At 36.2% G+C, this 71,432-nt stretch overlaps 8 protein-coding genes across 9 annotated transcripts; 3 read left to right on the forward strand and 5 right to left on the reverse strand.

Annotated features, from left to right (window-relative positions):
* Positions 1–6,650: 6,650 nt before the first annotated feature.
* LOC147482950 (putative small nuclear ribonucleoprotein G) lies at positions 6,651–11,050 on the reverse strand. The gene is made up of 4 exons (XM_086580360.1): positions 10,768–11,050; positions 10,625–10,647; positions 7,087–7,208; positions 6,651–6,997 (listed from the first exon to the last, which is right to left on the reverse strand). Exons 1-4 carry the CDS (start codon positions 10,800–10,802, stop codon positions 6,932–6,934), a joined length of 246 nt encoding a protein of 81 aa, XP_086436486.1. The 5' UTR covers positions 10,803–11,050; the 3' UTR covers positions 6,651–6,931.
* LOC147482951 (uncharacterized) lies at positions 8,838–9,894 on the reverse strand. The gene has a single exon (XM_086580359.1). The coding sequence runs from the start codon at positions 9,711–9,713 to the stop codon at positions 9,057–9,059; it is 657 nt and encodes a 218-aa protein (XP_086436485.1). The 5' UTR covers positions 9,714–9,894; the 3' UTR covers positions 8,838–9,056.
* A 12,794-nt stretch (positions 11,051–23,844) lies between the features above and the next one.
* On the reverse strand, positions 23,845–25,345 carry LOC147482952 (uncharacterized). Its single transcript, XM_086579461.1, has 3 exons — positions 25,253–25,345; positions 24,783–24,899; positions 23,845–24,690 (listed from the first exon to the last, which is right to left on the reverse strand). The coding sequence occupies exons 1-3, from the start codon at positions 25,343–25,345 to the stop codon at positions 23,845–23,847; spliced, it is 1,056 nt and encodes a 351-aa protein (XP_086435587.1).
* Positions 25,346–44,529: 19,184 nt separating this feature from the next.
* Positions 44,530–46,007, reverse strand: LOC147482953 (uncharacterized). Its single transcript, XM_086579463.1, has 2 exons — positions 45,824–46,007; positions 44,530–45,596 (listed from the first exon to the last, which is right to left on the reverse strand). Exons 1-2 carry the CDS (start codon positions 46,005–46,007, stop codon positions 44,530–44,532), a joined length of 1,251 nt encoding a protein of 416 aa, XP_086435589.1.
* A 3,249-nt stretch (positions 46,008–49,256) lies between these two features.
* On the forward strand, positions 49,257–50,171 carry LOC147482954 (uncharacterized). Its single transcript, XM_086575476.1, has 2 exons — positions 49,257–49,380; positions 49,683–50,171. The coding sequence occupies exons 1-2, from the start codon at positions 49,287–49,289 to the stop codon at positions 49,994–49,996; spliced, it is 408 nt and encodes a 135-aa protein (XP_086431602.1). The 5' UTR covers positions 49,257–49,286; the 3' UTR covers positions 49,997–50,171.
* Positions 50,172–51,863: 1,692 nt separating this feature from the next.
* Positions 51,864–52,857, forward strand: LOC147482955 (uncharacterized). The gene is made up of 2 exons (XM_086577805.1): positions 51,864–52,094; positions 52,371–52,857. Exons 1-2 carry the CDS (start codon positions 52,025–52,027, stop codon positions 52,706–52,708), a joined length of 408 nt encoding a protein of 135 aa, XP_086433931.1. The 5' UTR covers positions 51,864–52,024; the 3' UTR covers positions 52,709–52,857.
* A 14,439-nt stretch (positions 52,858–67,296) lies between these two features.
* Positions 67,297–69,671, reverse strand: LOC147482956 (thionin-like protein). 2 transcript variants are annotated; one of them, XM_086580773.1, is made up of 3 exons: positions 69,554–69,644; positions 68,818–68,917; positions 67,356–67,863 (listed from the first exon to the last, which is right to left on the reverse strand). In XM_086580773.1, the coding sequence occupies exon 3, from the start codon at positions 67,817–67,819 to the stop codon at positions 67,439–67,441; it is 381 nt and encodes a 126-aa protein (XP_086436899.1). In that variant the 5' UTR covers positions 67,820–67,863; positions 68,818–68,917; positions 69,554–69,644; the 3' UTR covers positions 67,356–67,438. The 2 variants fall into 2 exon arrangements, with proteins under 2 accessions (XP_086436900.1, XP_086436899.1); XM_086580774.1 differs by lacking the exon at positions 68,818–68,917 and having other exon boundaries at positions 67,297–67,863; positions 69,554–69,671.
* Positions 69,672–69,854: 183 nt separating this feature from the next.
* On the forward strand, positions 69,855–71,350 carry LOC147482957 (uncharacterized). Its single transcript, XM_086580199.1, has 3 exons — positions 69,855–70,119; positions 70,423–70,998; positions 71,186–71,350. Exons 1-2 carry the CDS (start codon positions 69,996–69,998, stop codon positions 70,857–70,859), a joined length of 561 nt encoding a protein of 186 aa, XP_086436325.1. The 5' UTR covers positions 69,855–69,995; the 3' UTR covers positions 70,860–70,998; positions 71,186–71,350.
* The last annotated feature ends 82 nt before the right edge of the window (positions 71,351–71,432 follow it).

Here is a 71,432-nt window from a genome sequence, read left to right on the forward strand (position 1 = left end):
AAAGGAATAACAAACAAAGTGTGGTTGTATTTTAGAATATGGCAACACCACCAGTTACACATGTTGTTACTGTTCCTAGTGTTGTTCCCCATTATGTTCCTCATGGGGAGAAGCCTGAAAAGTTCAATGGAACTGATTTCAACTTTTCAAGCGGTGGCAATAGAAGGTGATCTTCTATCTGACCACCTTTAACTTGGAAGGTTTCTGTGGGATAAGGCTCTTGATGTAATCCCTGATGAAACCGACAAGGAGAAGGTTTTGGCCAAGGATGCTTGGTTTCATGTTGATTTCTTGTGTAGAAATTATGTCTTTAGTGGGTTGGCTGACTCATTATACAATGTGTATAGTGTGTTCAAGACTGCTAAAGAACTTTGGGATTTGTTGGACAAGAAATACAAGAGTGAAGATGCTGACATGAATAAATTCATAGTTGGCAGATTTCTTGATTTCAAAATGACGGATAGTAAGACCGTCATAACCCAAGTCCAAGAACTTCAAGTAATCTTCCATGATGTCATTTCCGAAGGAATGACCCTAGGAAAATCCTTCAAAGTGGTCGGCTGCTATGATTGAGAAATTATCACCATTTTGGAAGGATTTTAAGAACTATCTTAAGCATAAACACAAATATATGAATTTTGAAGAACTGATTATCCGTCTAAGGATAGAGGAAGATAATTGTCTATCTGAGAAGAAGGGCAAGGATCCCATGGTGGCAAAGGCCAATGTTGTGGAAGGATCAAGTGCTAAGGGAAAGAGGAAGTGCCAAGACAAAGCTCAAGGCGAAGAGAGTAATACGCCTACTAAGTTCAAGGGCAAGTGCTACAAATTTGGGAAGGCTGGACATAAGGCAAGTGAATGTCGCAAGCCAAAGAAGTACAAGAAGCAAAATACTAAAGCAAATGTGACAATGGACACGCTTTCTGACAATGTTAATGACATGAACCTATCTGGTATGGTTTATGAATATCTCATGATTGGAAATGAAAAGGAATGGTGGGTGGATACTGGTGCTACTCGCCACATATGCTCTAACAAGTCGATGTTCACCACTTATCATGTTGTGGAAAATGAAGAACAACTCTTTATGGAAAACTCTTCTACGTCCAAGGTTGAAGGCAAAGGAAAGGTGGTGATGAGGTTGACTTCTGGGAAGGAACTAACTCTGAATGAGTTGCTCTATGTGTCTGACATTCGCAAGAACTTGGTTTATGGGTCGCTGCTGAGCAATAATGGCTTTAAGTTAGTCTTTGTTTCTAATAAGTTTGTACTAACTAAGAATGATGTATTTGTGGGTAAAGGCTATCTTCAAGATGAGCTCTTTAGGATGTCTTGTTTTACTATTGCGCCAAAGAGCGCCAATAAAGTTGAATCTTCTGTTTACTTGATTGAGTCTTCACATGTATGGCATGGTAGATTAGGACATGTTAATTATGATACTTTGTGAAGATTAATTAATTTGGACTATATACCAAAGATAAAAATAGACCCACAACATAAATGTGAAACTTGTGTAGAGTCCAAGTTGACCAGATCATCCTTTCATTCCATTGAAAGAAGTACTGAACCTCTAGAATTAATACACAGATATATGTGATCTTAAGTACGTGCAAACTAGAGGTGGTAAAACGTATTTCATTACTTTTATTGACGATAACACTAAATATAATTATGTTTACTTGTTGAGAAGTAAAGATGAGGCAATTGAAGTGTTCAAACACTATAAAAATGAAGTTGAAAATCAACTAAACAAAAAGATTAAGGCTATAAAGAGTGATAGAGGAGGTGAATATGAATCACCTTTTGAAGGTTTCTGTTCTGAACATGGAATCATTCATCAAACTACGGCTCCTTATTCACCTCAATCAAATGGTATTACGGAACGCAAAAACTGAACTCTAAAAGAGATGATGAATGTTATATTGTTAAGTTTTGGTTTACCCCAGAATTTGTGGGGGGAGCTTAATTTGCTTTCCGCCAATTACATTCTCAACAAGATTCCTAATAAGAAGACGTTTAAAACATCATACGAATTATGGAAAGATCATCAGACTTCCTATGAATTCTTAAAAGTGTGGGGGTGTTTTGTTAAAGTGGAAGTTCCTAAACTTGATAATGTGAAGATAGGACCCCAAGACTATTGATTGTGTATTCATTGGATATGCAAATAATAGTAGTGCATATCGTTTTCTGGTTCATAAATCAGAGATTCAAGATATACATGTTAATATGATTATTGAGTCAATGAATACTTCATTCTTTGACAATACAATACCGTATAACATGTGTATAGAGCCAAGTTCAACAAAGAGAACTTTAGATGCTACAACTAGTAACCATCCTACACAAAGCGAAATTGAGGAGGAACCTAGACGTAGCAAAAGGTCAAGGATGTCAACGTTTTTTGGACCTGATTTTCTAACATACTTGTTGGAAAATAATCCTCAAACGTTCAAGGAGGCAATGTCATTTCCAGAAGCTACTTATTGGAAAGAAGTAATAAATAGCGAGATTGAATTCCTAATGCAAAATCATACATGGGAATTGGTGAATTTACCACCAGGTTCCAAGACTTTGGGATATAAGTGGATATTATCAAAGAAATTTAAGACTGATGGATCAATCGACAATTATAAAGCTAAACTTGTGGTCAAAGACTTTAGACAAAAAGAAGGATTGGATTATTTTGACACTTACTCTCAAGTTACAATAATAACTTCCATAAAGATGCTAATAGCAATAACATCAATACATGGATTTGAGATACATCAAATGGATGTAAAGACGACATTTTTGAATGGTGAGTTAGATGAAGAAACATACATGGAACAACCCGAAGGGTTTATTGCTCTTAGACAAGAAAGGAAAGTTTGCAAACTTGTTAAATTCTTATATGGATTAAAGCAAACACCTAAGCAATGACATGAGAAATTCAATAATGCAATATTGTCAAACGGTTTCAAAATAAACGAGTGTGACAAGTGTGTCTATGTCAAAAGCACTCAAAAGGGATGTGTCATTGTTTGTCTCTATGTAGACAATATGTTAATTTTGGGTAGTAATATGGATGTCATAAAATCTACCAAACAAATGTTGTCTAGTAAGTTTGACATGAAAGATTTAGGTGTCGCTGATGTTATCCTAGGAATTAAGATTTATAGGACAGATGATGGACTTGTTCTATCACAATCTCATTACATTAAGACGATTCTTGAAAAGTTCAAGGAATATAACATCACACCAAAAAGGTCACCAATTGACGTAAATCTTCATTTAGCCAAAAATACTAGAGATAGCATATCTCAACTAGAGTACTCTCGTATACTTGGTAGTTTAATGTATGTCATGAATTGTACAAGGCCTGACATAACATACTCTGTGAGCAAGCTAAGTCGATATGATATACGAGTAATCCTGGTAGAGATCATTGGACTACCATACTGAGAGTTTTGGGATATTTAAAGTATACTCAGAATTTTGGTATGCACTATACAAGATATCTAGCCGTTTTCAGAAAGGTATTGCGATGTTAATTGGATATCTAATACTAAAGACTCAAAGTCCACAAGTGGATATGTCTTTACACTTCGAGGTGCAGTTGTTTCTTGGAAATCCGCAAAACAAACGTGCATAGCGAGGTCCACTATGGAATTAGAATTCATAGCATTGGAGAAGGCTGGAGAAGAAGCAGAGTGGCTTCGAAATTTCTTAGAAGATATTCCAAACTGGGTTAAACCTTTGACAGCAGTGTGTATACACTGTGACAGCTAATCTGCTATTGGTAGATCGCAGAGTATCATGTATAATGGGAAGTCTCGACACATACGTCGTAGACATAACACCGTTAGACAATTGCTCTCAAATGGAGTTATCTCAATCGACTACGTAAGGTCAAAAGATAACATTGCGGATCCGCTTACAAAAGGTTTAACAAGAGAGCAACTGGAAATATTATCAAGGGGAATGGGCTTAAATTAAAGCCTTTAAGATAATTAATCAAGAGTCCTCATAATAGAAAAACCAACCTAGTTGACTGGAGATCCCAAGATCTAGGTTCAAAGGGCCAACTGAATTATGTCTGTGACTTAGTTAGCACTGGAGAGTAATAATATACTCTAACCTATTCCTATATAAGACAATGCATATCTGCCACGAGACCCAGGATAAGTAAAGCTTTTAATGATTTACTATATCTTGGAAAGTTATGTTATCCGAGTATTACAGAATACTCTTTATAGAAATCACCTATGTGAGTGTGAAGTGAGGCTGTTTCTATGAGAATTTTAAGGCAAATGCCTCAAAAGCACTCTCTGAAACCAAGAAGTGTTCAAGACCAAAATGAACACAAACGTGAGAACCAACAGTTTTCGAGAAGGTACTGCGTAAAAATGATTGTCTAGGTTTATACAAACGACTGATAGTTCAAGGACATTAATTGAAGTCTACTAATCGTCCAATTAAATCTGATCGTCTTTCACTAAGGCAAGTTTAAGGCCTCCCAGGCTACTTGACCTGATGCATATCTTTTCATTTGTAAAAGAACATAAATCCGATGTTTATGATAGAAGAAGCCAAATTTTCATTCATGTGGGGGATTGTTAGAAAAATGGATTTGCACAAATCCATTGAGATATGAATGAGTAATTTGTCTCCCAAGTTACCCCACTTGAGATTAAATGAGTTTCTCTTGAAACAGTACGTAAAATGAGAAAAACTTTTTCGAAAGGGTGCACTGGTTCGAAACAGTGCATTATGCCGAAAAGGTGTGACCTTTCGAAATGTGCATTGGTTCGAAATAGTGCATTATGTCAAAAAGGTGTGACATTTCGAAATAGGCATTGGTTCGAAACAGTACTTTATGCTAAAATGGTGTGTCCTTTCGAAACATGTGACTTTTCAAAAAATTGCTTACTTTTTCCCAAGAGTCACTGTGTTATTTCGAAGAGGCACTACTCACCTATAAATAGTGGATGAATTTGGAGAGAAAGATATACCAGATCACATAGAGTTCTGATCTTTCTCTTCTCCCTCTGTTCTTAGTCAAATACTATGTTGTGTTCGCAGATTCTGTAGAATTGAAGTGCCAGCTTTCTATAGAAGGAAACAATTTTCCATTAACCTTCAAACACCGTGAGGGGGAAAATCTGTCTTAAGGACATAGTGTATCTACACTAAACTCAGTTAACCAAAAGTCTGAGAGACGCGTCTGAAGACAAAAGATTTGTATAGTTTGGTAATTAGTAAAGAGTAAGTACAATTAAGTTGTTTATTCCTAACATTATTGACTACCAAAAAAAATACAAAACAATTATTGATTTAATGACCAAACCAAAAGTGGGAAGAGAAATTACCAAAAAGAATCAAAATATGTAAACTCATTTAAAAAAGAAGGCCTCATAATTTTTGTTTCTTATTTTTTAAGCTATCTTATTTTTTGGTTAAGTTTTAATGGATTATTTCATTTTGAGAATATGAGATAATGGTTTCTAAAAAAATTTACCAAACAAATTTTTTTATATCCAAAATCAATTATGAAACTCACAATACATTATTTGTCATATAATAATGAATTATCATAATGGTTGCTAGAAAAACCCTAAGCCTCTCATATTCTCATTACTATATCCTTAAAAATTACACAGAAGTTGCACTGAGAACTACATGAGAAACAAACAATAATGGAACTATAATCATCAGTCATCAGCTTTCAGTGTACTGCCGAAACAGAATACAATATTCTTTCGCAACAAAACAACGAAAACAAAGACATTGAGTAAACTTGAGAAATGAGACTCCTACAAGACATTCCATTTTGTTACGGTTGATGAGCTAAGACCAGGGTATATTCAAATTCACTCTCAATCTAATGACCCCACCAGAAAGGCAGAAACACCATGGCCTTACTTAGTGGTGATGTTGAAATCTAAGAAGCAATCTTTCAACTCTAAAATACCCCCATTGCTTTGTCATCTCTAAGATAACATTATAGGGCACCCAAGTGGCCCAAGTACCAAACATTCGGTGTTCTAAATCAATACTGAAACCTGTCGTTGCATCATACATAATTACATATGTACCATTTGATGGAAAATTTGGGTTTACGTTCTATTGAGAAAGAGTTCTCATTGAGAAATTGTAAATGTTCTGGCTTCCTTTCTCATGTAATCTCGTTTGCCTAGATATGGGTTTCTTTTTTTGGGACTTAATGTTCTTATTAATTTTTCAAGGAAAAGTAGATATCTGCTTACTTTAGCTTTAAACAGTGAGAACTGAGAAGCATTCAGGCCTGCAAAAGCAACTTATAGCTGTGTCACTGTTTGAAATTCAAACCTAATGTGGCTGGCAACGGCAGTATTTTATTGTAACTAGTTGACCTTCCAGAATGTCACCTGTCATCCTTTTTCGACACTCAAATACATTCTTTTGGTTGATAACAAGCCAGATACTCAGATTGAAAGCGGATTCTGCAGCTCTGTGTAGTAACATTCTGAGAGGATATTACAATCATAAAACTCCCAGCCAAGTAGGAAATCATGGAAATCAGCAGTGACATTGCATATATTGATTTTGCAATACATTGGGGGGAGGGGAAATCAGCAGTGACATCGCATATATTGATTTCTTGATTTTGCATATATGGAAAGCTACTATGATATCAAGGAAGAATTAAATTGTCATGATAAAAAGAAATAAAATTCAGTTGCCAAGAGAAGTAATTGACCTGCATCTGACTGAGCCAATAAGGCAGCTACATTAATGGTCTTAAATCCAGGCTCGAGGGGCCACAGTATATAGTATCACAACATGCAAATATCTTACATTACAATGCAACTTCCCTCAAATCCTAGATTACAGAAAACTCATCCATGCAGTCCACAAAACAACTGCATGATCCAAAGCAACTTGCAATATGCAGAACCGTCATGAGTGCTCACTGCTGATTTCTAGCAACAGGCTCAAGGGCCTCAATCATAACCACACTATTACCCCTGATAACCTGCAGGAAAGTTCACCAACAAATTAACTAGAGAAAAATGACAGTAGGTAATCATCGTAAACTGAAGGAAATCCCAAATTTCGACTTACCACCATGCCTATGTCATTTTTATCATTTCCATTCATCTCAATGGTGTTCTCCAACACCAAATTCATAAACTGGTCGAATCCACGAAGAGTACCAACAACCAGGCGATTTGCGTCCAGCTTGACTGCAAGACATTTTACATAGTAATACAACTAAGGTTACCAGTTGCTTTGCAAACAATTTTACATAAAACCAGTAAATAAAGGATCAGGCTACTGCTAGATTTGCAAATGAAGCAAATATGAGAAACTATGCTCATTTAAAACTTGGTATTGCATGATCAACATTAGTGTGTGTAATTTTAAAGAACAACCCTTCAGTCCTTAAATTGGGCACAGGAAAGGGTAGAGTTGCTTAGAAGAAGTCACAAAAACCCTGGGTCTTTCCAAAATCTGACATTTTTTCTTCCTACTTCATCAAACCTCAGATTCTCTTGTAGACGTGCCTTTCCAAACTATCACCCTCAGGGGAGCATTGTGGGCCAACTTCTATTCCACCCTTTTCTTGTGTTCCAACAAAGTTTAGCAAAGGTTTCCTGTAAATCTCTAGATGACTTATTAAGTATATGTAGGGTTTCATTTTATCACACAATTCCAAAAACACTTTGGTACTGCAATTAATAATTCATCTATCACAGGGCCCATCCCCATTAAGAACCACAAATATTCCTATTTACCGTCGTTCCAAGTTCCAATTAAATCAATTGTCAGCTTCATCAATTAAAATACATGTACTCTACCTTATCTTTTAAACTACATATTCACCCATTCCCCGTCATATACTTTCCATGCGACATCCAAGTTCTAAGACTCCCCATTTCTTTTATTACTGAACAAGAAAACAAAATGTAAGACTTTTTTTTTTGGGTGGGGGAGGTTGGTGGGGGCCGCTACAAGAAATTATGCAACTCCATGTCTCCATCCCCAATCAACCATACACTTCAAATACATAATACAGCCACACCTTTATACTCAATATCATGCATGAGCACAACTGCACAAGTAATAGATTGGGATGTGAACTGCCATCGACAACCATTTCCATCTATCAAAAACTATTGGCATTCCTAATATATGCCTTTGTGTTCAACTACTTGGCTTCTCAGAAAGAAAAATTAACATATATGTCATTTGTATCCCCACTTTGAAACCCAAAAAAACAAAAAATAAAAATAAACAAATAAAAATGCCACTTTTTGTCTATCAGAAAGGGATCCACTCCATATCACAATTTTAGAGATATAAATGGTTGTTCTGGATCAACAAGATACCAATTTAACAGAACGGGTTCCACTAGGGTTAACAAAATAGTGAGTCGGAATCGAGTCAGACTGGAACACAGGCGAAAACTGTAAAGGATGTGGTGCCAATAAGATGCCTTTGTTGATTCCCCAAGGAAATGATGACTAAAATGCGAAGGTTTACTATGGACACGAGATTGAAATTGATTATCTTTACGAAAATGATTTTCACGGAGTTGATACCTCAATTTGGAAAAACAACGACATGTCGTCTCTAAATCAAACCATTTTTGTGAGAGGGGAAAAGAAATATGAATCTAGCCTTATCAGTTTACTTGGGAGAAACAGTTCAGAATACATAGATGGCAAGTATGAGATTACACTGATCGTGGTCTAATCAACCATACACAGAAAGAGTTCTACATAATTTAGGCACCATAAGAAAAGCTATGCAGTTAATACCGAAGAAATTCAAAATACAGTCCTCATCTTTATCATCAAAGGTCAAAAATAGAATCTTAAAAATGACAGTAGTCCTCAAAACCCTGTCTGGCAAGTTTATTTAGTTCTTACTAATAGTCTAGGTAGTGCAACAACAAAACACTGCTAACGAGCATGCCACCTAAGGAGTTGTAGTACATGCATATTTCATAGACCGAAAACTTTCTAAATAACTTGAGTTTGACACTACTGGAGAGATGGAAAGAGAGCTCTCTCATTTGGATCAGTGGTCTAACTACTGACAAGTGGATCTATAATGCTTCTCCAATTATTGTAGTCCAAAGGGGAACCAGCATCAGGTAAAAGGAATCCATTAACAAAGAAAAAAGGTGTCCCAGACACTCCTCTTGAACACCCATACTTGAATGATACCCTTGTTCTGAGATCGGTTTCCCTATCATCAAAGCTGGATTCAACCACAGACAGTGAAGAGCTCCCAACAACATCTGCCACCAACTTCACAACACTGTCAACTACAGCTTTTCTAGACATCTTATGGGTCGGTTGATTGTAAAATTTCCCCTGATGTTTGAAAAACATCTCCAACATGTTGTACGTAGCCGAGGCATTCAACTTATCAACAATATGAAGTGCACGAGAAGAAACAAAAGCATTTTCATGGTAAGGTAAAGGAAAGGGATGAACGATTAGTGAAATGCGGGAGCCATAGTGTTGGAGGATCTGTTTTAGAGGAGGCCAAGCATCTCTACTGTCTGGACAGACTGGGTCAAAGAACGCTTCAATTATGATCGAATCCTCCATCTGTCTGTGATTTTTGTTGTACACGAACCCATCGAACTTTGCAGGGATTGAGAGAGAAACAGCCATCAGTAAGAACAAAGCTAAGATTAATAGCAGAAGTTTCTGCTTCCATTGCCCACTCTCCATCTTTATGCGTTCTTCACTCCAAAAACACAAGTAAAAGGGAGCATAGCCCTGGTAAGGTTCTTTTATATCCTAAGACATTACTTTCAAGGAGTGACCCTTGACCTTTGAACCCTAAGCAAAGTCTAATGTACAAATAGCAATTATTCTGTTTCAATATGGAGATTGAAGAGAATAGGATTTAAGGGAATACAATTATGGATTGATTCTTTGGGATGTCATGTGGGCTAACATTTAGTGCACTCTGTGGGACCTCCTTTGTAGTGGACAACATGTAATAAAATCCAAGGAAATGAATGTTTCCAATTAAATGAGGTACATTAGTGGAGAGTGACTAACGAAGACAGCCTATAAATCACTACTCCCATAAACTTCACTCTCAACATTTCCATCACTAAATAAAGCAATCCAAAAACAATGACCATTTCATCGTCACTGTTTATCAATTATACAGAAGTTCTTTTCCCCAACCCCACAATAGAAAACAAGAGTAAGAAACAATATGGTAGTTCCATTATTAACAGTAAAAGAAAGTAACTGAAGCCACTGTTACCAATCCTTTCAATAAGAAACAATTAATATAGTAAAGTAAATTAAAAAGAACATGACCGATAAACCAGTAAGTGAATATTATATATACATTTTACAGTTTTAAATGGCATAAAATCAAAAAGTTTTGCGGGCAGATTATATGTGACAAAAGTGTGCTGCTTTTCTGCCCCACTACCAAAATTTATCATTTAGTCACTATAAAAAATTACATAAAATTTAATAAAATTTGGAGTAACACCTAGAAACGCCAATATTTCCACATAACAATCAATTTACTCTAAATTATTTCACTTTACTTCACAAAAACACAATTGCAGGTGTAGAAAATAATCTAAATGCAAAATGAAAAGAAGATAACTTACTTTGAAGTTGCTTATCCATATACCTGTTACAACAACAAACAAAAAAAAAAAAAAAAAAAATCAGAACTCAAAAACGAAAGGCAGAAAAAAACATGAGAGAGAGAGAGAGAGAGAGATCAATTGAGGAGGGGAGGAGTACTTACTTCTTGAGATCTGGGGGCTGACCTGATCGACTCATGGTGAAAATTTTGAGGAAGAAAAAGAGTTTTTTTTTTTTTTTGTATCCTTAAAACCCTAAACCCTAAAAATTATAGTGAATGAATTAGAAACAAGGCTGCTGCAGATTTTGTGTACTGCACCGCTGCAAGGTTTAAAGAGTTGCACCAAGCAACTCTGATTCTTTTTTGTCTTAACTGTGACTTTTAATTGGGCCTCCAAGTATGATACCTTGTTGAGCCTAAAATTAGAAATTGCACTAGAAGAACGATTTCGGATTGGGCTTTGGTCACACTTTTCAAATTAACTAACTTTTTTTTCTTGAGTGTGACTGTGTGAGTCGACATAGTTGACCTTAGTCATTCTGGTTGTTTTTATCAATATGGCCAGAATACCCCTTATCGTGTGACCAAAGGCTAATATAGCTATTAATAGATGGACTAAATCCTAAACACCCCAAACTTTTTTCTTCTAAAAAACAGACACTTGAAAACAACATTTGGAGGTGTGAGATTCATTTTCTTTCAATCAAGTATCACCACCGCTTATTACTTCAACTAGAATGAGACTAATACCAGATGAAGCTGAGCATGCAACGGTCATTGTTGAAGTACATAGGAATGTATCAATATGCTCAAAAGTATAATACATTAACTGGTGTGAAATTAAAATTAAAACGTATGTATAATATGCACTCTGTTTCTACTCTTCAATTACTATGAAACCAACATTAAAATATGTTTCTTTTTTTTATTTTACAAACAATCAGCCAATTTTTATACTTATTCAGAAAATATATGAACGTTAAGAACTAGCTAGAACCACATGTATTGAAGTGTTGAACATCAAGTACTCTCCTCAACTTGAAAATCCTTAAAAAAATTTGGTACTGTCCACCAATATGATCCTTACACGTTTTAACTTCAGCAATGCCCAAAAATTTCATGATTTGGCCATCCTTTTATTGTCTCTGGAGAACTACCTGTTTTTGTTAATCCCTTCCGAATTGTGTACTTTGAGAATTTGGTCAAGCATGACAAATGTATGATATTTTGGTTGGTGATGAGTAACACATTAGCCGATGACCAATGTAGTAGTGAGCCACTTCGACCCTCCACATTAGAGGATGGATAGATGACTGCATGAATCTGATGCCATTTCATCCCTCCAAATGTTGTTTTCAAATGTTTGTTTTTAGAAAAAAAATGTTTGGGCTATTTAGGCTTTAGTCCTATTATTAATAACGATATTAGGCTTTGGTCACACGATGAGGGGTATTCAGGTCATATTGTTAAAAACAAGCCGAATGACCAAGGCTGGTCAACTATGTTGACTCACGGTCAAGGAAGAAAGTAGGACTAAAATCTAATTAATTTGAAAAGTGTGACCAAATAAAGCCTAATATCGCTATTAATAATAGGATGAAAGCTTAAATATCCCTTTCGGATTAATATATATTGACGATTGAAGACTTGGTTAGTTGGTTATGCTAATCGTTAGTGCAAGGGAGCATGATGAATAGAGTGATATTGATTCTCTTCCTCTTTTCATACTTGTCCATGGCTTCAGGCATTTATTCTTCTTTTACCTGACTTGATTAGTGTCGAGTATATATCAGTATGTAGCGGACTATATGTCTATATTGGGTGCATTGGCTTGCTATTTGTAACGGGGAAGGACTACCTACAGACCCCGAATCTCTCAAGGCAGACCCCATCTCAAGGTGCGCAGACCCCATTTTTTCTCAAAGCATACTCCAAACTTAAAATTGTCGTTGGGCACACCCCCCTAGGCCTTGTCAACCCAAAAACAAAAAACCAACTATTTTCTCTTTTCACTGTTCACTTTCTTCGGTTGTTCTCTTTCTTCCTCCTCCTCTAAAAACAAAAAACCAAGTGTTTAAGGTAATAAGAACACCATCTCATTCTTCAAGTTTCAATTTTTTGTATATAAACGTGTTTATCCTTTAACTGTAAACTTTGGTTTTTATAATATTAGCTTAACGCTGTAAAGATACTTGCGTACATATCTATTCTTCTTCTCTGGTTAATATCATCGTTTCGACGGAAACACACAGACTAATCCTCAATTTTAGGATTTTGTTATGACCTTTGTTTGCTGAAAGACCCCGTTCTAACTTTGTGACATTTTCAAGTATCACCTGCTTGTATTGTTTAATTTATTTAAGTACAAAACTTAAACATTCTTCTTCTCTTTGTTTCAGGTAATAAGAACACCACCTCATTCTTCAAGTTTCAATTTTTTGCCCTCTTTTGTTAATCTGCAGTTTAGAACAATCACCACAAGAGTTATTTTGCCTTCTTTTGTTTGCTTCATAGATTCATTTCTGTATGACATTTTCTTAAAGAATTAGATACGGTGACAATGCAAGTAAGTGATATATTTTTTTACTGCATTTTAGCTTTGTTGATATTATAGTTACTTTCATTTGATTATAAGTCCACTGTTAACTTGTTATTTTCTTAGAAACGTTTACTTTGAAGGTTTGGATAAGATTATGAGGATGTTGGGATTGTTGTATCACTTGTCATTTAATTACAGTCTTTGATTGAGAGACTCTGAGTGCTTATAGTTAATATATATAGTTTACAAAAAAATCATCGGTTATTCATGGCACAATCAAAATTTTGCATTTTCTGTCTTGCATCATAAAGTTTGGGTTGTAATTGAAATTTGACTATTGTTAGCTATTGACGTAATATAGGGATAGTCATGCCGCCTTGGAAAAAAAAAGGGAAAGTTGGCTCTAGTCAGCCTTCAGTTAGGATGCCCCAAACGACATCTCATTGAATACAAAAAAACAAAAAAGCAATGGTTGTAGAAGACCATATTGAAGAAGACGAGAATGTTGAGTTGGAAGAAGAACATGATGAGGAGGTAGAAGTTTCTAATGGGAAGAAAATTGGCAGGAAGTAGATGAGAGCGAGAGCGATGGAGTGGGAATATATTCCGGAGGTCCTATAGATAGCAAAGTTTTGGTCGATTATAAGGACCATATTGCTCGCAAGATTTGGGATAGAAAGGTTTTTTTTTTACATCTATGCTTAATTCATTTTATAGTCGTTTTTTTTAAATAAATAAATAAAATAAAATATTGTTTAATTTTGTAGGAAAGGGGTATTCTAAAACTACACCACCATACCGTCAAACTAGAGCAATGAGACATAAGTGAAGAACCACCTCTTTTCCAAAAGAAGTTAGAAGCTATTGGGTTGTTAAACTTAGCCTTGTATTCGTGGAAGAACTTCAATGCAGTAGTGATTTCAACATTTTGTGAGAGATGGCATCAAGAAACAACTACTTTCCATCTCCCATTATATTTGGCGAGATGACCATTACTCTCGATGATGTGAGCCAAATTTTGGGGATTCCAATCAAAGGTTTTCCAATGGAGGGAATCTATTTGTTAGATAAAGGAAAAGAAGAAGAATTGTTTATACAAGGGCTTAGTTTGACAGCCGAAAATGTACCCAAAGTGAAAAAGGAGCATGTGACTCTAGAGTGGTTAAGGAAGACATTTTCTAACACACCCGAAGATGCTAGGGTGCTGTTGCGTTGGCTTATTTATATAGGGAGTTAGCAAAAGCATCTCAACGAAATGGGAGACAAGTTGCCGGGTGTATGACATTGTTGGAAGTAAGTAGTATTTTATTATTGTAGGGAGTTATCTCATTTTCAAAATTTGATTTATTCACAAAATACTTTTGTAGGCTTGGGTGTATAAACATTTTCGTTTTTTGAATTCTCCTATGATCAATATGGACTTTAAAAGAGATATGCCTCGTATGAGATGGTGGATGGTATATCCTTCACTTTCAATGGTCACAATGTCTTCTTTGATCTACCTTCGGGAGGAGATAGACTTATTATCAACTAGAGAAGTAAGGATATAAGTTTAATACTTTCTTATTATAATTTGTTAGTTTGTAAAATGATGGAAGAGAATAACAATTATGAATTTTTGTGTGTTAGGTTTATTGGGACCCTTACAAAGATGTTCGTGACATCCGACCATTAGACGAGGTTACTTTTTTTAATGGCGTATTGTGTGTGCTTGATATCGCTGAAGGCTACAATATTGGCCGAGTGCTACGTCAGGTTGGATATGTTCAAAGGATTCCTGGTAGGCCGATTCAGCCTAAATATATATGGTAGTAACAAAACAAATGTGCGATACAATGTGAATCATTACACTTTTTCCCAATTGTGGACTTCAGGGGATAATCATGTTTTGTCTAATATTGAATGTGGTGAACGTGTTGTGGATTCCTCAGATTGCGTTAATAGATACATAGATTGGTTCAACAATATTAGCCATCCTCGTATACGTAATCTGAAGCACTTTTCACAAGCTCATAGACTTCCACTTGTAAATTGGGTGAGATGTATATATATTTTTTTATTCCTACTCGTATTCGATTTCATTATGTACGAAAAATGTAATATATCTAATGTTAGTCATATTTGTGATATGCATTTAACTCTCAAATTGCTTTATAGGAACTTATTGTAGCATAAGCGACAAGGTTGTTTAAAGAATCGTTGGACACAAGAGGAACCCAAGATATGATGTTCATGGGATGTTAGCACGTGAGAAGATGATATACAACATTCTCCAATTCAAACAAATTATTCAAAAAAGTTCACAAAGTGGAGGTGGGGGTGAAAATAGTGGAGATGTTGGTGAAAATAGTGGGGGTGGTCAAGATAATGGTGGAGATGGTGGTGAAAATAGTGGAAATAACATGAACATTGACACGACAAAGTTCACAAAATGACAACTTGCAATAAGGCATAAAAGAAAGAAATGATGGTGTTAATGTTGGTGTTTTTATGCAATTGGGTTTTTTTTTTTTTTTTTTTTTTTTTTTTTCATGGAACATGTAATAGATGCTCTCATTTTGTCTCCTGTCTAAAACTTCTCAATTCCTATCGCTTGAGTGAACGAGTGGGGTGCATGAGTTTTGGGCCTATGCAGTCACATGTGTAGTTATAAAGAATGCTTGTCAGAGGAGATATGGATGGTTTATTTGCACTTGTAGAACCATCTGATGCAGACTTCTTGTTGACCATCTTCTATATTTTTGTCTTTCACAAAGGTGTAATGTTATTAGTTTTAATATAAAGGATTAGGTCCTTCTTCTAAATGATGCCATGTCTATCTCAACTCTCAACAGGGTAAGAGAGAAAATCGGCCAATAATTATAATTGACGGTTGTTACTTAAGTTGTTTCCTCTGGTGTTGCTAGTTGTGAAGGTACATGTACACATGGCTGTACTATTTGAACTTTGGACTCAGTTGGTAACAATGTCAGCTTTCAATCTCTGTTAGCAAGTGTATTTTATAGCACTTTGCTTAATTAGTGAGTGGTGTTTCCTTGCGATTTTGAATTCACAACACACTATCTCTGATTATAAAGCCAAACTTGCAATGGATTGTTACTCTGAAACTTGCAATGAAGGCCATGACTTTGCCACAATTGGATAGGGTTTAGCTTGCTTACCATGCATGTATCTGTAATATTTTGTTGGTTTAACGTTGACAAATTCTGACTTGACATTGCTACAGTGAAGGCAACTTTGGGTCAAATTTTGGTTATCTACATCTGCGCTCCCTTAAGAAAAATAAAGCTAATCACAAAATGAAGTCCAAACAATTTTGGTAAGTAAATTGCCACTCAGCCTCTGAGGTTGCCTGATAAACTGAAAAGTTAAGGATTTTTTACAGTCCAGTCCAACCAACTAAAGCAGAAAAGGCTAGCCTGGTTAGGACATCTGTTCTTTTTAAGTTAGTTAAGTTAAACCAATTTTAATACAGGACTAGCAAAATCTAATCTAAGTGTAAGACAGTCCAGTCCAACCAACTAAAGCAAAAAAGGCTAGCCTGGTTAGAACGTCGTTTCGCTTTAAGTTAGTTCATTTAAACCGATCGTAATGTAGGACTAGCAAAATCTAATCTAAGTGTAAGATAGTCCAGTCCAACCAACTAAAGCAGAAAAGGCTAGCCTGGTTCTAACGCTTTTTTCGCTTTAAGTTAGTTAAGTTAAACCAATCATAATGCAGGACTAGCAAAATCTAATCGAAGTGTAAGATAGTCTAGTCCAACCAACTAAAGCAGAAAAGGCTAGCCTGGTTGGAACGTCTTTTCGCTTTAAGTTAGTTTAGTTAAACCGATCTTAATGCAAGACAAGCAAAATCTAATCTAAGTGTAAGACAGTCCGGTCCAACCAACAGAGGCATAAATGGATAGTTTAACTGGAACATCTTTGCTTTTATAAGTTAGTTCAATTAAACTGTTCCTAATGCATGACCTACACATTTTGTCTATGTATAAGATGGTCCATTCGGACCAACAAAAGGGGGAATAAAATAGCCTAATTTGAACATCTACTATTTTTAAGTTAGTTAAATTGAACCATTCTGACCAACACATCTTTCTTCATTTGAAATTTGAAATTTTGACAAAATATTTCGGTCCAACTTATTGAAGGTCATAATGTTAGCTCTATTAGGTCGACACGGACGTCAAATATTAGCCCAGAAATATCATTTTATGTGTTCAATTTGAAAATTCAAATTCAAATTTTGGGCGGGATTTGAGATTTCACTGAAATTTAAAATCCAATTTGAAATTTGAAATTTTGGGCAAGAAATTTCAATTCAAATTTTGTGTTTTGAATTTCAAATTGGTTTTGGGTTATCTTTTTTGCAAGCAAAATGTGAATATATTATTATAAATATAAAGTTACATTATAGAGTTTCCACCATAAGGAACAAAAGAGCATCTTGCTACACTTTAGGGAAATCTAAAGTATAACTGGTGCTAGTTTTCCAATTTTGTGACAAAAGGTGGTCTTTCTTTACCACCGTAATCTGCTGGTTGGATGAAGCAACCACATTCACCGTTAACTCTTTCCTCCAAAAAACCCAGATATTGCCTGTACGAATTGAAGCGGCGTATGGTTATGAGCAAAATATGTACTATAGCCATAATTTAAAAGGACCTTTGGAGTCACTGTGGGGGCAATAATAAAAGGTTCAGCCAGTCCAATGATGTTAGGCTTATACTCCTGGATTATTTCTTCTAAGTAATTGTCCGGCAAAGTTCTTCTTAAGTCGCGAACATTCCAGAAGAGAACATTCATTTATTTTGTTTTGGAGTTTTTCTTGCCCTTGTGGATGGAGGAGAGTGTTCCTGCAACATCCATTGTGGCTTATATTTCTTCTTTGGTATCGTCTGCCATGATTCATCACCATCATTCGATATGTCCTCCTTATCAACTAAGTCTGCCTAATTTACCGCTGTCGAGATAAAATTGGTTTCATTCACTACATTGATACTATTGTCCACACTTGATGTGGAAAACGAGGAGTCTGTTCTTGTTGTCGATGCGGAATAGGAATAAAAAAAACTCTACTATTCATAGCCTGAACTCCAACAGCCTTTCATGGGTGAAGTTAGACACTATGTTGGGAGAAGGCCCATGTGCCGGTGGGAAAGCAAAAATCTCACCCACAGTAGAAGTATTCAAGACCTTTAAACCAACAACCTCTTCATTATTGGATATGAAGTTAGGCACTATGTTAGGTGTAAGTTCTTTTTGAACTAGAGAGGCCGGAATCCCCATAACTAGAGATATTAACGGTGCTGCTGCCGTAGTAACCATAGCCCCATTTTCTGCCGGTCCTGAAGTCACTCTTGCCACAAGGGACTCATCTAGAGAAGCCTCGGTCTCAGTCGATGTTGTAGCAGACACATCACATGTAGCTTGAGGGTTTAAATCTTGTTCCACTATTGAATTCACAATCATAACATCAATCTTTTCAGTCGCTACTTTTGTATGCGCATTTGGGGAAAAATTCTCAGTCGCACCCTCTGAAGAAAAATTCTCTGCAGTGAAATTCTCCACTACCTTCACAGTGATAAACTCCTGAGATTTCTCTGCAGAAAGGTGTTCCTGGTCCTCATGTTCAACAACAAATTGATCTTGATCCTCAACAGTGTGAATCTCATTCACTTCAAGCCCCTCAAACTGATTTTGTGTCTGCACTTCCTTGGGCTTTTCAGTGTTTTTCGCCCTCCATATGGACTCCCCTGCTTACTAGACTCCCCTGTGTTCTTTTACCTTCCATGTCTTCTGAGTCTTTTTTCTCCCATTGGTTCTAATGGGGGAGTGGCATCCACTACAACCTCCTTATCCTTGTTTCCCTTGTCTTTGTTATGCTGCATATCACTTATAAGCCTCCTACATTATGTTACCAAATGTCCCATAATTTTGCAATGTGTGCACATTTTTAGAAGTTTGCCCACCTCCACTATTTGCCAGAAATTGGTATTCTTCGTCCCGACATAAATTTGATCCGGGATCAGTATAAAGAGGTCCACGTCAACCAAAATGTTGGCAAAGTATCCATACTCTCTATTGAGGGTTTTCTCATCGATTTGCATAGGGTACCCCACTCTCCGAGCAATGGACATCAGTGCCTTCGGATCCCAATATTCCTGGCTGAGGCCAGGCAGTCTAATCCAAACCAAGCCATGAGATTGCCTTTGGCTGTCGGGATTGAAGTTTGTAGTCCATTGGCTAATTCTCATAGGCATTTTATCAAAGTCCCATGATCAGTTCGCCCAGACTCTGTTTAGATCATCTGCATTCGAAAATCGGAGAAAAAGGAAACCTTTTCCAATGGGAGTGATAAGCCATTCTCCTATTGGTTTCCAGAGTTGTAAAGCAATTGCTCTGACTCTATCCAGCGAAACTTTTTGCAAATCTATTCTTCCCACCAAACAGTGTTTGCAAAACAGCAAACCCTTTTCGTAAGCTTTCTCTGGGATAGTGATTGCTGGGTATTCTCCCATTTTTTCGGGGATTGGGAGTTCCTGGAGTTCCACCGGTTGCCGAAGTTGATGTTTTGCGGCATCCGCGTATGAAACTCTTAGAGTTCCTGATTGAGCTTCTTCAGCGTCATTCTCGTTGGGGGTTGAAAGGTTATGTTGTGGCTGTATCTCGCTCAAAGTTTGTTTGGGCTTCTCGAACTCATAAAGGTCCATGATTGATTTTTTTATTAGAACACACACTGTGTATCAGTGTGGGATTTTACCTGAAAAGTGATGGAGCCTGGGAATAGAGAGAGTGGAGAAGCAATGCCGAATTATCCAAGCTTTTAGAACTCACACTGTTATTAGTGGAGGATTTTACCCAAAAGCAGTGGAGGAACACCAACTTGCTAGAACTCGCACTGCTAATCAGTGGAGGAATTTACCCGAAAAGGAAGGTAGTATGGAGATTGAGAGGATAAGTTAATTTATTTGGCAAAACTTGCTTTTAACTAAAAGCGGCAAAATGGGGAGTACTGTATCATTCAGATAGCTTATGTTATCTCACACCCAGTCACCCCACTTATGGTCCCCATGATCAACTTGTCTGGTTTTGTGTTATCACTAACTCCAATTTCAATTCAATTCATGTTTTCATATTGTATTGAACATGAAATGAAGAATACAAACCAAATTACCAAAATATTGTTTTCAAAATTTTATTAAAATTTTAAATTCAAATTCAAAATTTAAATTTTGGGCGGGAAGTTTCAATTTAAATTTCATATTCAAGACTTCATATTTAAAAAAAAAAAAAAAAAAAAAACAATTGGCCAAAAAAATTTGAATCAAAGTTTTCCTTCACTATATGCTCTGAACCCAAAACCCAAAACCCAAAACCCAAAACCCAAAACCCAAAACCCAAAACCCAAAACTGAGTTGTGTATTTAAATTCCAAAAATAATTTTGTGAGCCAAAATTCAATAATAAATTTTGAATTAAAGAAAAAAAATTGTTGTTCAAATTCAATTTCATTCACATCTTTGTAAAGTACAAAACCTTACCCATAAACCTTAAACCATTAACTCATATGTACACCTATAGTGTAGTGGGAAAAACCATAAAATATGTAACATTTAGATGTACGTACAAACAATGGTTAGTAATGTTTTTTTAATTATTGTCTTAAAATCAAGATTTTGTCAGCCACTGTGAACCAAATTTTAATGAATTACTAAAAATTGACCAATTTTGACCAACTAAACAGTTTATAAACCCTAAACCCTAAACTGAGTCGTGTATTTAAATTCCAAAAATAATTTTGTGAGCCAAAATTCAATAATAAATTTTGAATTAAAGAAAAAAATATGTTGTTCAAATTCAATTTCATTCACATCTCTGTAAAGTACAAAACCTTACTCATAAACCTTAAACCCTGAACTCATATGTACACCTATAGTGTAGTGGGGAAGACCATAAAATAAATATATAACAATTAAGTGTACAAACAATTAATGGTTAGTAATGTTTTTTTAATTATTGTCTTAAAATCAAGATTTTGTCAGCCACTGTGAACCAAATTTTAGCGAATTACTAAACTTGACCAATTTTGACCAACTAAACAGTTCATATCAGCTATCCAAAACGAGATAGGTTAGTCTTCAAACAATCTCCTCTTTTTATAAGACGGTCTAGTCTAACCATCAAATGTAGACAGAGTTAGCCTAAGCTTAATGTCTTTTTTGTTTAGGTTGGTTCTAATAAATCGTTATTAATGCAGGACCAACACAATCTCCTCTATTTATAAGACGGTCCAGTCTATCCATCCAATGCAGACAGAGTTAGTCTAATCTGAACGTCTTTTCTTTTAAAGTTGGTTCTAATAAACCGTTCTTAATACCGGACCAACACAATATCCTCTCTTTATAAGACGGTCCAGTCCAACCATCCAATGTAGACAGTAGACTTAGCCTAATCTGAACATCTTTTTTTTTAGGTTAGTTTTGATCGAAATTAAAACTCTAACTAATTTGAAAATTTGGCAAAATGTTCCAAACCAATACAAGTAAACAATGAAAGTCGAAACATCAATTTAAACATGTAAAATGTTTGGTTCCAAAATATATAAGAAACTCAATTCCATCCTATCAACGTCTTTACAAAAATTCTTCCGATCCTCACAAAAAATGTTTCTTCATGTATCCTCTGTAAAAGTATAAAGTATTTCAAACATCTATTTGCCCAACTACATTAATCGACAAAAATTGGATCTCCTTTGAAAGCTTCTGCTTGAGCAATCCCCTAAACATTCAACCCTTGGAATGCCTCCAAACGGGTTTTCACTAGAATCTCCTAGCCTTTTGCTATTTCTAGACTATTCCTACTCCAAAACAACATTATTTTTGGAATTGGGCAACCATCTTCCAAATCTAGTTTAATGTAATGGTTACTATTAACATAACCGATCCCAAGCACATTAACATTGTTTAGATCCACTAGGGATCTCATAGGGAGAAAGGTATAACAATATGATGTAGAGATTATACAAGCACAACGTCAAATCTCGACGCAAACAAATGCCTAATAATAGGCATATCCATCCATTTGTTTCTCTTGGCACGAGTTCTCTTCTTTTTCCTTATCCTTTTATTTAATCCATCAACAACTTCCTGGGAAAATATCCTCACATAATATTCCTTATTTGATATTAACTCACTTAATAACTCTTGTCTCATCCAAAACCAGTCGGTTTGTTTTCTTCCCAAAGTCAAGCAGAGGGCCCTGAAACCATAATTTCCATCGCTAATGGGGTCTTCAAAACCAACAATAAACTGTAGCAATTCACGCAGAAAACACATTTTATATCTAGATTGAGCAATGGAGCAATTGGCATCAAAACTCAGTTTATTCTTCCCCTTTGAAACATATGGTTTGGCCTTGGGCTTCGTTACAGATTGTGGAGTCACAATTGAGTGGAGCATCTGGAGGATGTTCAATTTAAATATTGGAGCAACCAACATCAACATTTTGTTTCTTCCTCTTTGAAACATATGGTTTGGCCTTGGGCTTTGTTACAGATTGTGGAGTCATGGGTGGAGCATTTGAGGATGTTCAGTTTCATTAATGGATGGAGCAACCAACATCAACATTTGGTTTCTTCCTCTTTGGAACAAATGGTTTGGCCTTGGGCTTCGTTATGGATTGTGGAGTCACAGGTGGAGCATCCGGAGGGTACTCAAACCATGACGGATCTCAGGTAGTTGACCACTCTTCTTTTGTTGGCCTCTTCTTTGTACTGCCCTTAGGGCGGCCCTTTGGTGTAGCATCCTCCTTTGGCGGCTCCAATGATGAACTTTTAGGCGTTACAAGTTCCATGAGCATCTTTATCATAGATCTCTGCTGGTCTTCAGAAGTCAATTTTAGTCGTTGAATAAATAATAAATCCATAGTTGGTTTGTAATAAACACCAATAGGATCACTATCTCTCGGTTCAATAGATAACTTTTTCCAAAATTCATCAATTTCAGAAAGAGGTATTCTGCACCATTTTTGTTTGTGTAGCACTAACTCATGCACACACGACAAACCGTGTGAAGTACGCAAAGTGTGGTCGCAAACACTATCATCTACCCCAATGACATCTATACGTCCCATTTCTTCCAAAATCAAATCTAAAGCTCTATTTGAAATAAATCGTCTGAGCTCACTAAAAAACTCGTCATTGTGCTTGTGTTGAAATCTAGTTAAACTCCTTTCAAAAGAGGCTCTAATTTCGCTCATCCCAATATTGATAACTAGATGGATCAATTTCCACATTCCAAGAAAATCATGTTTGCATGTCCCCTTCAAGCTCAACTTCAGTTGAGCATGCAATCTTTCCACCCTATTCGTCGTAGTGTTTCCATAGTGCTTTTGTTAGTCTACCCAGTAAGCAACAAATGCTTCTTTGTAAGGCAACCATGTTCTACGCAAATATTGGATGAGCACAGGATAGTCTTTAAAAGCTAACTCTATATAAGCAAAAACTTTCTCAAAAAACCCTCCTGTGTCTTTGACTTTACCACATTAGTCCACATGGTACAAAATTTATTTATGTTTTGCTCGTCACTGAGAATATTTTTTCCCATTTTTAAGACACATTGGGAAATGTGCCATCGACACAAGTGCTTATTTGCATTTGGAAAGACGACATCGGCTGCATTCTTCAAAGCTAGCTCCCTATCAGTCACTGCACAATCAACACTGGAACTTCAGGCATGAGTATCTCTCGAAACCTTTCCAATGCCCAAGTGTAGTCATACTTTTTTTCCTTTTCTATCAACACATAGCATGCAATGAAAGTCATATTGGTCGATGTCACTCCTGCAATCTCTAACAACTTGAAATGATACTTGTTTGTCCTATACGTATAATCCATGAGAAAATTTTGGTTAAAAGTCTTAGCCATTTGGATCGAACCCGGATAGGTCCAAAACAATTCACAAACCTCATTGCTACCTTCTCGGCGTTTACTGTGCTCCACATATCCATTTTCCCTTAACAATCTATTCAACTCTTTCAACTGTGTTCTATTTTCCATTTCATCAAGTCTAATTTTGTGTCTTCCGTTATACATTTGTCTCATGGAGGACGAGTTTAATATATCTCTTGCTTTGACAACATTCATGACCACTTTTGGTTTAACTCCAACTTTACTCATCTCAGATACAAAAATCATTTCCATCTTATTAAACCTTCCCTTATAAGAGTGACCCTCCATAGTTTTTGCCAACCCATGATTATGTCTACCACAATCAACTCTTAGTGTCCATCTATCTAAACTACCACATTCAAAACACACTTTTAAATTAAAAGGACAATTCATCTTTTTTGTTCCAGTCTTTCTCATTGCCTTCTCATTTTCTTCTACCTTTTTATGAGATCGAAATTCACCACCACACTCACATATCAAAATAAGTCTAGGAGCTTTCCCACCAATTACATTTTGAGATTTCCCAGTGACGATAATGGCTCCCACTTCATTTCCTTTATGTTGTGTCCAATCAATCAAATCTTGATGACTATCAAATACCTATAAATCAATTTAAGTATTAATTAATCCATGGGTAAGAAGATATTAAATCAAAGAAGTAAGTTTCAAAACGTATATTCATCCATACATACCATGTTGGTGTTAAAATGTTCGGTTTGATCTATGTAGTGCCCCTCCGAAGATGCATTTGAATTTTTTGAAGTCCAAAGTGGATCAATTGGTACCTCATTGTGACTGTATAGAGGATCCTATAATATTTACAATGAATTATGATGTTAGCTAAAAATTTGTCACAAGAAAAATGTCTATCAAAGTAACTAAGCGACGACCAAATTAGACTGTCTAATGCTTCATAAGTCGCTCCAGTTGGGGCACTAGAGTCTTAGAAAGTTAGTTGGCCTGGGATGTCTCGAACGTAAGGCTATTCCCATTTCCCAACACTCACTATTAAAATCAACCATAAACGGAAGATGTCGTTCTCATAGATTGAGTTTGCATAAATACATACTTTGTAATCACATTTTGTACAAGTCGTCCTCATAATGATCTCATAATAATTGATATTGGAATCATTATGAACAGTAGTTGTTTATGGAGTTACCTCGTCTTGGTCACCGTCTTGGTCACTTGATTGAAATTTCTCTTCATTAAATAGTTCATTTTCCACATTAAAAGCATCATATGCCCATTCCATTTCACTCAATGTCATCAAAAAAAAAAAAAAAAAAAAAAAAAAAAAAGGTTTTAGGGTTGTAAGTAGAAATAGAACAAAAAAATTTGAATATGTGTAGAGAAAGAAGAGATGTGTGAGTTAAGTTTCTTTGGATTGGAAAATGAGAGAAGTGAGAAAAAAAAATGTGGGTTTAAAGAAGGTTTCTTGAGAGTAAAAAGACAAAAGTTGAAATTTGTGTGTTTTCATTTTTAAGTGGGTATGCCCTAAGAGATTATTTGGGGACGTATTATTTTTTTTTTAAAATGGAGTCTGCCTTGAGAGATATGGTGTATGTATATAGCAACCCCCTTTGTAACGGCTTTGATGCCTCAGTGCGTTTAGTGGAACAGGCAGTGACTTGTACGTAAATGAGAGTAAATATTATTAGCGTATATATATGTCAAGCCAATTTTGGAAGGTGAATCATGATGGCTTCAAGTCTTAAACCCCATATAGCGCCAACGTTGCAACCAATGGACATGCTTAAGTTTGTAGTCCGCAACTCCTAAATATGCTCCGCTAGTAAATATTTACTCTATAGTAATTGATATAATAATTTAAACGACGTACACTAATATTGTGCCTAACAAATTAAAACAATGTTTAGTGGGTGTGTGTGGAAGGAAGGAAGACAAGGGGTGGGTCTTGCTATTAAAGAATATTTTGATGATATTTATACTTCTGATAATCCTGCTAGTAATGATAGTATTTTTAATTTGTTTTCCCCTTGCATAACTGATCGTGAAAATGAGATCCTCACAGCATGTCCCTCTGAGGAAGACATCTGGCATGTGGTTAGAAAGATGGGGGCCATGAAAGCCCCTGGACCAGATGGTTTCCAAGGAACTTTCTACCAGAATTGCTGGGATGTGATTGGCCCTGCTATTATAGACTGTGTTAAAGATTTCTTTGTAAAAGGTTGCATGAACCCTAGTTTTAATGAAACCTTCTTTGCTTTAATCCCTAAAGTTTCTAATCCTGATCATATGTCTAAGTTTAGACCTATAAGTCTATGCAACTTCTGCTATAAGATTATTGTTAAGATCCTAGCTAATAGGCTTAAGGCTTATATAAACAAGATAGTCTCTCCTTTTCAAGGAGCTTTCATAAAGGGTAGGAGCATAGGTGATAATATTGGGCTAGCTAGTGAGATCTTTTCACACAATATGAAGAATATGAAAACAAAATATGGCTTTGTTACTTTAAAGATGGATATGGCAAAAGCCTACGATAGGGTAGAGTGGTCCTTTATTGACAATATCTTCAATAAGTTGGGTTTTAGTGCTAAGTGGAGACACCTCATCTCCCAATGCATTTCCACTGTTTCTTATAGAGTGTTGTTGAATGGATCTCCTCTAAAGAGTTTCAACCCTGACAGAGGGCTTAGACAGGGAGATCCTCTCTCCCCTTACTTGTTTATCATTGTCTCTGAAGCTCTCTCTAGAATGATTGCAAAGGCTGAAAATAATGGGGAGATTCATGGCATCAAAATCAGAAGGAATGCACCTCCTATCACACATCTCCTCTATGCAGATGACCTTATCTTGTTCACTAAAGCTAGTTTGGCTGAGAGTGGCAAGGTTAAGCACATCCTGGAAGAGTATTGTGCTGCCTTTGGGCAGAGGATAAACTATGATAAATCTAGCATTCATTGTAGCAAAAATGTGCATAGAATGCTAAGAAAGATTCTTAAGAGATTATGGAGGATGAGAATTTTTTATAAGAGAGACAAGTACTTGGGAGTACCTATTGTCATATCTCATAATAAAAAAGAAGACTTTGACTACCTTATAGACAAAGTCCATGGAAAAATAAAAGGCTGGAAAGCAAAAGTTTTGAGCCAAGCTGGGAGGAATACTCTTATACAAGCAGTAGCTCAAGCTACCCCCCTCTACGCTATGGCAGCTTACAAGGTACCTAAATCCACTTGCAATAAGTTGGATAAAGCCTACAGACAATTTTGGTGGCATGGTACAACTGGCAGCAAAAGTCTCCACACCATTGGGTGGGATGACATATGTAAACCAAAAGCCTTGGGAGTCTTAGGCTTGAGAAAATCTGGGGACATGAACAAGGCTATGCTTGTTAGGCTAGCTTGGAAAGCTATAAAGGACACCACATCTATCTGGGCTAAGACCTTTATAGCTGTGTATCAAAATCATTGGTTTGATAGCAAAGAGGAACCTCCTCCATGGGCTTCCTGTTTCTGGAAAGGGGTGCATAGAACTGCATGAGGCTTTCTTCCAGGGTTTATATGGAGTATTGGAAAAGGAGACAAGGTGAAAGTCATGAAACAACCTTGGCTCCTCCAAAACAATGCCCCTATAACACTGGAAGAGATGCTGCCTAACAGACCTAAACTGGAGGAACTAAGGGTAAAAGACCTTATGTTAAGGGATGGTTCTAGCTGGGACTATCAGAAGGTGGAGTCTCTATTTCCACCTGAGATAGTGACTATGATCAAACAAGTGGTGATTAGACCTAACAGCAAGGCTACTGATGATATCAGATGGGTGCACACCCATAATGGACTGTTAACAGTCAAATCTGCCTATAAGTTTGTCAATAGAGCCAATTGGAAAGGAGGTACATCCTCTTTCAATGCCAAGAGTATCAAAACTCTGTGGGGATTGCAGCTGCCAGCTAACACACAGATGTTCCTTTGGAAGCTGTATATGCATATACTTCCCACAGGAGATGTGATGGAAAGCAGAAATATTCAGGGGGACCATACTTGCCCTTTATGCTGGTCGGCCCCTGAAGAACCCATCTACCTTTTTTTCCAATGTGAATGGACAAAAGTGGTTTGGTTTGCCTCAGAGTTGGGGGCTCGAGTTGAAGAGCATGCTGGGAACACAATAAGAGACTGACTGGATGTCTTCCTAGGGTGGACACACACAGCTGACCCAGGCCTTGCAGAAAAAGGGTTGCTAGTAGCTCATATCTTACATGATATTTAGGGGGTAAGAAATAAGGTTAAGTTTGAGGGAAAATTGCCCAACAGAGAAAGCCTACTGAGAAGGGCCTATGCTCAGTGGAACAGGACCCTTGAAGTGTATAGAGAACCTCAGGGAATAGTTATTTCAAACTCTTACCTTCCAAAGAATTGGGTTGATGAAAAAAACAATTCTATTTTCCCTATTGTGGAAGAAAATACTGTATTAATCCGGTTTGATGCGGCTTTTTGTAGGGAAACAAGGGCGGCAGCAGCAAGAACTTTGGCTTGGGATGGAGAAGACACTTTGGTTAGAGCAGCTACAAGACAATTTGAAGCTGGGAGCGCAGAAGAGGCAGAGATGGTAGCACTTGAAGTGGCTGTTAAACTGGCTAGGACCACTGGAAGTACATCAGTTATGTTTGAGGGAGACTGCCGTCAAGTGATTTTGGCCGCATTTAACTTGAACGCGAGCGGCCAGTTGATAAAAACGGAAATTAGATTCTATTAGATGTAATATTCAGGAGTTATGTCAGACTTTCACCTTTTGTAGGTTTAGCTGGATAAGTAGGCAAGTTAATGGTGAAGCTCATGTTTTGGCCAAATGGGCTTCTGGTAGTCAGGAGCTGAACTCCCTTCCCGTGTTTTTGGTGGTCAGTAGTACTGTTCCTCTTATGCTTTGATATATATATAAGACATGTTTTCAACGAAAAAATAATAATAATAATTAAAACAATGTTTCTATGTGCATGTACAACTGATCAAAGACCATAATGAACCGTCCCTTGGTCAGTTGGTCGCATCTATGAAACGAGGTGCAGTTGCCAGCTATATATCCTTCTAGTAGTACTGTTGGCTAGCATTACTATTACCATCACCATCATCATCCTCATAAATTATAATCACCAAGAGACATTATCTGTACCATTTATGGCTACAATTGCAACTATATTGGTGTTTTCTTCATTAGTTTAGCTTAGGTTTCATTGTCCTTGCATGATTTTGAAAGAAGGAGCTAGCTTCTTTACTTGAGCTTATTTAGATTCAGAATAGAGAGTAAATGTTTGCTTTATTGTAATACTAATATATATAGTAGTTTCTATTTTGCTGAAGGAAAGAAGATAGCTAGCATGCCTCAACCTATATATACCTTCCTTTACATATGCAACCTTAGCTAGCACAAGTATGCAAACCGTGCTATGCATCAAGGTTTTTTTTTCTTGAAGTCTTGAAATCCGTCATTCAAGATCGATAATTAGCATGGTTTTTTTGGATTCTAATTGTAATTACATAGGGGAGGCACATCTAATTTAATATAATGGATAATTATGTTATTTAAGTTACATTAGAGAGTTTTTTTTCTAAATTATTAATAAAAGAAGATTTGTTTTAAATTCAGAGAGAAAATTGGAGAATAATTATATAATTTAAGTTACATTAGGGGGGTTCTTCTAAATTATTAATAGGGGGGTGTTTATAAATTGAGCAAATAGGGAGATGTCAATTTGCCCGGCTATCATATAGTGTAGAGATGCACTCCCTAGATGGGAAATTAGGGTCTTTCTCCAAATACACACAAAAAAAACACCCTGGGAGACCCTAATTTCCCATCTAGAGGTAATACTAGTTATAACCCTATAAATTAAGCTACTCAAGAGAAACTTAATTAATACCAAATAGTACAATAGTCAAGTTTCTTTTCACATACATACTATACGTAGTATCTTACTATAGAAACCGTAGCTATTTTAGAAGGAAAAATCAATATATATATATATATATATTCTAACCTTAAAAAATTGTCTGTTCCATTGCAAAGCTAGTTAACCTTGCTGCAAGGGAAGAATGGTGATGAAAACAGCATTGATTCTCCTCCTCTTCTTCTCGTACATGTGTGCATCTCCCACTTCTAGTATCAATATGGTTTCAGGTACATTTTCTTTGTATTAAATAATTAATGCTCTTTAGTTAGTACTTAAGGTCGTCGGGGTGTTGTGTCCAATCAAAGAAACCTAGTACAGGGTTATTTTCAACTAGAAGGTTATTAGCTATGTTTGATCATCACCTCAAAGATGATTAACATTTGTCAGGGTGTCTAATAAACCAAAATATCCTTTGACTCGAGTCCTTCCATTAATAATTCATCAAGCCAATGTTCGTAGTCCTTCGTTATAAAATATAGAATCAGGGTTTTACCTGCGTTAATACGAATTTTCAAGGTCATCAAACTTTTAACTAATAATGTATTAATATTCGTCTTTGTCTTTTTCATGTGTGCAGCTTATGAGCAACATACACAATTGGCACAGACTATCAAACGAGGTGGTCGTAGTCGTAGTCGTGGGAGCGGTGGTGGTTATCATGCAGTCCCTTATCATTATCATCATCAGAATCATAGTCACCAAGAGGCATTACCTGTACCATTAACGACAATTATAGTTATGACAGTTCTTACATTCTCAGTGTTATAGCTTACATTTTACGATTGAAAGGATAGGAGCCAGCATTGTTAACATATATGTGCAATTAGATTTTCTTTTAGTTGTGTTCTTGTGGAGATAATATAACTTTAAGGAATATGGTATTTTTGTAATTAAATAATAAATATAGTGTTTGTGTTTAGTATTGCTTTTTCTACAAGACTACGATCAGTACTGCAGAGTACTGCAGGTCTGCAGTACAAGTGATAGTGCCGGTGCCAAAAATTATATTAGATACTGAATAATAGCAAAAACTCTGAAAGCCAACTATGGGCTTCGAATTATTGATCAGCAAAAAATAAACAAATGGGCTTCGAATTATTATTTAGCTATATAAGTTATAGGAAATATAGGAAATAGTGATAGGAAATATTGGGTGTGCTGTATGCCTGTATGGGATATTCGGTTCCTTGTTACAATTTTAGATTATTTCGGAATTTTCGTTTTAGGACAATTCAAAATTGCCTGAAAAACCATCGGTATATATATCGAAATTTGCTTTGGTTCAAAGGAAGATTTATATGACAAGTCCATTTTTTTCATCTTGTTGCCTTGTATGTTACAGGTACATGAGAAAATAGTAAAGAAACTCAACATTAATCATACTCTCAGAGACCAGTTTTCTAAGAAATGGGATTGGAAGAAAAACAAAAACCAAAACATATTAAGATATGCTCTGTAGCAAAATGTAAACCACGGAAGCATCATTGTTATAACCAAGACAACAACACCAATGCTAAGATAATTAATACACTTGCCGCTAGTGAAAAACAAACACTTGGAAGACCTCGCAATTTAGTCAATTTTTACGCTATAGAGTGTAGACCAACACAAATTTCTCTGGCTCCTTACTACTGCAATTTAAACTTTTTCCACGATGCAGCTCCAGGTTATGATCACAAACATCCCAGGACATAAAAAAAATTGTGGTGATTGTTGGCGGTGGTCGGGGAGGTGGAGGTAGAGATGGAAGAGGTAGTTTTTCCCATGGTGGTCGTGGACCAGGTAAAGGTGGCCGTGGTAGTCGTGGATCAGATGGAGATTCTCCAGGTGCTGGAAGGGGCAGCTCTGCTGGTCGTACTGTTCCACCTGGAAAGGGGGCTGGAGGCCGTCACTCTAAGGGCAATGCTTCTTATGGCACTTACAATCCATTGGAAACAGCATTTGCAGCTGTTGTGATGGTTGTTACCTTCTTAGTTTTAGGGTTTTAGCTTAGTCGACTATATTTTATAAGGACTTGGAAGTTAGAACTACGAAAATAATTGTTTTTAGCGACAATCTGTTGAGATTGAATATATGCTTAATGCTTCTGATTTCCTAGCCCTTAGTCTAGTAACATATGGTGTTGAGATGTCTGATAGCTCTTATCTAAATTATCATCGGATTAATACACTTTGCTTGAAAATGGTCCAATTACTGGAATGATATGATTATTTTGTGACACATTTTGTTTCCTGTTGATAATTTCTGTGACGTATGAATGGGTTCCCTCATGCTGAAACGAATTGTATTCTGTGTATGAAACTAAGAGACCTCAACTGGGCCAGGTTAACTTGAGAATATCAACTATCGAGGGATCTAAATCTCTAAATCTGTCAAAGGTTACCAAGACAACTTATGCTAGGTTTTTTTAAAAGTATTGGTTGCTTTGTGGCAGAACGCATGTCTTATATATTATCAAGTTCACTGCCACACAACATAATAGATGATGCAAAATTCTAGCAAAACCCGGCCTATAACACTAACATAGTTCATATAACTTCCTCTTCTAAATTCCACGATTGTTGTGAGAAATTTCTACTAGTACTTCACCTGTGCCCCTTTAAGGCTCAGTTTTTGTTTTTTTGTGGCCGAAGTGGGGCATGCGGAGTGTATGAACATTCATGTAGTATAGCATGATATTAAGTATGTATGAATACTGATTTTTCATAACTTTGTTTTGCATGTTAGGATTTGAATGCTGGAAATCAAGAAGCACATCAACAACAAGATGGAGGAGAAGATGATTTGGAGGTTCCAATAAAAGTACATTTACATTAGTGATTACTCATAACTTTGTATGAACATTAATTGTTCAATTCATAGTCCACTGGGTATGAACATTAATTGTTCATAGTCCCTGGGTATGAACATCGATTTCATGCCTTCACAATAACAAAACTATGTAATTGTTCATAGTCCACTGGGTATGAACATTAATTGTTCATAGTCCCTAGGTATGAACATCGATTTCATACCTTTACAATAACAAAACTATGTTTATAATTTGCATGTCTGACCTTCAATTATTTGCAGTCCTTAATCCGAGGAAGGACGAAAAGAAATATGGAGAAGAAGAAGAAAGTCGATAAGTCCCCTGTGAGTAGATTTGTGAGTAGAAAGTTATCTTTGAGATCTGACACACCAAACAAAAAATTATGTTTGAGGTCTGCATAAAAAAAAAAAGGAAACCGGAGTTGAGCAGCGCTGCCATCCAATCTAAAAAACTTAAGACAAAGAATACTAGTAAAGGGAAGGTTGTGGTCAAGAAAACTAATAAAAGGAAGGTTGTGGTCAAGAAAACTAGGAAAGAGAAGGTGGTGGAAGAGAAGGAAGATCAGGAAGATGAGAAGAAAAATGTTAAAGGTAGCACAGTAGAACCTGCATGTGCAGTTGCAAAGTACCTTCTCACACATGATAAGTTTGTTACAAAAAATCAAAGAAGTGGGGATTCCAAAAGAACATGTCGATGAAATGAAGAAAACACCGTTCTGGTTTATGTTTGATGCATTATACAACTGTGGGATTGTTGAAGGAAACAAATTCAAGCCAAGCAAAGAAATATTCTATCTCTTGGACAATTTCAAATCAGAACCTGAGGAGGCATTTGAGATTGGTAAGAGAATGGTAAAGCTAACTGTAGAGGAGGTTAGTTTCATGTTTGGGCTACCTATCACAGAGACTTTGGTGTAGTTAAATAGGACTGTCGGAGATGATGAAAAGAAAACCAACTTCATTAAAGACTACTTTGGTGATGCAAACACCAGGTATTCCAAGTCTCATGTTGAAGATGGCATAATGAGGATTTTGGCAACCACTAATGAGCAATCAGCTGAAGATTTTGCAAAGCTGATGTCGCTTTTCATGTTGGTTACATGTTTCTTCACCAATGCCAATTACAGAGCATCATGGCCATTGATCAAGGCTGTTGACAGCTTGGATAAACTTAGAAGTCTGTCTTGGCCAACTGCCATACACAAAGAGTTAATTGATGCTGCCATTGAATACAAAGAAGCAAAAAAACACACAATCAATGGATGCACTATAATGTTTTTGGTATATTTCTTTAACTCAATATCCTTAATTTATGGTTGCTTGTCTGTTTTTATAACAATTTGTGGGTATGAAAATTTGTAATGTTCATAACTATTGGTGGGTATGAACACTCAATGTTCATATCTATTGATGAATATGAACACTCAATGTTCATAGCTATTGGTGGATATGAACAATGAATGTTCATACATGGATACCTATTGGTGGGTATGAACAACCAATGTTCATAGCTATTGGTGGGTATGAACACTCAATGTTCATAGCTATTGGTGGATATGAACAACCAATGTTCATACATGGATACCTATTGGTGATAGCTAATGCAGGGTATGAATAATCCATGTTCATAGCTATTTGGTGGGTATGAACAATGAATGTTCATACATAAATACCTATTGGTGGCTATGAACAACCAATGTTCATAGCTATTGGTGGGTATGAACACTCAATGTTCATAGCTATTGGTGGATATGAACAATGAATGTTCATACATGGATACCTATTGGTGGGTATGAACAACCAATGCTCATAGCTATTGGTGGGTATGAACACTCAATGTTCATAGTTATTGGTGGATGTGAACAACTAATGTTCATACATGGATACCTATTGGTGGATAGCTAATGCTGGGTATGAACAATCCATGTTCATAGCTATTTGGTGGGTTCATACATAAATACCTATTGGTGGCTATGAACAACCAATATTCATAGCTATTGGTGGGTATGAACATTCAATGTTCATAGCTATTGGTGGATATGAACAACCAATATTCATATCTATTATTAGGTTATGAACATTTATTGGTTTAATGTTTTGGTTTATTGGTGTGTGAAATAATATGGCTTTCGTCATGTGCATTGCAGTTTTGATTTTGTGAGCACTCTGTAGTCATCAAGAAGGTAGAGAACTATGAAACCAAATTCCCGAGGTGTGCAAGGTAGAATTTGAAGACCTTACTTGATGCGTTTCGAAAGACACCAATAACAGAAATAGCTGCAAGTCAGATTGTTGTTGATGCTGAAGTAGCAATGGAGGATGAAAAGACTTTACTTCATGACATGTATAGTGATTTAGTCACAAACCATGAAGTAACAGTCCAGTCTACTGTAGAAAACATTGATGCATTGAAAATGGAGAACAAAGAACTGAAGGAGAGGGTCATCGAGCTTGAAAAGCAAATTATGTCTTCCAGAGATGAAATTGAAAAGTTAAAGGCAAAGTTAAAGGAGCAGCAAGAGAGGGATATGTATGATGAGGTTGAATTGCAACCTAATGAAGTAATGGATGAAGTCCACCTACCGAAAGAAGTGTTGCAGGGGCATCCTGATGAAGTCACGGATGCAGTCCACCCGGCTGAAGTGCAGCAGGGGCATCTAACGAAGTGGCAACTGAAGTAACGAATGAAGTCCACCCACTTAAAGAAGTGCAGCAGGGGCATCCTGATGAAGTCACAGATGCAGTCCACTCAGCTGAAGTGCATCAGGGGCCTTCTAACGAAGTCACAACTGATAAAGTTCAGCAGAGTAAGTATGTCGGAGAAGCCTTTGATGGTCGATCATTTGATCTTCGTGTAACCTTGTCACCTCCAAATAAAGATGAGGATAAGGATGTCGAGGGAGCCAAAAAACATTGCTCACTTGTAAATCGAGTTAAGGAAAATAAAGAGAAGAGAAGTAAAGTGCTTGGTGAGGATTTCACTGGTGATGGGCTGAAAAAAAAGAAGAAAGGTGACACTGGCAAGGGGACTCTTGTTGATGATAGTACCGTTCGCCCTATGCTTGACCTGAAGACATGTCGATACTATATGGGTTTGGAAGAAACCCATCGAGAAGTCATTGACACCTTCTTTAAAATTGCGGACAGTGGGTAAGTTTAAAATACCAAAAAATAATATTTTGAGTAAATATCTTGTTTGACTAATGGTTATTTTCTTATGGTTTTTGAAGAACTATTGCTTGGTCAAATGGAACATTACAAATTCAAGGTGTTCTAGTTGAAGATATTCTCTTTGATAGAGAAATTGATCACCAGGTATTTTTTATTCATACCACAATTGGACTATGAACAATTATTGTTCATAGTCTTTAGCTATGAACACTCATTGTTCATACCCACAATTCGACTATGAACAATGATTGTTCATAGTCTTTAGCTATAAACACTCATTGTTCATACTCCAGCAACTTGCCAAGAATCTTGTAGATATAATTAACCTTAGACAATTGGACTATAAACATTCTTTGTTCATAGTCATAAACTATTTATGTGATGCCAATTTAAAATAAACTTATCCATTCAATAGGTCATCATCGACTGGTGGGCGATAGAACTTCAACAGAGGAAGACTGGAAAAACAGAGACTTGTCTAGTATCTGCAAACTCTAAGGTGAATTTTTTATTACAAAAAAATATTGTTTCATTTATTATTATTGTCACATTCTTATTATTTCACACAATTGTTGACACAGAGATTGTTGGAAGAAGTAGGATTGGAATCCATATTGAAGAGCATCAACTTCTCTTTGAAATTCATTGCCATTCCAATTCATTCGGACAATCATTGGACTCTTCTTGTTTTGGAGTTGGTGGAGGGACAACAAGCAAGATGGTATTACTTCAATTCCCTATGCCACACAAAAAAAGGGTTGGAAGTTGCAAAAGAATTGGTGAGTTCGACAATAAACACTTAAATTACATAAAAATTTTTATGTTGAAATATAAAGAAATAACTTATTGTAATTTTGCAGAAGAAGGTACTAGTTCAGTTAATAAACAATCTTATCACAAAGGGGGATTTGAAAATCCAGCTTGTTAATAATAAAGGAAGAATTCTTTCACCAAAATGTCCTTAGCAAAACAATAGGTAATTATTTATTTACAACTTGTGCTACATGTGTGAACTTTGATTGTTCATACCCATTGGGTATGAACAATGAGTGTTCATACCTCATATAGCTATGAACATTGGTTGTTCATGCCTCAGATAGGTATGAAAAATTATGAATAGAATGACTTTTCATGCATCAGATAGCTATGAACAATCATAGTTCATACCCATAGGAACTATGAACAATATTTGTTTATACACCAATACATATGAATACAATGATTCCTCATATTTTAGCATTGATTGTGTATTCTCTAAATTGTAGTGTTGATTGTGGCATTCATGTGTGCAAAATGATGGAAATTTTGTATGAACAAGGTCATATGGATTTCTCTCAATTGATAAATGAAGAGGAAATACAAAACTTGCGCCCTCACATTGCATGCAGAATGCTTTTAGACTTGCCAAGAAGCTGGAGTTAAGATGATCATGATTTTCAGGAAAATTTTAGAAAGGGAATGTTTGTTGAATGAATGTGAGATTTTAAAAAGGGAATGTTTACTGAATGAATGTGACGAAGGCAAAAAACAATCTATTTTGTGGTGTGTTTTGTGCACAATGATATTTTGTTTATGAAAGTTAAATATTGGTGTTATTAATGTGTTATCTTATTATTATTTATAACTAATTTTCATATTATTTATATCCTTGTTCATAACTGATGTTCATATTTGTGGATATGAACAATTATTGTTCATACCTGGTTAAAGGTATGAACAATGAGTGTTCATATCTCCAATAGGTATGAACAATCAATGTTCATATTATTTTCTTTAAGCAGGTATGAACACTCATTGTTTATACCCTCAATTACGAACATTAGCTATGAACAATGAGTGTTCATACCTATTGGAGCTATGAACAATGATCCAATAGGTATGAACATTGATCCAGTTATGAACATGGATTGTTCATACCTATTTGGGAGTATGAAAAATCACTGTTCATACATCAACAGTGTTCATACATCAAACATGAACAATCATTGCTCATGACTACTTTGATTTCAAATATAGTATGAACAATCATTGTTCATACCTCAACATGTGAAAATACATTGAGCTATGAACATTGATTGTTCATACTTACGCATACATGTGAAAAGACATAATTACCCTCAAAAGCGGTTTCACTTTTGAGTGTTATGTGTCCATCATTTCTTGTTTTTATGATTTCAGTTACACACATTTCGAAAAAAAGAGCACAAAGAAACCAAAACCGCAAACCAAACCCTATATCTTTTCTTACTTAACTCAAACAATACAACAAAATCAAAATCAAACCCAGTAAAAATGTCAAACTCACTATTGGAAACCGACTAGAACTTGTGCGCAACGGAAAATTGCACGAATACTAGATTTGAAACCCAAATTTATTGTCAAGAGCACATCCAACAAATATCATCTGTTATTGACAATATTATGCTGGATGATTTGATGGAGGAACAAGGAGGAATTGCAACTACTGAGGATGACGATGAGAAAGCAAATAATTTTGTCCTTAAGAGCATAAAAGAAGTTGATGAGAAATCAGATGATGTTGGAGAAAATAAAGATGAAGAAGAACAACTACAATAAGAACCGGGAGAAGAACAAGAAGAGGATGTACTAATAAAGGTACATTTTTTAGTATGAACAATGATTTTTTTTTTCAATGATAGTTCATAACTCTGTTCCCTATGTTAGTGAATGTTAGTTTCTGCATGGTAGGAAATATTAGTGTATGAACATTGAATGTTCATAGTACATGATAAAACATAAAATGATAGTTTTACCTACGAAATAAAGCGATTAAACTTACAAACGCAAGTAAAACTAAAACTATTTACGTGTCTATGTTTATCAAAGTTTCTACTCTCAATTCTATCGAAATAGAGTGGAGTAACAAATTCGTTCCACTCCTAGTTCTCTAGCATGGAATGTTTCCTAGTCTAATTAATCGGTCTTAAGTCTAATAAGAGTTTTACGAGGGGGAATTATACTACGATGCAACTACCCACAGGATACAAACTATAATTGATTCAACTACGGAAATACTACGTTGATTCTATAATAAGGAATTAGGGGGGATTGATTCCACCTTAACTCAACTTAAGTCACTAACGACGAATCGTCGTAATCCGAATTGAACTGCTACGCAGAACAATTGGTTTTTCCTAATCCCTAATTACACATGACATTTCTACCAATTCATAACTAGCATGTGAACGATTAAACCCATTCTCATGGCGAATTAATCGTTTCTAGAGTGGAATAGAAATTACGACGACTCTACGATAATAATCGAATCAAGCTTTCATCAAGGCTTCTCAACCCCCTAAATGGAGGTTTAGCCGAGAATCATTCCGCAATCATTTCCATATGAATCTAAACTAAACATAATATCAAGATTTGAAATTTACTAATCTAAATTAAACAATAATTAAAATCTAATTAACAACTAAGAAATGATAATCAACAAGAATTAAAACTAGATCTAATAGATTGAAATAACAAAAACCGAAATGACAAGAATAATCACTATTTTATTTATCTAATGAATGATATTCAATGATTCAAGAAATTAATCTAAAACAAGAAAATGAAATTCTAAAACTAAGTTCTAAAACTCATTAATGGAGGCTAACTAATCTAATTCTAATCTAGGTCTAACTATCTACCATTAACAAAGAGCTAAGCTTTGGTTTTTATATGTTCAGATCCAAAAATCGTGCATGGGCTTGGATCCATGTTTCGGGCCAGAGAATCAGGCCCAAAACCCAATACTTTCAGTCCAAAAAGGCCTCTTCAGCTGCTGTTGACTTCGACAGACTTTTCGTCCACTTCTGCTCCTCTGATTGGGCCAAGGCTTGGACCATTGGAAAGCTCTTTCCGAGCCGGTCGTTTTGATGTAAGGTAGGCCCAATTCCAAGGTCTGAGTCCAAAGATATGGTCTTCGGAAGTTCTGTTGACTTTGTGCACTATTTCTGCCCACGTGGACTTTGACTTTTCATCTTTTGACCGGGCTTTACAGAGGCTTTGTCTTTTTGAAAATTGGCCTTTAATCACAGAACTCCTTAGCAACCGACCTTTGCTCCTTTATCTCGCTAAAGTGGCATATTTCTGCGCATAATGGACTTTGAAGCCTGAAATGCATAAAAATACGTAATCAGTATTAACTTTTACTTATTATTCACATAATTGGTCTAAAAGTACGATTGTTAAGGGGTTAAAACTACAGTTTTGGGCTCTTATCAGTACACTAGATGTGAACATTCAATGTTCATACCCTAATAATCGGTAGGAACATTGAATGTTCATACCTGTTTATTAATTTTATGTATCATATCAACAAAAATTATATTTATACTTTCCTAATTTTTTAATCTTGATATATGACTTTTATTCATTTGCAGAACTTAGCCCGTAGACAGAAGAAAAGGAAGGCAGTGCCAACCACTGATGCCGGTCAATCTGTTGCTAACAAAGGAAAGGGAAATAAGGCAGTGGAAGTGAAAAAGAAGAAAGAGGAGGAAAAGAAGGTAACTCAGCTGCGAAGTACCTTGTCTTTTATGATAAGTCTTGTAAGAAAACTCAAGTAGAGAGGCATTCTAGAAAAAACATCTCCATGAAATGAAACAAACCCAACAAAGAAATATTTTATATTATGGAAACAAACCCAACAAAGAAATATTTTATATTAGGACAATTTCAGAGGCATTTCAAAAAAAAGCTTGTCAAGTTCATCGTAGAAGAGGTCACCTAATGTTTGGAATTCCTGTGACCGAGACAATGGTGCAGCTAAACCGGATTGTCGGAGCTGATGAACAAAAAACAAGGTTCATTTTGAAGTATTTCGGTGATGAGACCATCTGATATACCAATGCTCAAGTAGAAGATGGCATACAGAGGACCTTGGATGACCCAGAAGAGCAACACGCAGCTGAAGATTTTGCAAGGCTGGTGTCTCTCTTCATGCTGACAACTTGCTTCTTCACAAATGCTAACTACAGAATCTTGTGGCCATTGGTAATTGTTGTTGACAACTTGGATACATTGAGAAAGTTGTCTTAGCCAACATCTATCCACAATGACCTAATTGATGCAGCTAGAGAGCACAAAGTCAAGAAGGAAAAGAAGAAACTCACAATCAATGGTTGCACGATAATGTTTATGGTATTGTTTCTCCTTAATTTTTTTTTTTCAATTGGTAGGTATGAACATTGGATGTTCATAGTCCTTGGGTATGAACATTCGATGTTCATAGTCCTTTAGGTATGAACATTGATTGGGTATGAACATTGAATGTTCAATAGTACATTAGATATGAACATTCAATGTTCATATCCTAATGAACAATGAATATAATGTTAATACATGGATAGGTATGAACACTAATTGTTCATATCTATTATTAGGTATGAACATTGACTGCTTTAATGTTTTGGTTTATTGGTGTGTGAACTAATATGGCTTTCATCACGCGCGTTGCAGTTTTGGTTTTGTGAACACTCTCTAGTAATCAACAAGGTACATAACCATGAAAGTAAATTCCCCAGGTGTGCGAGGTGGAATTTAAAGACCTTGTTTGATCGCTTACTCGAAGACTCGATTACTCTGATGGTTGCATCTCGGATCGTTGTCAATCTTTGAAATAACGAGATCGAAAGGGAGTTACTTCGTGACATGTACATTGATTTAGTCAAAAGTACAGATCATGAAGTCCAACCTACTCCAGGAATGGATGAAACACTTAGAGTGGAGAACAAAAAACTGTTGGCCAAAATTGCCACACTTGAGAAACAACTTCTTGATCGCGAAGAAGAAATAAAAAAATTAAAAGAGATGTTAAAGGAAAGGCAAGAGGGGGATACAACTGAACCTCAACCTCAACCTCAACCTCAACCTGATCAAGTCCCCCTTACTGAATTGCAACCTCAACCTGACCAAGTCCCCCTGGCTGAAGTGCAACCTCAACCTGATCAAGTCCCCCCGGCTGAATTGCAACCTCAACCTGATCAAGTCCCCCTCGCTGAAGTGCAACAAGTGAAGCTCCATCATTTGACTTACGTCTTACATTGTCTCCTCTAGACAAGGAGGGAGATACAAATAAAGGTGAAGAGAAGGATGTTGAGGCGGGTAAGGGAGCAGAGAAACCTTGTTCCTTAGTAAAGCAAGTCAAGGAAAAGAAAGGAAGGAAAACTAAGCCTATTGGCAAGAAAGTTGATACTGACAAGCAAATTCTTGGCAATGATATTGAGAGTGGACCACTCGAAGACCCCAAGACGAGTCCCTACTATGAGGGATTAGAAGAAAGCCACAGACAAGTTGTCGACACTTTCTTCACGATAGCAGACAAAGGGTAAGTCTAACAAGACTGTAAGTTTTACAAGTTTACTATAACATTTTTTACTAATGGTAATTTCTTATGGTAATTCCTTATGGTTTTTGAAGCACAATTGCATGGTCAGATGGAAATTTACAAGTATAGGGTGTTCTAGTTGAAGACCTTCTGTTTGATAGAGAAATTGATTTTCAGGTAAAATTTGTTTATACTAAAATTGTACTATGAATGATTGTTTATAATCATGAGCTATGAACAATCATTGTTCATTGTCATGAGCTATGAACATTCTTTGTTCATACTAAAATTGGACTATGAACACTCATTGTTCATAGTTCATATTGTACTATGAATAATAATTGTTCATAGTCATGAGCTATGAACATTCTTTGTTCATACTAAAATTGGACTATGAACAATCATTGTTCATAGTCATGAGCTATGAACACTCATTGTTCATAGTCCATACTGTACTATGAACAATCATTGTTCATGAAATATGTAATGCCAATTTAAAAATTCTAAATTCAACAGGTTATCGACTGGTGGTCTAAACACCTTTAAGAAAAGAACCATGGAAAAAACGAAACTTGTCTAATCACTTCAAACATAAAGGTAAAATATTTATTACAAAATTCTATTTCATTTCTATATTGTAGATGTTGTCACATTCTTACTATTTCACGCAATCATTGACACAGAAAATGTTAGATGAAGAAAGAGGCTTGGAAAAAATAGTGCAGAGCATCAACGTTTCTACAAAATTCATAGCTATTCCTGTTCATTCAGATACACATTGGACACTTCTTGTAATAGAGTTGATAGAGGGACAACAAAAGCAATGGTTTCATTTCAACTCTCTAATCACCGAAAAAAAATCGCTCCAAGTTGCGAAAGATCTGGTGAGTTCAACATAAAACACTTAACTGACATGAATTTTTTTTTCTTAAAACATAATGAAATAAATTCTTTTTATTTTGTAGAGGAAAAGACTGGTTGATCCCATCAACAGTCGTATCAAAATGGAGAAGAAGAAAATCCACAACCTCAGTAATAAAGGAAGAATAATGCCTAAAAAATGTCCACAACAACAAAATAGGTAAGCACGTAATTATTCATTGACATTCTTGGAGACTTCTAGACATACAGAAAACAATAATTGACCTGAGATCTGTATTCTCTAAATTGCAGCATTGATTGCGGCGTTCATGTTTGTAAAATGATGCAAATTCTTTATGAACAAGGTCGTTGGGATTTTTGTGATGTAACTACTGAAACCGGCACACAATATGCTTTAACTTGCATGTGGATTGCTTTCTGATAAACCAAGAAGCTGGACAAAGGAAGATCAAGAGTTCCAGGAGGCGTTAAAAAAAGGAGAGTTTACTCTATGAACAATATATTTTTGACGTGGTGATTCAAAGTGAAATGTGTTCTTTTTGAGTTGTCTTTTTGGTACACAAGGACAAAACAATATTTTTTCTCGTGTATGAATGTGCATCAGTGGTGATTCATAGTCAAATGTGTTCTCTGAGTGGTCATGATTTTGGTACACAATGACAAAATGTATAAACTATTATTAATGTTTATCATGTGTTCTTTTATTGTTATTCTTTTTTATTAATTATCATGTATGAACAATATTTGTTCATACTCTAGTAAGTATGAACAATGATTGTTCATACCTCAATGTATGAACATTCATTGTTCAAACCTGTTAGTGTATGAACATTCAATGCTCATACCTGTTAGTGTATGAACATTGAATGTTAGTGTATGAACAGTGATTGTTAAGTATGAACAGTGATTGTTCATAGTACATCATATATGAACATTGATTGTTCACCATGAACATTGAATGTTCATAGTACACATACTAGGTATGAACATTGATTGTTCACCATGAACATTGAACGTTCTTAGTACACTAGATATGAACAATATTTGTTCATACTCCAGTAGGTATGAACAAATATAAAAATCATACCTCAATAACATTAATGAAATGAATAATATAAATCATATGAAAACTGTATTAATATCAATCAGTCAATCAATATATTCCACCTAGAACATTAAACATCCTAATATAAAAATCATATGAAAACTGTATTAATATCAATCAGTCAATCAATATATTGTTCATACAAAACATTACCACAGCCTGATTAATTCTTCCCACCTAGAATAATTGGCAAGACCTTGATACCATATCGCCACTAGGCTACTCAGTAGTTAACACATCAACAATTTTCCCTTGGCAATTCTTTCGATCGTGTCGGTCGGTGCTATCGCATTTTCTGCACTTGTGGGCAGTATAACACATAGCACCCGCGCTCTCAATCCTCTTAACTCGTGGTCTATCCGGAGGCTTCTTCACATCTGGTGGGAGAATTCGCACTTCATTAGAACCATCCGAACAGATCTCATTACGACTAATTGCAGTTATGCCATGAGAGTAGGTGCTACTGAAATAAGTGGAGCGAAATGCATCTTCAATGTATGAATACACCGACGACTCCTGTTTGCAATGAATACTTGCAATAGCATGATGGCAAGGAAAACCGTCTATGCCCCATTTGTTGCAAGTACAATCTCTCCTAAGCAAATCAACCCGATGCTTATGTTTCTCCGTATCAACTTCAAATACATGATCATCTGACTTTGTCACAGTCACAGAATGAGCCCTCTCAGTCGTCTCAAGCAACTTTGCTTCAATTTTAGGACAAAGAAAACTTTTCCAATTCTTGCATTCCATCCTCCAGGCAGACGCCATCTTCATCATCTTCATCCGAATTCCATCTAACATGGCTGTGATGGGAATATGCCGCTCTTTATCTATCCAGCTGTTGAAGCACTCCGCCAAGGAAGAGCACATCTCACTATACTGGGCCCCACAGAAATACGCATTAGCCCAGTACTCATAAGGCGCCCTATTAAGAAAGTTAGAAAGTGCATCTCTGCCAATTTCCTTGAATTCAGCCATGTGCTCTTCAAAATTTTCATGTGTGGCAGCATAAACATATTTCTTAAATAATGCAACCAACACTTTTGTCATACCACATGACTTCGACAAACATGTTCTAAGGTTGTTCTCCATATGCCACAAGCAAAAAGAGTGATAGGAATCAGGAAATACAATAGGAATGTTGACAAGCAAACCATGATGCCTATCACTCAAAAACGTATACCTCCGCTCATACCCAAAAGCCTTCTTAAACATATCAAGAAACCAATACCAATTGGAATCGTTTTCAATGTCAACAACACTAACAGCAAGAGGGAACAATCCTTAAAAAAACAAAAAAAAACAAAATATGAGATAACTTGAAGCATCAGTGTTATGTGTTCATACAGAGTGTATGAACATTGATTGTCATACACAAAAATGTGTATGCACAATGATTGTTCATATGAACACGTATTGTTCATACTCCAAAACAGTTGTGAACAATGATTGTTCATGACCAAATACAAAATTAAAACTAATGAAAATGCTAGTAAAATTAGGAGAATACCTTGATCTCTATTTTTTGCAGTAGCAGCCAACAAGCACCCTTTGTAATCAGATTTCAAGAATGTTCCATCCAAATACACCATCGGGCGGCAAAACTTAAAACCATGGATACTTGATTCAAAAGCAACAAACACCCTCTCAAACTTCTCACTCTCCTTGTTAACTTCAAGTTCAACAATATTCATAGGATATCTTCTTTTCAACTCCTCCGTATATTACAACAAGTCATTGTAAGACAGTGCAACATCACCATACAGCTCCTTCAATGCCAACTTCTTACCCGCATAAGCTATGTGCCTTGAAATACTAAGCCCGTACTCACGAGTATATAAAGCAGTAATATCTCCAAACGTCAAATCTGGTTTATCTCTCGCAAAATCAAGAATATGAGTTTTCACAAGATAAGAAGTGAGAGGTGGATGGTCGTAGTCTTTAACTGCAAAATCACAAGTGTGTGTGAGATTAATCTTCTTAATCTCAAAATAACCATAACTCTCCCAAGAGTGAATACACCATTGACAATTTAGCTCATTTTTCTTCTGACAAACTGCAGTCACTCTAAAATCATCATTCTTGATCAACTCATACTTGTAACCACTCACAATAGAGTACTCTATCAATTTACATCTAAACTCAGGAGCACCTAAAGCAAATCTCTGCCTAACACCACCATCAAAGTTACGCCACCAAAAATCAGACTTGTAAGTTTTATGGCCAACAACCTCACCACCAATTAAGTAACTCGATGAACCTGATGAACTTGACGTACTTGCACCACTACAGCTACTCATTGAACTCATACACACATTTACTTTAATCTCCATAGTTGCAATCTTCATGCCATAACAATAGCAAGCCAAGGATCGCAAATCCCCATCCGTTTCAATCATATTCTCTTTTGCATCACGGGAGAAACACATAAAAAAACTCCTTAATCCCAAATCAGGCCACTTGTCACACACCTTGCGCGTGACAACATCAATCGAAGAATCCAACCCAAAACGAAAGGACAAAGTACTCCCTATTATAGCAAAAAACTCTAATCACACTAAATTCCATGTATAACTGCAAAATTCAACCCACAAAAACACAATAAAAATGTAATTCAGGAGATGTACACAATAAAAACAAATACTATGATCATTCACAATTCTTTAGAGAGGTATGAACATACATTGTTCATACTCCACTAGACTATGAACAATAAGTGTTCACCATGAACAGTAAATGTTCATAGTACACGTACTACTATGATCATTCACAATGCTTCAGAGAGGTATGAACATACATTGTTCATACTCCACTAGACTATGAACAATAAATTTTCACCATGAACATTAAATGTTCATAGTACACGTACTACTACATCATTCGCAATGCTTCAGAGAGGTATGAACATACATTGTTCATACTCAACTAGACTATTAACAATAAGTGTTCATATTATTTGTTCAATGAGTATTCATACCCATTCAGATCTAAAAAACAAGAAATATCTAAATCATAAAACAACCTTAATCAAAACAAAGCCGATAGCATAAAACCCATCAATCATAAACAATCTCAATGGGTATACAAATCATAACATTTTATGATTTCAAAATACGATTTCAAGTTTAAGTATACCTTCAATATACGATTTCAATTTTAAGTATACGATTTCAAGTTTAAATTAATAGATTATTGGACCTCATATTGAAATCGTATAGAACAAACCTTTTTAGATTGAAACCTGGTGTCGCGATCTTCGCTCTCCACTAAAAATGAAGCGCGCAGTGTAAAGTAGTTTATTATTTTGAAAATTTCTCTGTTTTAAATAAAATACGAAGGGGTTAAATTGGTATTATAAAAAATTGTCAATTTCACAGAAGGGTATAACTGGCATTTAAAAAAATTAAATGGGCCGAGCCAACTTATTTTGTCCTTGAGGGTTACTAAATATGAAATCGTGGGTTCGTGAGTTACTAATTTCTAGAATTTGTTCTTGTGAATTACTCACAAAAAAATATGTCCTCTAGACTTCATTTTCTCTAAAATTGGGCCTTCGGCCCAATTTCTTGTTAAGGAATAGGTTTTTGCAGTTAAATATATTGCGTTTAATATTGCCTTTTCTACAAGACTACTACGATCAGTACAAGTGATATATAGTGCCGGTACAGGTGCCAAAAATTAGATACTGAATAATAGCAAAAACTCAGAAAGCCAATTATGGGCTCTACATTTTTAGCAATATAAGTGATGGGAAATATTAACTGTGTGGCTGTGTGCGCCGCCGTGCCCGTATGGGAAATTCTATTCCTTGTTACAATTTTAGATTATTGCGGAATTTTTGTGTTAGGACGTTTCAAAATGCCTGAAAAACCATCAATAATATATATCAATTAAGTCTCTTATGTAATTCTGGAACATCTAGTCTTTGAGATATATCGATCATACATGTAAAATTTAATTTTGAACTATCAAAATTTGATTAGATCAATATCACAAGTCCATATTGTAGATAAACTTGACCATTTTTTCAGCAGGTTGCCTTGAATTTCACAGGTTCATTGTTGTCGTTGTTTCATCTGTAACAGCCAAGTTGTGATTTTCTCCATCACACTTGATAATGTAATGTTTACTGTTACTTAATAATAAAAGTTCAGGATTAAAAAAAAAAAAAAAAAAAAAAATTCACAGGTACATGAGCCTTACACGAAAGATACTCATAATTAACTCATCAACATTAATCACTCTCACAGCAATGACTTATTTCTCTTATAGTCAAATAATGGACTGACAAAAATGATGTTTCCATGCATCTTACAAGTTTGAGGAAAGGAAGGTCTCAATGCAACATCATGGATATCACCAACAACGCCCAGGATTCTATCGATCTCAAGATCGATAAAGGAGCAACAACTGTCTGTATCACCATGTGATCATCCTCAAAATAGTTGAGCAGTACTTTATTTGGTTATATGAAGATTTTCATGTTGTAGACTTGTAGGTATAGATCGAATGAGCTGAGTAAATTCATTAAAGAGCTGTGAGTTTCTTGGAAATGACGCAAGTGTGAAATATAAAGTACCCACTAGAAATGAAAACCCTCTCAACGTAAAAGAACCCGAAGGAAATACTAAAAGTAAAAATTAAAAACAGAAAAGAAAAGTAAAAGGACAGATACTTTCGGTATATAAGTTGTTGTACACTTGTACGTGAGTAGCAAATAAGTCAATAAGCCATTAACTATAATTACTTTTTTTTAAAAAAACTATTGTCACAGTTCTGTAAAAATCTAGCTAACTTAGAGGTAAAGTTTCGTTTAATTCATTTGTTTCAAATGACATGGTTTTCTGTTTTTGGCATTTAGAGTGTTCAGTACGTAGAAGTGAGATGACTATAAGTATGTTACCTCTCTAATATGTAACATAGAACCTAACATTTGCATAGTGCAACATCTAGCTAGTCTTCTGAGGCAAAAAATGAAAATGATCAGAGCAACAGTATTTCTCCTCCTCCTCTGCTCATACTTGCACATTTCTGCATCGTCCAGCACTTCTGATGTCACGGTTTCAGGTATCCATCTTACCCTTCTTATAGTAGTTGTATGCATTTGGTTGACTGATTTTGAGGTTGTCCTTAGTTATTACCATGGTATGGAATATAATGTGAAATGCTATAATAAATTAATTAAGTTTGGCCACCAAATGTACTAATGTAGGTCCCTTTAGAATCCCGGCCACACCATGAAGTGTGGAATTCTTTTGGTTTGGTGAAAAGGCATTTTGTGCCAATATTCATCCATACTTTGGTATAGTGAATGAAAGTGAGGTGGAACTCCTTACTACTGCAATTTACACGTTTTTTCCACATTCCAGCTCCAGGTTATGATCACAATACTTTTGTCGAAACTATCAAAAGAGGTGGCATTGGGGGTGGTGGTGGTCGTGGAGGTGGCAGAGGTGGTTTTTCCCGTGGTGGTCGTGGATCAGGTAAAGGTGGTCGCGGTAGTCGTGGATCAGATGAGTCTCCAGGTGCTGGAAGTGGTAGCTCTGCTGGTCATACTGTGCCTGGAAAGGGGGCTGCAGGCCGTCACTCTAAGGGCAATGCTTCTCGTGTCACTCACAATCCATTGAAAACATCATTTGCAGCTGTTATGATGGTTGTTACCTTCTTAGTTTTAGGCTTCTGAATGTAAATGCTTCTGATTTCCTAGCTAGCTTAGCCCTTAGTCTAGTAACACATGGTGTTGGATGTCTGATAGTCATTATATATGTTTCATATTAGATTTCTGAGAACTTTCTTGTTAATGAAAGTTATCTAAAGTATCATCGGATTAATAAACTCTTCGCTTGAAAATGGTCCAATTACTGGAATGATATTATTTTTTGTGGCACATTTTGTTTCCTGTGGATAATTTCTGCGATGTTTGAATGGGTTCCCTCATGAAACGAATTGTATTCTGTGTATGAAATTAAGAGACCTCAAGTCTCGAGTACATAATTTCTGCCAAGTTTGAATGGGTTCCCTCATGCTGAAGGAAGTTGTTGCGAGTAATGGTCAGTTGAAAAAGCGTCAAAAAATTATTGAGCTCCTCTGATATATACATATTTGGTTTATCAACGTTTTCAGACGAGAGGATTCCATTCAGGGATAACATGGCCTACGGACGCTTTACTGTGAGATGAAAGAGCTACTTATGTCTTGAAATGGTTGGGGGAGCAAACTTCGTATCATCAAAGCAAGGCAGAGGCAATGCATTTTATGGTGCATTACATGCTTACACTGTGTTCTTATGGAACATGGCAGTATGGCACCCTCCAAGTCATTCGCTCTAAAAAATGTCGAATTGTTAGGAACCTTGGTCCACTATAGACGCCCAGGCTCGGACCTTGTCTTAACAGCCTGTTTTCTATGTTTAAACCATAACCTCAACTGAGAAAACAACATAGAAGAGTGGTACATTGTAATGGAATTGTACATAAGTTCATTGGTTATATAAGACACATTATATCGACATAGCACTAGAAGCTGCCAATTCAAAATTTCAAAATGGGAAAAGAAATATGAAAAAATCTTAGAATGGCCTGAAGTTACTTAAAAACACTCCAAATCTCTGATTGTAAAAACACCTTAAAAAGTACCCTCGAGGCCTGGATGCTTAAACAGGAAAAATGCATAAGTTGATTAACTTTTCAAACAAAAATACTCAACATTAAACAAATCTTGTCAATATAACCACATAGGATCAATGTTGGAGTTTGACTTGCAATTAAGGAAGATGGTTTTCATTTGCACAACAAATATCCTTTTATTTGCAGAGCTCTGGGTGATGATCCTTCAAATATTTTGTAGTTCATTTCATTGCTTTGAGATCAATCTTGACGATTATTTTATAAATCTTGATAACGATTATACTTTTTTTCTATACCATAATTAACCATTAAGCTTGATAATTTTCATGATGTTGCAAGTTGCAACACGCAGTCATGTATCGTATGATATGATCAACAATACATTTAGGAGTTGTGACTTTCCTGACAATGATAAAAGTGTTTAGTAGCGAAAAAAAAAGAGACAATGATAAAAGTGTGCACAAAAACTTCCTACTGACAATAGTACTGATTTAACTTTCAACATTACAAAATTGCCTAACACAAGAAAAAAGTTAAACCGACAATGGAGATGTTTTCAGAATTCAACAACCGCATCAATTAATGCGATATCTTAATCTTCAAAGTAAAATTGAAGACATTCTTTTTGGTGGTTAGACAATAATCCATCAATTAGGGCGGGGAATGATATGGGTTTCAACCCTAATGACCATATCCGTTTCATCTAGAATCCGACCCGAATATCTGAAACCGAATCATTTAACAAAATTTATATTTTAAAGTTTAAAAATTAATTAATAATTTATATTTTATATAAAAATTATTAAAATAATATATTTTTTAGTGTTTTTTAATGGATAGGGATATCTAAATACGGATGTCTAAAATCCGGATATGATAAAGAGTTTTGAATAAGAATGCGACCCAAACTACCATTTCCAGCCTACCATCAACTCAGTTCACATTTACGGAATGTTTATCCATCCATTAAGCCATAATTCATTTGTGTTGGATAACACACCCCTTAGTTCATTTGTTAAAGTACTTTTGCAGCTTGACCCATACAGCAATTTTCACAGTTATTCGTGTCTTTGAGATCGACAGACATGAAGAAGATAAGAGCTGCGCTTCTTCTCCTCCTCCTCCTTTGCTTCTATCTGAACCTATGTACCTCAGGTATTACCATGATCATTCTTCTTACTCTTTGAGCATTTTGTTTTGTGTTTTAACTTTGAAATTTTGAAGGTTTCTATGTTTCTGCATAAAAAAATTAGATGAATGTGGCTTGAATTTGGCCTATACACTCGAAGGCCTTATAGTGTTAAAGTTTTAAACTCATTAGTCGTCCAACACGAAGTATGTGAACACTGATAGGCTGATACTGAACTGGTGGTTTGAAATTATGTGGTTACATACTACCTTTTGTTTAGTAATGTTTTGATGCGTCTACAGCTTATGATCATGAATCTTCCTTGGACAACGAAAAAGTTGTGGTGACTGTCAAACCTGGATCTTCGGGTGGTCGTGGTGGTGGTGGTTTTTCGGGTGGCGGAGGTGGTGGTCGTGGAGGTGGTAGTTCTAGTTCTGGTCAAGGTGGTACTATCGGTGCTGGTGGTAGTTCTAGTCCAAACAAAAGTTCTTCTGGTGCCGTTGGTTCTCAAACTTTTCCACTGACTAGAGGTGGTCAAACTCAACATGCCCGGAATGCCTGTTGCTGCCTCTGCAATCCGTGGACTGCAGCAATTACAGCTGTAATAGCCACAGTGACTGCTCTTACATTCTTGGCATAAGACTAGTTAACTTTTAGTTGCTGTAGATTTAGAAGATTGAAATCAAATGTTATAGACAATAGCTTAAAGAGTTGAGACTGATCCTAATCGTGCTTGCCTAGTATCTTAATGATATACCACGAGTTAAATTAACGATCATCAATTTGACAGTGTGTTTTAATATTGCATTACTTTTTCCCAAGTGAAATGATATGCAATTGAGCGCACTACAACAGAAACAACCAACACTATCAGTGATTGAGCGCACTACAACAGAAATAATCAACACTATCAGTGTTTGGGAAGTGATTCACCTAAACACACTAATGAAATCGTAAGGGGTGTCGATTGTGGTGGAAGAGAGACTGAACCATATCAATGACTGCCTACGTATCTAGAGTATTTTTTGGAATCAAGTCTTCATGTGCGTAGTTCTTTGTTGAAATAAAATGAGATATTTATAGGTGAGCAATAAGTGAGATTTTTTATTGCCTAAAAAATATAGTTTCCATAATAGTGAGAATATTTTTTTATTGAGCAATACAAGTAGAGTAGCATAATGGGTACTAAAAGGAGGCCGCACTAGTGGGCAATGCATGTGGGCACCTTAATAGACACGCAAGTAGGCCATGCTAGTAAGCGGTGCTATTGGGGTGCCCAATAGTGGTCGTATGTAGGGGTACACATATAGTGATACATACACCGCTCCTTCTTTGCCGGATGAAATTTATTCCTTGCGGCGAAGAATAATTAAAAAAATATGTTTGGAATGAAGGCTAAAATGAAGGAAACTGATGCACTGGTTTCCGTTTGTCGCGCACGTCGTGGCAACTAAGCGAATTTTTGTGTCATAGTTTTCAACCAGCTTGTAGACTAAGACATACTATATATATTTTTGGCAATAACACCTCAAGTTTGATGATTTGTAATTTTTGGTATTGCAAGTGGCAAATGTAAGCATCACTATTTTTGTTGCGTGGTATTTGGTATTGTAAACACAAAACTCCCCGGCTTTTGATGCATGGAGGTTGGTATTGTAAACGCAAATTCTACGACTTTGGATGCGTGGAAGTTGATATTAAATGCGACCTCTACGGGTTTTGATGAGTGGAGGTTGATATTAAATGCAACCTCTACGCCTTTTGACTTAGTTGCCCCCAATAATTGGCATTTCACAGGAGAAGCAGCCATATTTTATGGTAGAAGGAAATATTGAATGTGTCTTGTAACATTATTTATTTATCTTCGTCATTGATAAGAGGCGAGACCCTAAAATATTATCTCTGAATGCCAGCCTTCAAAATGCTTGAGTGTTTAAACAACTTTAACTTTTATTATGTCATCGTCGCCCTTAATTTGCTGGTGTTGCATTGTAAGGTGTCGCAAACGCAAACTCTACGAATTTTGATGCATGGAGTACGGTGTTGCAAATACCAACTCCATAATTTTTTATGCCTAAGTAAGGTGTCACAAACATAAACTCTTGGACTTTTGATACGTGGAGCAAGGTGTCACAAACGCAAGCTCCACGAATTTTGATGCATGGAGTAAGGTGTTGCAAACAACAACTCTACGACTTTTTGGTGCATGGAGAGAGGTGTTGCAAACGCAAACTCAATGACTCGGTGATGTGTGGAGTAAAGTGTTGTAAACGCAAACTCCGTGAACTTTTTAGTGTATGGAGAGAGGTGTTGAAAACGCAAACTCCACGACTTTTTAGTGCATGGAGAGAAGTGTTGAAAACGCAAACCCCACGACTTTTTGGTGTATGGAGAGAGGTGTTGCAAACGCAAACTCCATGACTCGATGATGCGCGGAGTAAGATGTTATAAATGCAAACTCCATAACTTTTTAGTGCATGGACAGACGTGTTGAAAACGCAAACTCCATGATTTTTTGGTGCGTGGAGAGAGGTGTTGAAAATGCAAACTCCATAACTTTTTGGTGCATGGAGAGAGGTGTTGAAAACCCAAACTCCACTACTTTTTGGTGCAAGCCAACTTAGAGTTTCTCATTTTCATCTCTGTGCCAAAGAAGTAGCTTACTTTAAACTTCCTGACATGGTTGTTTGGTAGATCTGGATAATTGAATTGTTCTTAATACTCTGCATTCTGTATCATCAAAGAAAATTGCCTATCGGCATCTTCGTCTACAACTAGATCTTTCCAACGAGTTTTGGCTATACAAGTATTGCACATTATTTCGTTAATGATGTATTTAATATGTTGCTCAGTGTATGCCGCCCATGCAGCTTCGTGATTTTCGATGATTACCAGAGGAACTTCTTGGCGTTGTGTCTCATTTCGTGGTCGCCTCCAGTTGTTGTTTAGCTTTAGAGTCCGTTGGTTCCTTGAATTGCAAAACTTGGGTCTATAATACCGATTATACTGTCGAAGTTGGGAGTAGTTTCTTTGATGATATCACATTCTGGGCTAGTCTTTAGTATGCATTCTATATCAGTTGTCGTATGTATTCAACCCATCATGTTTAACTTTGTCGCCCCCAAGTTTTGAGTTGTACATAAAATATTGGTAAAACTTAAACTTTATTGTAATACCAACTTCTCAATATGTCTCTAGTTTTCTTCAGGAACAACTTCTTGATCGTGTCTTTGTTTTTCTGGTCAGTGTAGGCAAGCTGGGGTTCTCTAATATTTTATGCCAGATTATACGACTTCTTGACGTCGATTTCTTGCGGACGCCCCCAGTTCTGCATTTTGTATCATCAAAGAAAATCTCTCAACGTCATCTTCATTTACTGCAAAATCCTTCCATCGATTTTCAGCCTCAACCGCATTGTTCATTGTTTTCTTGGTGATGTCTTTGATTGATGTACTATGAATGTTACTCCTGTGGCATCTTGATTTTCAACTTGAAGAGTAACTTTGCTATGCTACATCTCACAGTGTGGTCACCCTCAATTGTTCTTTACTTCTAGATTTCACTGGTTTCTTAGACTGCGAGACCTATGTCAATAATACGAGATAAGCTATTGAATTGGGGAGTAGTTTTTCAAAGTGGCCGCATTCTGGGCTGATCTTCGTTAAACCTTTTGTACCAGTTTGTTGCATTCAAACCATATCTTAGGTCATGCTACAATTCGTGTCTGACGTCATGACCTTGTCATTTGACATTGCGTCTTATGTGTCCACCTTTTTCTATCTTCTTGATATGCTGCGATGATCTTGGAATCTCATGGGAGGTATGATGACTACCTAACAACGTGTTTTGTTATTCTTTATGCCTTGTGTTATGACCCTTGCTACACCCATCGTCGTTGTTATTTCGAGATCTGGATCACCTCCTCGAATGGGACGAATGCCTGCTTGACCTTGAGTGATTTGGATGATTTTCAAAGATAGGTTCCAATAGACGGAATTTACCGTTATTATCATGCAAGTAGTTGTGTTCATTTTCTTTTATGAACATTTGCATAATCATTTCTAACATAACGTCTTCATCTCCTATCTCTATATTTTCTGGATCTACTTCGTTTGCATTTGTAGCATCTAGATCTTGAGAATGAGTTGTTGGAGCTTGAGGTCGTATACATCTAGATCTGGGTTGTCGTGGCACTTGGAGATGTGAAGGTTGAGCTTGCAGATCTAGTGTGGCTAGTTAATGCATTGCGGTTTGATTAATCGGAACTTCAGGATTTGGTAAGTTGTTTTCTTCTTCTTGTCATGTTCTTACATTTTTGCCCATGTAAAAAGGTGTCTTCAGTTAGACCCTGTGCACTTTTGAAAAAATGGGCAAGTCGTGAACCTGGAGCTCTATGTGAACCCATATGGCACAGGAGTTGAGTTGTCTATGGTTAGACCCCTAGTGCTTCGACAATATAAGTGAAAACATACCATGTTAGCCTAGGGCATAGAAGGTGTCCTTGATTTCCCTTATGATGCTTTCCACTAGTGTTTCCCTACTTTTGTTGCTTACTAGTGCTACCCACTTTTGGTGCCCAAAAATATTGCTCACTAGTGGTTCCCACTTTTGGACAGAACCAGAAGTGTTGCTCGTTGGTGCTGCCCACTTTAGTGCATACGAGATGGTGTCGTCTTTCTCCGTTCTTGTTATTTGTTATATTGTATTCAGTCCATATGCTATAGTTTACATTAAATTTGATTGTGTTGTAGAAGTGGCCACGTTATTGTCGTTGTCTATCTTGTGGTTGTTTCCTTTTGATTTATGCTGACAATTTTGTAGCGTCTCCTCTGTAACGATGGTATTGTCTTGTGTACAGTTATGTTTTCCATTTTTGAAGCTTGTTTGATATCGAGTAACAACCGTTGATGGAACTTGAAAGTAGTAGATCTAGTTTGGCTGATAGTTGAAATTTGAATGTTTGTTTAACTTCTTCATTCCGCTTTTTGCCATGGTTAACTTTGGTGTTATTCTCTGTAAGGGTGTGAGATATGATAACATCTTGGAGCACTTGAGGAAATTCTCTTGCGTTTTCACCACACCATTGTTGATAGTTGTACTAGCCTCCCTTTGTTTAGTTGCTTCGATCTGCAAGTTGTCGTTAAGTTTCTTTGTTTTTCTGAGCCTTTGACGCAACACTTCTAGGGTCAAGCTTTTATCATCTGTCTCCATATTTTATAGATCTACATCTCGTCATTATGAGGAGAATTAAAGATATTGGCTAGTGAGACCGTGAAAGTTTAGATATGGGCTTTCGTGGTATTTGAAGCTGCAAAGGTGATGCCTTTTGGTATGGTGGAACTTGATTGACTGGATCTTCAAGATTTACTAAGTTGTTTCCATTGGACTGTTATGTTCTTGCCTGGTTGTTTACTTGAGATCTTGTAGTTGTCGCCATTAATGGAGCTTGAAGAAAAAACGTGGAAGAGGGCCCATTGATAAGAACCGCAGATGGCGCCAATTATGTTTGGGCAGTGATTCACCTAAACACACTAATGAAGTCGTAAGGGGTGTCGATTGTGGTGGAGGAGAGACTGAACCATGTCGATGGCTGCCTACGTATCCAGAGTATTTTCTGGAATCAAGTTTTCATGTGCGTAGTTCTTTGTTGAAATGAAATGGGGTATTTATAGGTGAGCAATAAGTGAGGTTTCTTATTACCTAAGAAATATAGTTTCCATAATAGTCAGAATATTTTCTTATTGAGCAATAAAAGTAGGCCAGCATAGTAGACACTAAAAATAGGCCGCACTAGTGGGCAATGCATGTAGGCACCTTAATAGACACACAAGTAGGTCATGCTAGTAGGCGGTGCTATTGGGGTGCCCAATGATGGTCGTATGTAGGGGTACGCATATAGTGGCACATACAATCAGATTGTCCCTAGTGCAGTTCGAGTAGAGTTTGGTTGCTAAATTGGCCGTGCTTCGAATTGAAAAACAAAAAGCTCCAAGGAGAAAGTAGGATAGAACATGTTCCATTCACTAGTTCATTGGTACACAACTTAAATTCTACTAGTAATTGCGCACGTACTTTGCACATAAACCTCAATTTTTCTCTAATACTAGCATTTTGGGTACGCTCATCGAGTGTGAAACCTATTCTGGCACGCGTGGTGCGCCTGTTGTTTTTCACACTTATTTTATGCTACCTATCCGAAACCAAAATTAATCAGGTTAATAAAAAACTCCGATTCCAAAATTCAAATTTGAATCGATCATTAAAAATTTAAATTCCCAACCCGATTTGTTGCTCTAGATGTACGGAGGTCCCACTAATTATTCGTTTAATTCGGAAAACATTTAAAAATGTCATATTTTTCAATGATACGGAATAATTCATTAATTCGGAAAGAAATCATTAATTCGCGAATTAGTCGTATTGTCACTATAAGTTTGCTGAGTATGTTGTCAAATTTTATTGTATTTTTTTATTTTTAGCTTCGTATTATACTCGATCGAATTACTTACGAACCCAAACTTTTGCCGTTTCCGTTTTTTTAATCTAAATTGAAAAAACGAATTCTTATCGAAGCTTGAATTTTATTTGAATATTTTACGTATCGAATTTTTGCTGTATTACGAATTGCTAACTATGTCACTAACCCACTAATTTAGATTAAATATGTTAAATTTTTCAGAAAAATAAAATAAAATAAAATAAAAAATAAAAATAAAAAAGTAATTTCTAAAATTTGTTCGGAATTTTTGATGAAATTGTCGAAATTTCAGATATAATTATCGAAAGTTCAAATGGCATAGATTGTAATAATAGTGTGAAAATTTGTTCAAAATATCTGATGAAATTGTCAAAATTTCAGATAGTATAAATTATAATAATAGTATTTAGCGAGGGTAAAATGGAAAAAACAAAAAAACTACGTATGAATTCTGCTATAATTGGGTGGGTTCTACTATCAAAGACCATTAATACTGAGTAGTGGAAAATGCTCCTAGTGACCCACGTCAGCTCCCCTTTTTTCTCTGAGACTGACACATCAGATTTTACCTAAAAAAATGAATTCTACGCTTTTTTTTTTTGACAATTTCAATTGTTCGTCACCCAAAATAGATAAAAACCTCTTTCTATACATTTTTTTTTTTTTTTTTTTTTTTCAATTCTACAAAACACTCCCAACTCTCAAAAAAAAGTTTCATATCTTCAAACCCTCTCTCTTATTCTTCTCTTCTTCAAATTAAAGTGCCCAAAACTATTAAAAGTGGTTTTCACGTCCAATATGGATTGGAGTTAGGATCAACAAAAAAGTTACCCACTCACACTTTTAGTTTTCCATTGGCTTTTCTTCATGGTGCTAGAATTTGATTCGATTCTTTGTGCTGAAAAATTCACAATTTACTTCTGTATATTGATGTCTACAACGAGTTTGGAGTTAATGCAGGAGGGAGGCCTGAAAATGCAAGATGGCGTGCATTATTGCTGTCTAATCAATGATCGAAAGTAGCGTCGTCAACCTCAAGTGTTTGGTATTGGTATGTCTATAGTGTTACGAACTTACGATCTATCTTTTGGTGGTCTATGTCTTTGAATCTTTGATTTCTGCAATTGATTTATTTACAACCCACCCCCCTCATACACATATTGTTATGGATTTTAATTCTTGAATCCTATTCATTGTGGTTTTCTCTATTATTCATTCTGCTTTTCCAGTTACGTATTCAGATTCTGCTGAATTGGTGTAATTTTTTTAGATTAAATCTATATCAAACTATTTATTTGTACTTGAAATGATATGAATAAGTGTTATATTAGTGGTTTGACAATATAAAATTATAGAGACTAGGAGGTGCTATTAGAAACTTAACAGGTGCAATGTGAAAGGTTTAATAACTTCTTTAGTTTAATGTTGACGCCATCTAGCTCTATATCTTCTACAAACATGCGTAGGCACTGTCTCACTTTCTTTCTTCCAGTTTTTATTTTCTTTCTTTGCTCGATTGAATACGATCGTCAATAAGATTATTTTCTTCCTCTTCAAATTGGAAATTTGGATAATCATTAGTTTTCAATAGATACTAGATAGTACCTTTCAATTTAATTTTGGAGTAGATGAGGATTTTGTATGTATATCTTTTAATTAATAGCAGTCGAAGGAACCCATTTTGCTTGAGGTACAAACTTCCCTAATTTTTGTATTTGGGTTTCTTTAATTTTTCTCTTTATATATTTCTGTTTCATTCTTTTCAAATGAACAACTTGATCTTTTGAGTTTTTGAAAACGCTTTATCAGTTATGGAATGCAAGACGAACACAACCATGGGAATACAAGGTATGGCCGTCTTAAAATGTTATTCATTGTATCAGTTGTAGTGAGCATAAACATTTTGTTAGTAGGCCTAGCACAGCTCGCAAAGAATCATTGTAACAGATACTTTGTACTTGGCAATTTGAGTTGCACTTTGAGAATTTTAAATTTTGCAGAGCGAGGGTTGAATCGCGAAGTCAGTTCCTTGGGTAAGGTCTGCCTCACCAAAAGCATTTTCATATCAAAACAATTTCTTTAAAGTTAAAAGCATCTATGCAATTAATAATTGTTACTCGGGACAGTCCAAATGCACTGAGATCTCATGTTCTGGAGGTATCCTCGTGTCTTGATATAATGGATGGATTATGTCGTGTTGTTCTTTGCTAGGCCACCATTTTGATAGAAGTAACCGTGTCGAAGCTTCAACATATACTGAAAAATTGGCTCTTCAACAAGATCAAAGAAGAAGAGACTTCACTAGGTAAGTAATTGAAGTTGATGTACCCTTTTTTGCAGATTTCAATTGTTCGTAACCCAAAAAAAAAAAAAAAAAAAAAAAAAAAGCCTACCACTTCTTATTCACTGCCATTACCACCACACTTGCTACACATTAACCTCAAGCCATGGCCACCACCACAGTGCCTGCAACTCACTTTTCTTGGGCACCCATTTACAAGAAGCCACTATCTGAAACTCTGGTAGGAATTGAAGTGTATTCTTTATGGCAGTACTGAATTAGAACGAGTTCTAGAAGCATACCTAATCCAAACAGTTCGTCTCCTCCGTATTCCCAAATACTAAAATCACAATTTCCGTCAAGTCTCTTCGATTCTTCCCAATAAAACTTGCGAGAAGTCCTTGAAGATTGAAAGATTCAATTGCTCTGGACTCTAGTTATCCGGATCAAGGGTTCCAACCGTAAGTAGCAAATCAACTTTATATTTTCCCTTCCCACAATTTTTGGATTTCTGGATCAATTAGTAGTATGAATTCATGCTATTGAAAGTGGTTTTCTAAAAAAAAATCCCGGCTTTTTCCTCCTGTAGTACCAGTTATCCTGATTTGTTGTTTCATTTGATGTTTAATTTATTCTATGTTACAGGAAATGTTGTCTACAAAGAGTAATGTACATTTGTATTCCAGTGTAGATTCCCAGTGTAAGTTTATCTCCATATGTAAGTTCAATCTCATTTCACTGTAAGTTCCTCCCTAATTTCCGTTCTTGCTTAATTTGGTCATCTTCATATGTATCCATTTCCGTTCTTGCTTAATTTGGTCATGTTCTCCATATTTAATTTTATGTGTACATATATTTATCATTTTGTTTGTATCATTGTATGTGTTTACCTCTATAGGTCAAAGTGGCTATAACTCAAAGAAGGAGCTTTAATACGACTCATCAGGTTGAGTTTTAACACTTTGAAGGTTTTGTTTTTTCAATTATGAAATCTACTTTCAATTTGTGTAATATGATATTTCCATGTTGCATGACTAAGGAAGCTCATGCAAGGATGGAATGCTAGAATGCTTCGTCCTTTTCATTGAAATCAGTGGGGACAATATCCATATATTATATATATACTTCAATTTTTTTATCCATTTCGGTGTAGACACCCTCCTGACGTTTACCAAAAGAGCTATAACTGCATCTATGATATATAGGTCGATAAAAAGTGCGCAGAACCTACCTCCTCCTACTTTTGGCTATTTTTTGCTTCAATATATAAGAGACTATCCAAGATTTGTTTTTTACGGTGTCATTCCTTTCTTTCTCCATGCAAGACTATATTGAACCAATACCTGTTAAATACTTAAGTTAGATGCTAAGTTTATTGACAAAGGCCTCGAATTTGCACATGCGATTTCAGAATACAAAGTTAAAGCAGGACAAGCGCAGACTATCAGGAAATCTGAGCCTCCTGTAGAGTTACTACCTAAAGCATGACCATCATCTACGCTGCCAGCATACTTTTTTGATACGAATGAAACGAAAAGGCAGAAAACTGGTAAAACAAATGATTTAAGTTTCCTTCTTTGAATGATTTTTTCGTCATCAACACCCTAAAACTAGATTGGACTTTTGGTTTCTCTCTCCAAATATGGTTTTTCCGGGTATCGGGTCATCCTTTATAGCTCTAATCGATATGACAAAACAGAAAACAAAACATTTTCTTTAGGACTAGAGTACTATACTGGTGTTAGTGAGCTCTCTACTTCTTTGTTAGCCATGAACACCTTTTTAGTTGTCCTTTTTTTTCATTCATTCGATATGGTATGTAACTATCATTGACAGATTGTGTTATTTTAATCACTGAATAGTTGAAAATTATAGGATTAGGTACTGGAGAGAAAGATTGAACCGCACTCTCGGGGTTATGTCAAGTCCTTGGATGTTGTTTCTTCATAAATGGTTTATGGAAAATCAAAAAAAGTTTTGCTTCGACTTCGTGAAGCCACTTGCATCGAAAAAACGGATAAAGGAACCATCTATTGTAGTTGTTGCAACAGGGAGAAGAAGGGAAGTAATCCGTCTATCCATTCCAAATACACAACGCAAAGCGGTACTAACACACACAGAGTCGGGGGTTCTCTTCCCGAAAGCTTCTTTGATGGCATGGATATCGATGCAACAACAACTATTAATGGTTGAATTTGCACGGCGATTTCAGAGTACAAAGTTAAAGCGGGACAAGCACGAAATATTAGGAAATCTGAGCCTCCCTGTAGAGTTACTACCTAAAGCATGACCATCATCTACGCTGCCAGCCAGACTTTTTGATACAAATGGAACGAAAAGGCGTAAAACCGGTAAAACAAATGATTTAAGTTTCCTTCTCTGAATGATTTTTTCGTCCAACACCCTAAAACTGGATTGGACTTCTTTTCTCTCCAAAAATATGGTTTTTTCGGTATCGTCATTTTATAGCCCTAATCGATATGAAAAAACAAAAACAAGACATTTTCTTTAAGACTAGAGTACTATCTTCGGTCTTAGTGAGCTCTCTACTTCTTTGTTTGCCCCGAACGCCTTTTTGGTTGTCTTTTTTTTTTTTTTTTTCATTCGATATGGTATGTAACTATCATTGACCAGATTGTGTTATTTTAATCACCTAATAGTTGAAAATTATAGGAGTAGGTATTGGAGAGAAGATTGAACCGCACTCTCGACCTCAAGTCCTTCGATGTTGTTTCTTCCGAAATGGTTCATGGAAAATCAAAAAGTTTTTTCTTCGACTTCGTGAAACCACTTGCAACAAAAACCGGATAAAGGAACCATCTATTGCAGTTGTTGCAACAGGGGAGAAGGGAAGTAATCCGTCTATCCATTCCAATCACACAACATGGCAAAGTACTAACACAGGAGTCGGGTTCTCTTCTTGAAGGCTTCTTTGATGGCATGGATATCGATGCAACAACAACTATTGATGGTTCTAATGTCAAGCAAATGGACAGAACTCTTCCTGATGGCTCCTTTGCCAATATGGATTTTGTGACTTACCAAAAAGGTGGATGGTTCAGAAATCAAGCAAGTGAAGGATCCTCTTCCTGAAGGTTTCTTTGAGAAGGATGATGCCCACACAAAGAGGGACGTTGTTGGTTCATAAGTCAAGCAAGTGAAGGGTGCTCTTCTTGAAGGCTTCTTTGATAACAAAGGTGCAGATCAACGTGCACGTGGCATTGAGCCTGTTAAAATTGATATCAATGAAGTTCTTCTTCTTATTCTCGAATATCCTGCATGCGTGTCTGATGTTTGTAATTACAATTTGCTCATTCAATTGTGTAGCACTTTGAAGTAACAGTACTTATTGTAACGTGTAAAAAGTCGGAATATTAACTTCCATTAATAATTTTACTGTGATCATGAGTTTTTAGCCCGGCTTAAAACCTTTAGGACTATTTTTTTAAAGGTTAAGTATTTATGTATCTTATTTTGTATAGTCATGTCTTTTTTTTTTCGTTAATTTATCTGGTATTATTTTTAGAATTGTAGTTCATTTGATTCTCCATTGCACTTTGTGTTTGTGCGTGTGTATGTGTATCTCGCGAATATTCACCCGATTATGTATGCACTATGTTAATTTTAAAAGGGCGCATCTGTTACATAGTGTCTTGATTTGTTTTCATTTAGTATATGTCGTTGTTATTTGCGAACTATATAATGCCATTAACTTTGGAACTGTTTGGTGTCTAACATTGTGTCTCTATAATATTATTATATTGATATCAATATATCAAATTAGCAAAGTTTGCCTTTTCGTTTCAGTGCTTGCTTCCCTGAATCCCTAAGCTTTGACACTTCAATTTTTTATCGGTTACTTTATTCTCTTTTTCTTCATTACTCTATCCTCTTTTTAAAAAAATGTCTTGCAAATAAGTGCATCCAATCTATGTATGTAAGGTACGCGTGTTGAAGTCGATCATATTTTATATTGTGTTAATTTATATGGCATTGAACTTTTATATCTATTTTTTCTTAACTTTATCATGTTCTCAATGAGTTGGGCGTTTATGTGTTTGTCAAATTAACTGTGGTATAACTTATCAATTTCTTTTTCTATTAGCCTTTTTAGATCCCCAACTTTTCCTTTGAACAACATGAGAAGTCCATATTAGATATAGTCATGTCTCAAATAAATATTGAAATTTTCTAATGTTTCCCATCTTTTTTAAACCTCATATGGAAGTTCAACCATTGCTTTCATTATAATAGATATATACATTTCAAAAAAAAATCCTCATGTAGGATTGAACAACAATTCTACAAATCCTATCAGGATGCGTCTTCCACATATTCGCCGGCAAGCAAGGAATAAGAGTTCTCAAGCTACAAACATATTACACAATGTTACAACTAGAGGTACAAATTTTTCTCTATTAATTATCTACATTATAATTTAATGCATGTTGGTCTTTATAGTTTGCTAACACAGTCTATGTACGTTTTGTTACTTAGTTCACTACAATCAAAGCTCAAATACATTGTCTACGCGTAAAGTGTCAACACAAACTTCTAGGATTATCAAAGGGTTTTATAGATGCGTGAGAGGATTTATTATGGATCATAACTTCACCCCTTACATGATACCCACTCCGATTATTTGTCAATATTGTGGAGCAAAACGATTTATTCGTGAAACATAAATTTGTTGTTCTAAAGGTAGAATAAATCTTCCAAGCCTAACAACACCTAATGAAGTAAAATAGTTGTTTCTTGATCAAGATGAATGTGGACAACATTTCAGAGAAAATATACGTTCTTACAAATATATTTTTTTCATTTATTTCGATGGGTGTTGACCTGGATTAAAAAATTGCAAGTGGTAGGGATGGTGTTTTTTCATATCGTGCACGGGGGTTCTATTTATCACATAATAGGGAGCCTCTTACTAACACCTGGTAGCAAACCTAGATTTTTGCAATTGTATGTCTTTGTTGATGATTTTGAAAAACCAATAATTCTCAAGTTTGGTGAGAATGCTTCCAAAAAGTCACATCACCCCGTTCTATCAATATAAATATATTATTTATTCAAGTGCCAAATTGCTAGTAAGTCTATATAACTGGGTGGAGTTCATTAAAGGAGAGAGATGTGATAGGTCTTAATTTGTTTTTTTATTAAAAAACCAAAATAATAATAAATTTTATAGTGGGACCACTGAAAAAAGACCAAATTTTAGAACCGATGGACAGCTCCAAAATTTGATAGTGGTAGGGCCACGCGTTTGCAACAAAACCTTAAATATGTGCGAGACACGTTTTGCTTTTTTGTTTTTGGTGGGAGTGGGACTATTTTTTAGAAAAGAAAATGAAAAAAAAAACAAAAATTTCAAACCGCTAGTTCGCCATACCCCTTATAAGTAGTAGAGATGGTGGTGCTCAAAACTTCCAGTACATGGAGGAGGTGGATTGCAGCAGTTTTTTATGCTAAGAATAATTGATTGTATTGATAGTAAAAATGAAAGAATATTACATTGTGTGCTGTGCTGGTGAGAACTTTGAGTAGGCTCTCCAACATTACAAGATACCAGAAATCTAAAATATGTAGAAAGGGGGTTTTCTACCAAGTGCACAAAAGTAGGTTTATTCCACCACCATGTACTGCAGCAGTTACTGACAACCCGCTGTGCCAGCTATTACGTTACTAAATTGAGATTAGTCCATTAGTTCTTTTAGATTTGGGAAATTGAAATTAAAGTGTTATTGGCAATAGTTGAAGACTACTACTAAGTCATTGCTACCCACCTATCCAAGCTTGATAGCTCTCTGTTTTTCTGTTCAACATAGCTCCTGTGTAGTTGAAGTAATTTCTTTTCATCATTATTATTTTGATAAATGAAATTGTATTCAAACCAATGATTCAATGAGAAGTTGAGAACACATACAACAAGCTTGAATAGCAAGAGTATAGCTGGAAGGACCAGATACCATGTTTAAAATTGCATCCCTACATTCTTTCACCTATATGATCTATAGCTGGAACGACCAGATCATTCTGTGATACTACTCTAGTGTATTTTTCGATGTGCAATTTCCTTTCAGGAGTTCATTTGGAGGCAAGTATAGCTCCTATATTGCCTACTATGTTGTAAAGGAAAACTGAGTACTCTTACAGACTAACAGGTCTCTGCCGTCAGCTACTTTAGTCATACCTCCGCTACATATGAATCACGCCCATCCCAATTAGCAAAATTTAGATAACAATATAAACAACTCTAGATGAGTTGCATACATGAGACCATCCAAAAAGAGGCAATACGTCATGAAAGACCAGGTGCACCTTTTCTTCTCCAGCCAAAGAGTGAACTTCAGTTGAATTTCCAAACCGCATAGTCAGCCAGCATGCATACAATGTCCCCCCAGAGATTAGCCCATGCACAGCATCTGTAAGCTGTAAAAGTTGTCTCCATTAAAGTACAACTATTGGGGGACAAATTAGCTACTACTGTTGTAAATTTCCATATTTGACTCCAGAAGTCTAGAGGCATGTCAAACTAACAGAGGTCAACCAAGTATAAGCGCTCAAGTTGCAAGGTTTTATAAATTCTTCAACAATAAAAACATCAAGCACTATGAAGAATAAGATGAACTAAGCTTAAGGCATTCACTCTGACATCTCCGTAGGCAGATATCATTCCAATTAGGTACTTGGTGTTGGTTAACGCAGACAGTTCGAGCACATGCGTCAGAACAAGCATCAAGCTCAGACACACCGCAAACCGTAACACAAGTGTCGGGTGTCGGGTCCTTCGAAAATGCACCGACCCTCTTCAACATTCTCTTTGAGGTGCAAACTCTCTCACAGACAAAGACGTCGTCCGAGCTCTTCTCCCTCCCTCGGGCACTCTTAATCCTCTGCTCCTCAGCACGTCTCCTCTTCATCCTAAGAGCTTGTGCAGTGACAAGAGCGGGAACTGTAGCCCCCAACAGGGACCACCATACATCTACCATGTCTGCTTTGCTAAAGTTTTGGTTTTGATGATTCTCCTCCTTACCTGGTAAGGCAAAAATCTCTAATAAGAACTTGAAAATGCCAATACTATGCTGTACAAATATAAAATCAGTTTAATGTGGATGTCAAACCATAATCTCATCAGAACTCAGAATAGTTTAGGAGGAAATAAATTAACAGATTTCTCAACTGTAAAATGCTTCAATTTGCTTTACAGGAAAAACACAGTAGATTAGGATCCTTCTCCTTTCCTCCCTGCCCCTGATCATCCTCAACCCTTCGAAAATTACTTTGACCATTAATCCAAAACTATAAATGTTGTGTACTAGAAAATGATTCATTGTTTCCTGCCTTACATATCTATGTAGTAAGCAATTCCAAAAAGATTTCCATGGGAATTTTTTGTCACACCATTTTGTTTTTTTAACACTGTTCCACCACCCAAGGAACCCATAGCTTAATCCGACAAATACTTTTTTTCTTATCGGTAAAATATGAGGTGTGTGTGTGTGTGTGCGCGGACACTCATAGGGGAGGGATCCATATACAACACTTTTTGTACAACAGTTTATACTTTGTAGGATGAGATATCTCACTCAGATACAACAAAGGGAAAGACAGATACAATAACAATACTATAAAAAAGAAAACTATGACTACTAGAGAAAACTAAAACAAAGAGATGCAATCATGCATGGCCGAGCAAGGAACCCCATCTGAACATAATATCCCTGAAAGGTGTATCTGAACCCTAAACCCTCCCAAATCTTTGACCAGAGAAAGACTAATCCCTTGATTGCTACAATCATTTGTGTCATAGTCATCGCACATCCGACAAATACACTGACCAGAAAACACTATTACAGATTTGAAAAATGACCTTATGCCTAATAGTGTTCAAATTGTGTCTTATATCAACTATCTTGCTCACAAACAGAATGGAGGAGAACAAAAATCTCTGGGAAAGAACAAAAGTCCTCTTTAAAAGGAATGGTACCTTATGGGCTGAAGTGTCCAGGGATTGACACCCTTATTCACAGTAATGTATCAGAGTATCAAACTTTCTGCTGCTTCAAAATCAACCGCAAGGGAACACGCTATACAAGAGAGCATAGACTAAACTACGACAACTGAGAGAGAAAAGCTACCAAAAACTTCCTACTTTCAAATCTCAAGTGTTTACTCAACCTTCGCAACATGATGAAACATCAAGGCAAACAAATACACTCTTATAGTCATGCAATACGATTGTAATTGATTTCAAAGGATGAACACTTGCATTAAACATAACAAACAAAAATGTGAAACAACAGCCTTACAGATCTAAAACATGAGCAATTTGAGCATTTGCATGTGTCTTAAGTGTTCAAACAACAAAAAGACCTTATCCTGCAACAGCATTGCAAGTCTGAATTTTAATCTTATCAGCTTATGCGTGTTTGTCTATTCCAAGTGGTCAATATTTTTCCTAATACAAATATAAAGTATATCCACACATAATAAAGTCACACAAGGGTTCCAGGTCAACTTATCATGTGAGATAAAATTCCCAATTCAATTATTAAGACTAACTCAAGCAACATAATCAAACCCCAATGTCAAACCCTAATTCCTCTATCAAAACAACAAAACACTAACAATCAAAACCACAAAACACATTGTTTCTCAACTTATAAACATTTAGTACGAAATATTTCTGAAAATAAATAAAACATGGAAAAAAATGAGCTTACTTAAATAGGATACAGCAATTTTCTTCACTCCAACTCAACACTGAAGAAGACAAAATTGAGAGGGAAAGAATGAACCTCATTTTATGTTTCTGGGCCATTTTAAAAGGCCTTAATAGTTAGGCCCATAATCTAAATAACTAGGCCCAATGGTAGACCAGCCCGTAAACATACTTAGTCCAAGGTGGCAAGGTTGGAATAAGTCAACCAAGTGTATTTTCGTTGATCGTACACTTAGCTATTTAAATATGCATTTTTGGAGGAAGTCTATCCTATTTAATTAGAGTCAAATGTTGCACGATTTGTGTTTCTTGTTCCTAGAAACTTACATCGCTTGCTAGCGAAGAATTCCGACATCTGAGAACTGCTGAACTGATAAAAAAAGAATTTTACTAGGAAACTTGTACATACGTGTTGAAAGTGTTATATAAGTGGGGGCCTTATTATGGTGTTCACTTTGAAATTCAAAGAAGCAATGGTAATGAAAATAGCAACAATTTTTTTGGTCTTGTTCTTGTACGTGCAAATCTCGACATCTAGCATTACTCTTGAATCAAATGTTGGCCCAGGTATTTTATTCGTTTAGCTTATTATCACGATTTGAAATGTCAATTATGTTTCATCTTATGAATCCTTTATTGAGTGCTATTCAGCTCATTTTGATTCTAAACACATGATCAATAAGAACTCCCTCAGTCAGAGTTCTAGACATGAAACTTATATACTAGAATGACTAGATGACACACTTGAAATCCGGTTTTTCTAATAATCATCTCTAGTAAGGGACATGCATATAACTGAAATGTTGGAGTTTTCTTGCATTATATGTTACATACTAGCAGTTTTCAAATGACATAACCTTATATTTTCAGAGTGGAACAGAACATCTTTGGCAAAGAAAATAATAGTTGAGCCTATCATATTAGATAGCCATGCAATCGGAGTTGAAAAGTTAGAGCAGGGTCGTATAGGCGGTGTTGGTCGAATGGTCGTTGTCAGCCGTCCTGGTGGTGGTGGTGGTGGTGGTGGCAGTGGAGGTGGAAGTGGTGGAGGTGGTCGTGGTGGTGGCAGTTCTAGTGCTGGTGCTGGTGCTGGTGGAGGTGGAGGTGGTCGTGGTGGTGGCAGTTCTAATACTGGTGGCAGTGGAGGTGGTGGTCGCAGTGGTGGCAGTGGTGCGACTAGTGGTGGGGGAGGTGGTCGTAGTGGTAGTGGTGGCAGTCGTCTAATACTGGTGGCAGTGGAGGTGGTGGTCGCAGTGGTGGCAGTGGTACAGACAAGGTGGTCCCAGGGGAGGTGGGTCCCCAGGTAAAGGAGGCCCAACTAAGGGATCTGGTAACAATCCTGGAGGTTCCGCTGGGGGAAATCGCGTGGCTTCCGGAGGAACTCGCTGCAGTGGTTATCCCAGCATCTACAACCCTTTCATTGCAGCACTTACAACTATAATCACTGTGGCAGCCTTAAAAGTTTGATATATAGTTAGAATTAAATTGAAGTAGAAATTCTTTATTCGTAATATGGTTTACCAAAATTCTATAGGTTCCGCTGGGGAAATTTTGGCTTCCGGAGGAACTCGCACAGTGGTTATCCCAGCATCTACAACCCTTTCATTGCAAAGAAGTACAAACTAAAATCAAGGTGGCAGCCTTAAAAGTTTGATATATAGTTAGAATTAAATTGAAGTAGAAATTCTTTATTCGTAATATGGTTTAACAGGAAGATTTACATTATTTGTAATTACAGACGTAGTGAAGGATAAAACAGTGTAGTTGGTTTACGTAGCAAATAATAGTAACACCGTATATTTGACTGTACCAACTGTGCTTGAAAGAGTTGATATCTAAGCCTATAATAGTGTATACTAGATTTTGGACCCGGGCTTACG

The sequence above is a fragment of the Coptis chinensis genome, chromosome 8 (assembly GCF_015680905.1).
Source record: "Coptis chinensis isolate HL-2020 chromosome 8, ASM1568090v1, whole genome shotgun sequence".
Taxonomy (NCBI): domain Eukaryota; kingdom Viridiplantae; phylum Streptophyta; class Magnoliopsida; order Ranunculales; family Ranunculaceae; genus Coptis; species Coptis chinensis.

Bases quoted from the DNA above. Each gene is read 5' to 3' on its own strand.
- LOC147482951 (XM_086580359.1), bottom strand. From the start codon at position 9,713: ATGGAGAGTGGGCAATGGAAGCAGAAACTTCTGCTATTAATCTTAGCT.
- LOC147482950 (XM_086580360.1), bottom strand. From the start codon at position 10,802: ATGAGTCGATCAGGTCAGCCCCCAGATCTCAAGAA. The intron at 10,648-10,767 runs GTAAGTACTCCT...TTGTTGTAACAG, and splicing joins CAGCCCCCAGATCTCAAGAA to GTATATGGATAAGCAACTTC. The intron at 7,209-10,624 runs GTAAGTTATCTT...AATGTCTTGCAG, and splicing joins TATGGATAAGCAACTTCAAA to TCAAGCTGGACGCAAATCGC.
- LOC147482952 (XM_086579461.1), bottom strand. From the start codon at position 25,345: ATGGAATGGGCATATGATGCTTTTAATGTGGAAAATGAACTATTTAAT. The intron at 24,900-25,252 runs GTAACTCCATAA...TAAATATTATAG, and splicing joins AAGACGGTGACCAAGACGAG to GATCCTCTATACAGTCACAA. The intron at 24,691-24,782 runs GTATGTATGGAT...ATTGATTTATAG, and splicing joins AACATTTTAACACCAACATG to GTATTTGATAGTCATCAAGA.
- LOC147482953 (XM_086579463.1), bottom strand. From the start codon at position 46,007: ATGAATATTGTTGAACTTGAAGTTAACAAGGAGAGTGAGAAGTTTGAG. The intron at 45,597-45,823 runs GTATTCTCCTAA...TGTTTTTTTAAG, and splicing joins TGCAAAAAATAGAGATCAAG to GATTGTTCCCTCTTGCTGTT.
- LOC147482954 (XM_086575476.1), top strand. From the start codon at position 49,287: ATGAAAATGATCAGAGCAACAGTATTTCTCCTCCTCCTCTGCTCATAC. The intron at 49,381-49,682 runs GTATCCATCTTA...TCCACATTCCAG, and splicing joins TTCTGATGTCACGGTTTCAG to CTCCAGGTTATGATCACAAT.
- LOC147482955 (XM_086577805.1), top strand. From the start codon at position 52,025: ATGAAGAAGATAAGAGCTGCGCTTCTTCTCCTCCTCCTCCTTTGCTTC. The intron at 52,095-52,370 runs GTATTACCATGA...ATGCGTCTACAG, and splicing joins TCTGAACCTATGTACCTCAG to CTTATGATCATGAATCTTCC.
- LOC147482956 (XM_086580774.1), bottom strand. From the start codon at position 67,819: ATGGTAGATGTATGGTGGTCCCTGTTGGGGGCTACAGTTCCCGCTCTT.
- LOC147482957 (XM_086580199.1), top strand. From the start codon at position 69,996: ATGGTGTTCACTTTGAAATTCAAAGAAGCAATGGTAATGAAAATAGCA. The intron at 70,120-70,422 runs GTATTTTATTCG...TTATATTTTCAG, and splicing joins TGAATCAAATGTTGGCCCAG to AGTGGAACAGAACATCTTTG.